Raw genomic sequence first — 72089 nt, 5'->3', positions numbered from 1 at the left:
AAAATATGTTGAAATGGCAAATCTGTTGATGATTTTTTGTTTTTCACGCTTTCTGCTGACATTTTCGGTTGAATACCGTACGATTTATACCCCTAGTTCTTTAACTGAAGCGGCCACAACGTCGGTTCACTTGAACCAACGAAGCCCAATCACAGACACGGATTTCCATGGCTCAGCTCCTACACTCCTATACATGCGTTCGCTCGGAACTGAGGCGATATCTTCGGTGCTTCTCGACCATTTTCGGCGTACTCATTAAACCATTTTCCCATTTATTTTACAAAACGGAAGGGCTGCGGGGTGCGTGGGTAATTAGCATGAATGTGAGTAAAATCCCACGTGTTGATGTTTCGTGTTTTTATCTGTTTCATAGGTACAGGTGAGTGAAAAATGAATCTCGAGTACCATATCGTCAGGTTCCTTCTTGAAACGCCGTTTTCACAGCGAACCGAGCTAGAACGTCGGCAAATTTTACTAAATATCGAGCAGTCAAAACCGTTAATTCATTTAACTTCCATTGATAAGAGACAGAATCGTCAGAAGTACTCCAAGTCTTTTAAAATAACTTGGTACGAAACATATAAATGGCTCTGCAGTAATATTTTTACGATTTAAATAATTTCATCCGAAGTGCAAACTTACATGAAAGTTCCAAAGTACACATTAAAAATTTCATGGGCCTTTAGAAAGGAACACAACAACTATTCCCGAATCCCTCCAAGAAAGTGCTAGTTTAAACAAAATTTTTACTTGTAAAAACATTGTTGATTAAATGTGTTATGGGTGTTATTATTAATATTATTATTATTAAGACCTACCACTGACCCGGAAATGACCGGTATTCGGGCAAGACTTCTATCATTACTAACTAGTAAGACCAAGTAATATGCACTAATCACATTAATTTAATTAATTTGATTATTAATATTATTATTGTCAAATTTCTATCATCGCCTCACCACATCAGACAGTCACGAGCCGCCACTGGTGTCCTGGTTCCTAATATGTACCAAAGGTACTCTAAAATTAAATAAGGATAAGAATTCGGCACTATCAATTTGATTATTGAACAGTTTATATGCAAACTTAAGCTCAAATTTTAACTTACGCTGTGTAAGAGTCTCTAGTTCTGTTATAGCAAGTCTTTGATTATAATTGTAATTTGATTTATTGAGACCCATTTTAAACATTAAATAATTACAGAACTTTCTTTGTACCCTTTCGAGGCGAGTTTCGTGAATTGCATAAGAAGGAAACCAGATAAGAATGCCATATTCTAAAATTGGTCTAACCATGGTAATAAAGAGCTTACGAATTGCTATGATGCTATGGAAATCTGCAGTCATTCTTCTTATGAAACCACTAACTCGAAAAGACTTATCGATTACATAATCTATATGCTTAACAAAACTTAAAGTCGAATTAAAAATGATTCCCAAGTCCCTAATTTCACTAACAGCCTCCAGGATTTGGTTGTCAATGCTATATGAAAATTTTATAGTGGATTTTCTCATGGAGAATGTTATCTGTTTACACTTTTTCGTCACCTTAGAACTGGTTTGCCGCATATCCAGATCGCGTCCGAGGGATTTTCGCCTCTACTGTTTAGTGCAGATTTGCCGCATGTCGCACTTGGGCGAAGCGAAACATAGTTTAGATTCAGTGCTGATTTGCCGCATGTCCAAGCAGAAATCGATACAGTACCGTTATTCGTTTTTACGTACTTCCTTGCTGTTTTGCTTTTCAGCGTTAGGTTTGGGGTTGGGAAAGAAATCGTATTCAACTTCACGCGCAGAACAATAAGAATAATGTGAAATAAATAAAAAAGAGACTTAACAATTTTGATGAATCTGAAATTAAAAAAAAAACAACTGTAATTTGTGCAACTCTTTTTCTGTTGTTATAGATGTTACAAATATTTTCAATTTTTTTTTAAGAAAGATTGAGTTTCAAATTATTAGATTCGAAATTTTACAAATTTAAATTTCAAATAGATTTGTTGCTCGTTAAACAAATAATTTAATTTTTTACTTAACAGTAACATTTTTATTTAATGATTTCTCGGAAATGATTGAACTTATTTTCTCTAAAATTTTAGTCAACAAAATTAATAGTGCTGCATACCTGTATTCGTATTTGTGGAAATGATATTTCCACATCAATAATTACAGATAATAATAGATACATTTTTCAGAGATAATTAAGATTAAGATTTCTTAATCAACTTCACGCGCAGAACAAGTAATAAGGCAAGGACTCATAATGTGAAATAAATGAAAAATTGAAACGATATTAGAAATCTCGTGGTGAAGTAGTTAACTAAGTATAAAGAACAATGAATGTTAAGTTATTGATGTTTTGATTCGATTTTTTCTAAATATTTTTAAAATAAAGAGACTTATTTTTCTTTATTTTTATATAAAATCTTCATTTGATAAAACTCATTGCAGTCATTCATTTTTCCTAAAAACTCTAGAATCCAAATATTGCATTGTTAATTTCCATTGTTAAATGGTGAACGAAATACGGAGTACCAAATTTAAATGTGTTTTACAGAAAGGAATTATTTTTACAAAGGATAATAAAATGATATTTTCTTTGCATTGGCGGAGTAAAGGCGGCTCGTTGACTCGCTGCAGTCCTACTAAAATTGCAGCTTAATATGTAATTTTTTTATATAAAATATTCAAACTGATAAAGAACACTCGGGTAAAAATAGGTTGTTGTCTCAAACAATTAGATTCCAGTATTTTATTACATTACGTGGATATTGACTACAAGTAGCTATTGTCGGGCAACCAGAGAAAATTAGCAGTGATACTATTTAAAACTGTAAATGCAGTATATTTGGATTTGGAAATAAATCATTCGTTTCCATGTCTTATGTATCAGTGACAATTATGTTGACTGCAACCCAAATCTATTTGATTACCCCTAACTCCATAATATCTAGTACTTAATATAGTTATACGCTTTTCAGTTGAAAATGAAAGAATTATTTGTACTGGTAGTTGTAAACAATTGTATAAATATTTCCGTTGGATTCCTTTGCGAACTCTTTGTCAATTATTATTTATGATACTATGGTATGATCCCAAACTGTTTAGAGAAGAAAGGGAGGCTGTGGTGTGCGCACGTAAACTTATCCTATTTCTTTCCAATACATTAGCTCTATATATTAGCTCTCTGTCTATCATCTCCTACGTGCGCTTATCATAGACTCCTTTTATCTAAAAAGTATGCAGTATTTCCCGCGCAAACCAGCAGTCACATCTCTAGATTGCCTGGCCTCGTGATTTGTCACTTATTTTTCAATAACATACAGTTTTCTAAATTTGCTGAAGTACTACTAAACTACAAAAATAAATAAACGGGTAAATTATATTCTCAAATTATAACTCCGAATTAAACATGCAATGTGAAAAGTTAATGCCGTGAACCCTACTAAGTATAAATTAAACGTCATTGTTTGCTAACTACATAATTGATTAAACTTATTATTTTAATAAGGTAAGGTATTAAACTAGAAAGAGACTTGAATACTTTTTTTTACTAATTTTAATAATTCTTATAAATGAGTAGATATTTAATAATAAAGCAATACATATTATTATACGCAAAAAATGTATTTGCATGTTTTTGCATAAACTTCCTGCACTTATAATTTATGAACAGTATTTTGGACGATGCCCAATTAATTGATAAATAATAGTATGTTGATGTAAAAAGAGTATCATTACATTACTTCAAATTCTTTTAACTTTCTTTATGTATGTAGTATATCCTGTTTCCAAAATCTCAAGAAATTAGGGTTATGGTAATTCAATGCAATCTGGATGCTTAGGGTAAAATCTCAATAAACAACAAATGAAAAAGTATGTTATTTTTTAAAATTTATATAACATTTATTGCTGTAAAAGTTGGAGATGACGTTATATGATGGGGAGGATGATTACAAATGTTGGTCAGCGTTTTATCAACCGGAAACGAGAGACCTATGTTTTCGTATTATAGGAGTCATGAAACGTTGAGAAGCCATAAAAGTAGCCAGTCGCCCGATGAACCTGATTACAATACTTCCTTAGCTTGCGCTCGAGACATAAAAAAAAATAAACAATAACATTTGGATAGCTTTTGATATCTGGTATACCTAAACAGTGAGTGAATATTATGCGGCTATTATTACCATTACATATAACCATCCACTTAAATTAATTGGTAAAAAAATTTACCCATAAATAAGTTATTGTAAATTTATTTTTATTTACACGCGTATAATTGCACAACAATAATTGTTAGACAAATAGAATGATAAAGAAAGGCAATGTCATATTAAAAAACAAATGAGTCGTTTCGATGTAAGGTACCTTATATAAGTTAACAACATAGATCTATTTAGTTATTATAGGTAAAATTCTAATACGGAATTTGTTCTTGAAGTAAGTCGTACATTGTAAATAGCTATAAATTCGGAAATAATTCTTTTTAAAAGATACAAGTTAAAAATGTATTAGGCATGATTGTCAAGAAACATTCCAATTCTGTTTCAAATTTGCAAGCATTTTATGTCAAAAGCTGATTTTTGTAAACGTTCCAGTAATAAATTTCGAAGCAAAATCCACCTAAACAGATTTTGCTTCGAAATTTTAATTTTCATATTACTTTTACAACATTTTAATTTAAAAAATTAAAAATGTATCTATTATTTGTGATTACTGATGTAGAAATATCGTTTCTACAAATAAGAATACTACAAAAAATTGTGAACTCTTTTACTGGTATCCAGCGTTATAAATCTTGTTCACTAAAACTTTAGAGAAAATAAGTTCAATCATTCCCGAGAAAAAATTAAAGAAAAATGTTACTGTTTAGTAAAAAATTAAATTATTTGTTTATCGAACAACAAATCTATTTGAAATTTAAATTTGTAAAATTTCGAATCTAATAATTTGAAAATATTTGTAACATCTATAACAACAGAAAAAGAGTTGCACAAATTACAGTTGCTTTTTTTAAATTTCAGATTCATCAAAATTGTTAAGTCTCTTTTTTATTTATTTCACATTATTCTTATTGTTCTGCGCGTGAAGTTGAATACGATTTCTTTCCCAACCCCAAACCTAACGCTGAAAGCAAGGAAGTACGTAAAAACGGATAACGGTACTGTATCGATTTCTGCTTGGACATGCGGCAAATCAGCACTGAATCTAAACTATGTTTCGCTTCGCCCAAGTGCGACATGCGGCAAATCTGCACTAAACAGTAGAGGCGAAAATCCCTCGGACGCGATCTGGATATGCGGCAAACCAGTTCTAAGGTGACGTTTTGTTATTTAATTGCATGCTATTATCACTACACCAGTTGGTTATTTTTATAAGAGTATATTGCATAGCTTGACAATCTACAAGGTCGTTAACTTTAATGAATATTTTAAGATCGTCCGCAAAGAATAAAAATCTAACAAAATTAAGTGATAGTGCCAGGTCATTTATGAATATTAAAAATAAAATAGGACCGATGTGACTGCCTTGTGGGACTCCCGAGGGAATAGAAATAGCATCTGATAAAAAGCCTTTAACTGAGATTTTTTGGGTACGATTTAATAGGTAAGAAGCTAACCAGCGATGAAGAGAACCTCGTATGCCATAAATCTTTAATTTCTTTAAAAGAAGGGCATGGTTGACTGTGTCGAAAGCTTTACAGAAATCTAGATATACAGCGTCGACTTGAGCTGCCTCCTCTAAAGCATCAATGATATATTCATTGTAGATGGCGAGATTTGTTACTGTGCTTTTTCCTGGCAGAAATCCATGCTGATGAGGTGTCAAAACCTTTGCATAAGATCTAGTTAATGTATCACTGATGATTGCTTCGAGACCCTTGCATAAAGCTGCTATAATCGAAATAGGACGATAGTTTGTAACATCTTTTTTGTCACCTGATTTGTACAAAGGTATGACATAAGATTGTTTCCAGATGTCTGGGCATGTACCAGATGTCAAAGACTTACTATATAAAATCCAGATTGGCCAGGCAAGACTGGAAGCACACTGCGTTAAGAAGAATGAAGGAATACCATCTGGTCCAGGATTAAAACTAGATTTAAGGGACAGTAATTTATTTTTTACTTCATCGATGCTGATATCTATGTCGTGTAAATCGATATTGTTGTTGACGCTTGAAAGGCCTAGTGTCGTATTAGGGTCGATAACATCCTGATTATAAACAGACTTGAAAAAATTGGCAAACATATTGGCAATGTCTGCTTTAGGTTTTGAAGAGCAGGTGTCACCAAAATTCATACATTTGGGAAAATAAGCTTTGGAGTTTTGACTTTTGGAGTTGATAAAACTGTAGAAGATCTTCGTATTATGATTTAAATTGGTTTGTATATACGTTAAGTATTTTTTATAATCATTTTTGATAGCCATTTTAGAAAGGCTACGAAGATGTCTATAAGAATGACTTTCATTTGAAGTTTTTCTATAGAGGGCTAAAGTTTTACGTTTTTTATTAATAAGTTTGATAGTGTCACGCCTGTACCATGCTGGAAAATGACAATTATGTAGTCTAGATTTAGGAATACACATATCGATAGCAGAAAATATAATAGAATAAAAAGAGTCAGTTGCTGAGTTTATATCGTTATAATCAAGTAGGGAATTCCAATTAAGTGAAGAAAAGTAGTCGTTTAATTCGCTATAGTTGGCATTTTTAAAATTATAACGCCAACTTGCCAATGGAGCAATAGAGGGTGTAGAATATGGTAAATTAATAAGCGTCTTAAGGCCCAATTCTGAATCAAACCCGTTAAAATTTAAAGGTTGTTAAAAAAGAAACAACCAATCAGATTTACGAATTTAACTCGTTACTATGGAAATTTACAATTTAACACCCTTTAAATTTAACAACTTCGATTCAGAATTGCCCCTTTAATCTTATATATTAATTTCTGATTTTTTTGTTTATAACAAAACAAAAATATACCTGCAAAGTAAAACACACGGTATATTCATTATGTAAAATGTATTAAAACGTATACAACGATCGAAGTTCTACAGAAATATTAATACAGTTTTTGTTCATTTGATGCGAAATTTTTTTTTACATTTCACAAAAGTCTGAAACTTTGTATGGGATAAAACTTCGTCAAATTTTATCACTACTTGGCATGTAACAATTTTCTTTTCTCTTTCAGTTACCAAAATGAGCGTGACGACGCTACCACCGCCGCTACTACAGCGTGAAAATGCTGCGAGTCCATGAAGCAGAGATCGTCACGCCGCAGGAATACCTCGAGAATCAAGACTCCTCATTTCAACAGGAGTTGTGCTTTTATTTTGCACCGTTGGAATTAAACGAAATCCATAATAGAAACATTTACGACCGATTTTTGTTTTCGAACATCATCAGTAAATGTCACAGGGCGCATCGTGAAACTTTCTAATCTCCCTTCGAAAAGGTCCTGCGTCAAAATGTTTGAATTACTTCTGACGTTATATAGTTTAATATCATCCGCATATATAGCAAATCTTCTTTAAATCAAAGCTATAATCTGTAAATAACAGTGACTGGAGAACGGATGCCTGCAGCATCCTATTCAATATCTGCGTACAGCTACTCAAACATCCCTAACCTTGGCTTCAAACAAACGTTTTGATAAAAAAGCATCAATCCAGTGAAGAAGATCTCTTCTACTCCGTATGTTGGAGTTTTAACAAAATATGACGTTTTAAGAGAAGGTGAAATTAGAGGAATCCAAGTAGATGATATCTACTTAATTACCCAAATTGTAAATTATCCAACAACTGTCATTCTTTGAATGTTTGTAAAAGCATTTAATGTTGACTAGGGATCTTTAGTTATACTGGAGAATCTGTTGGAGAGTTTATGTGAACTTTAAAATCGTTTTCACTGCAATTTTTTAATGCTCGCAATTGTTGCAGGTTCGAAAATCTTTTATTTTATCCAGGGCTTAGTAGAAGACATTTTGGAGGTGAAATGGAAGGAATATTTTGAAACTTTGCCTAGGAGCATATTCTTATATGAATCTCAGTTTTGCACAATCGAGTGAGCAGAAAAGTAAAGTAACAAAAATTAATTCAAGATGGTGCAAAAAGTGTTTAAGAAAAGTTGTAAACAGTGTAAAAGGTCAAAAGTGTGCCCAACAGTTTCATCCGAGTTGTGCAAAAACCTTTGGAAAATTTATTATCACCTAGTAGCAAAATCAAAGCAATGTGGAAGGTAATCGATCAATATCGGAATAAAACAAATAATGTAGATCATAATACCAATCATGTGATATCTTGTGATAATTTTCATAGTTTTTTTACTAATATAGCTTTCTATATTGTAGAAGAAGGAAAAACTAAGAGCTGCAATTGTGATATTAACTTACAATCCAGCTGTGATATGTCCTGTGATATATGTAATTTTTCTAGATATTCGTCTGTGAATTATTTATCAAACGTAAGTAGTTTCAGTTTTGAGCAAGTGTCTTGTATAAAGGTTCGGGAGGCAATTGAGAGTTTAAAAAATACAAACTCATGTGATATCTTTGAATTTAATATCAAAATTCTTAAATCTAGTAAAAATAATATTATAAATCCTTTGACTAAACTCATTAATTCATGTATTGTAAATTCAGTGTTTGAAAACACCTGATGTGATACCAATATACAAAAAAGGAAATAAGAACGATCCTTCCAATTACCGATCTATTGCGCTTCTCCCTATATTTGGAAAAATATAAGAAAGAATACTTCACAATCAACTTTACGGTCATTTTGAGAGCAATAAATTATTTTGTGTAAGTGTAAGAATAATTCTGATACCACTTAACCTTGGCATCTCGATAAGGGTCGAGAGTACGCAGAGGGCGCAGAGACGCGCATGACAGAAGATGATGACGCACGATACAGGGCACTTATGTAGAGTTCTTGACGTACCTACGTCGTACTTGTAACGCAGTCACCCTTTATTTAAATAAAATATTGTAAAGAAGGTTTTATTCTTTTTACAATCAGAAGTGGGATAACAAAATCCAACGTGCGCATTTCTACGACGTTTAAATGTGTTGTTGTGTTGTTATTATGTGAAAATTACGGCCATCCAATGTCACACAAAAACCATGGAAATGTGAACACCCTTGTGGACGAAGCTCAGTCAAACTGTAGGAAAATCTGACGACGATGGTATCGACAATGTTCACTTTTACGTTGTTGTCGAATTTAATATGAAAAACGAACAACTAGTTAACGAAACTCCGAGAATGTGGCCATATAAACAATCGCATCAGGGCGCGAGAAGATGGCTTGCTTACAATTTATTGGGGGTTAATTTCTCGCCAGCTGACTACGAGTAAACGGATGCTTGACTGGTGACAATTCATAAGTATTTGTAATTATTGCAACAAACCTTTGTAAGTCTTCTTATGGTAATAATTTTCTACGTGATGGATGTAAGTATTACGCTAAAATGTAAGTACGTTTAATTGTTTACAGTTTAAGTAGTTCTATTTTACTAAACGTTCAGTAATAACGTTACGTAATAGACAGGATCACAAGTATTAGGTACGTTTGTAAACGATATGTTGTTCATAGTCGTACGTACGTAAATAACGTTGCATTTAGTTGGATTTGAAGAGATACGTTAACAATTTAATAAAATACGATTATTTTTGAAGAAATACGTTTACGATCTTAATCTATTGATGGATTATTTGTAAATAGTCACGTTCACGATCTTAAAGAAACGGCATTATTTGTAAGTGGTGCTCCGAATTGAATTAACGACCAAAATTAATCATTCTTGTGCTATTGTTGAGTTTGTGGTTCTCAAAAATTTGTATTTTACGTTTGAAGTCTGTACGTACAAGTAGTTGTCTCAGAGTAATTTGTGTCAACTCTAGTAAGAAATCATGTTACGAATTTATGATGATTTTAATGAAATACCTGCTTTTACGGTGTCACAAAGGACACTATGCTTTCTTCTGTTATAACGTTGTTTTAAGTTTTCCTGACAGCAGAGAAAATCACCTTATTGCGAGTGGAACGTTTCGATTCCTCTTAAGTTAATTTATCAACAAAACGAAATGACAGCAAAGTACCTGCCTTTTTGAGTGAAAACCTAGCGCAGAAAATTTATTTTGAAAGAGTACTTGATCGAAGGTACTAACATTGATTATGTACTGGGTACTTACTGTAAGAATATTGTTAGCCTTGAATGTTCTTCCACGTTTCTCTGTATTTTCAACCAAACATACTATAAAATTAAGGGAAAAGTGATAATTTAATCTTTAGAGGCCCTAAAATTAAAGATATTCAGCTGCGATAACACACCAAGCCTTATCGTTAGCACTACATGGTGGTGAGTGATGAAATAGCTAGGAATTCTTCGGGCTCGATAAGATGAAGTGTCACTGGATTTAAGAATGCTATACTTTAGTACAAGTAGACTTGAGTCGATCAGCGTGTCACATATGATCTCCATTTTATTTATGTATTTTATAGTTTATGTAATCATTTTAAACTGCAATCATAAGAGATAGAGACAGAAGAAAACGGTCTTGTAGTTGATTTATTTTTGAATTTAATTCATTAGTTGCTGATGAATTGCAGAGGTTTGTTATATTAGCATTTCTGTGCTTTGTTTGCATAGTTGTCATTCGTTTTATGTTAGTCCAATTCGTTATGATCTTTACTCAATTGGATTCGATATATTATTATAGCTTACATGAAACGACACTGATTTTAGCTCCAGTTTATGTAAAGTATCGAGCCATGCATCGACTTTTGTTTTACGATGCCTTTTCGTTAGTTCTCAAAACTATGTCTTGAAATTCAGAAATAAGGAATAATATGGTTTCACTCGATTTCTGTAATTTTCAAATATTTCCACTCCAACGTGAATATTCATTATAGGCAATACCATTTAAATGAGACAAGCTTTTATTAATAAGTGTACTATTATCACCTTTTAAAATATCAATTCGTAAAATTTAAACACCAATATTGTTTAAATTTGAAATCAAACAAAAGCAACGTTATCTTAATACGCAGAAATCAAACAAAAGAAACGTAATATTGCTACGGAGGAAGTTTCATAAATACAATTTGTCTTAAATTACGTAATGCCTAAGATGTTAGTACGTTCATATGATGGTTTCTCTAACATAAGAACGTAACGTTTTCGCAGAAACCAGCATGATGATTTAAGATGTGATAGAAAGTTCATCATTACGACATTGACGATGTTTTGTTGTCACAGTGGCAACATTCATAAGTACCTGCTAACACGAAGTAGTGCTCCCTTACGTACGCCCATTTTGGTGATTTATATCTAACGTTGATATTTTTAAGGTTACTACGAAAGCTTTCTTTTGGCAAAGAGATGACGAGTAGATGGAAGTAGTCAACGGACTAGCTACCACTGCTGAAGTGACGTTACGAACAGACGGAAGCAATCGCAGGCCAGCAACTGATACCTTATACCAGGCCAGGGGATCTGCTTCATGAATTTTTAAGACCAACGGGTCTACTTTACGAGGCGCTTAGGCCAACGGGTCTATGTTACGATGCGCTAAGACCAACGGGTCTACCTTACGAAGCGCTTAGGCCAACGGGTCTATGTTACGATGCGCTAAGACCAACGGGTCTACCTTACGAAGCGTTTGGACCAATGGGTCTACTTTATAAAACGCTAAGACCAACGGGTCTACCTTACGAAGCGTTTGGACCAACGGGTCTACTTTATCAAACGCTAAGACCAACGGGTCTATTTTATGCGACGCTTTAACTATTTCAAACCAGTTCAAAAATAAATAGAACCAGACTTAAGCCATCATTCAATAAAAATAAAACAATAAATAAAAAAAATAAATTAGAAAAAATGTAGCTTTAACATTTATTATTACAAAAATAAAACAAACTATTGCGTGGCTTATTTCAAAATACAATAAAAACATTCGTAGATCTACTATTACACAAATACAATAAAACTAGCGCTAGATTTATAAAAAAAGACCACTCAATAGGTCTACCACAAAGTTAGATGACGAGACGAGTAAACTTAGGTTTACTTTAACAATTACAAGACCACTCAATAGGTCTACCACAAAGTAAGATGACGAGACGAGTAAACTTAGGTTTACTTTAACAAATAAGACGAGACCACTCAATAGGTCTACTTCCAAGTTACGCCACGAGTAGACTTAGGTTTACTTTAAAAATTAAGACGAGACCAACGGGTCTATTTTACGAAATAATAAGACCAACGGGTCTTTTCTTTAACCATTTTAGGAAATTCATCTTAACTATTTTAGGGAATTTACGTTAACCTTCTTAGGAAATTCTGTAATGATGCTAAACGTACAAAGTATCTGCATTTAAATGTAGCGTAGAAATTATACGCTGGAAGGCCCAGATGACGATTAAAATCTAACGAGCAGAAATATGTAAGTTTCGAAACTTTCTAAAATTTGTTTTAGTATTCGGTTTTCAATCACGGGTCTGTGGACAGCCCCATAGTCAGGATGGCCGAATGTAAGAATAATTCTGATACCACTTAACCTTGGCATCTCGATAAGGGTCGAGAGTACGCAGAGGGCGCAGAGACGCGCATGACAGAAGATGATGACGCACGATACAGGACACTTATGTAGAGTTCTTGACGTACCTACGTCGTACTTGTAACGCAGTCACCCTTTATTTAAATAAAATATTGTAAAGAAGGTTTTATTCTTTTTACATAAGTCAGTATGGCTTTAGAAAAAACCGATCCACTACTGGAGCAGTTCAGGATCTAATTAAGTTTTTAACATCATGCTTTGAAGAAGAACAAATTGGTATAGTTTCATTCTTGGACTTGTCTAAAGCCTTTGACTGTGTTCCACATAATATCCTATTAAACAAAATGAGTGCATATAATATAGATCTCCAAAGTATAGATCTTATAAAATCGTATCTCAGCAACAGATCACAGGTTGTCAAGATAAATGACAAAATGTCCCATAGACTTTCAATAGAAAGAGGTGTGCCTCAAGGTTCCATTCTCGGCCCACTGCTATTTCTAGTGTTCATAAATGACTTACCGAATAACTTAAATTCGAACTCAATTCTTTATGCCGATGATACAACCTTAATGAGTAAAGCAACCTCTTTACCAACTGTTGTCCATTTGAGTAAAAACACATATTCGAAATCTTGCGACTGGTTTCATAGGAATGAATTATGTTTAAATTTCGATAAATCTGTAAATATGTTCTTTGCCTTAAAAAAGGTTGATATTAATAATTATGACGACTCTGTAAAGTTTCTAGGATTATATATTGACTGGAAGTTGAATTGGGGTATTCATGGCGAAATGATTGCCAGCAAAATGTTAAAAGGAATATTTCTTTTACGAAATCTAAAAGATCTAGTACCACCTAAAATATTGCGGGTAGCGTATTTTGCACTTTATGAATCACAGGATAATTGCTGGGCTCAAATATAGGGAGAATTGCAAAATGGCTTACACTGAATTTAGTATACTCACATTTTCATGTTTATATATTCTCAATTGTTTTTTGGATGTTAGAAGAAATGTGGCGGCTTATAAATATCATGGCGACGTACACAATCATAATACTCCTCAGAAAGATCTTCTTTACACGAAAAGATTAAGAGTAAGTAAATCGAGAACAGCACTTGACTATTATAGTATAAAGTTTTATAATAAAACTAGATTTAACAACCTTTAAAGATACTCAGAAGTCATTTTTAATATCTAAAGCTTACTATGACACTAGCGAATTTTTATTAGATCCTACTGTTGTTTTCATGTAGTGTTCTCAATTATGTTAACTTGACATGTACAAAGCTGTATAGCATTATATGTACCAATAAAATTATTATTATTATTAAAATTACCAAAGAAAGAGCTTTTATTGGTTTCAGCTAATTTAAAAAGACAATGAACAGAGTTTTGTCAGTATTAATTAAGGCTAGATGAGGGAGATCGGTAAATACAGCCTAGATAAATGTAATAATTTGTTAGTGATTCTTACAAAAAGAAATCTGTGCCACCAGTAATGAATATTGTGATCAATTATATTTGCCGCAAATTCAGTTAAGATATGGTCACAATTTACCCCACCTCTTTTTCAAGTATGTAGTTCTAAAATTTGGTACCCATCCAAAGAAATGACAGTAATCTGGTATTGTAGAAGTTAACAGAGTTTTTGTTGACAAGAGGAAGGAAGGGTTAGTATTATGGACAATAATTTTGACAAGAAATAGGAAAAAGAAGAAAAATAATGCTTTAGGATCCCTGGATATTGAGGACAGTCCAGAACTAACAATATTTACAGGATTTTTTGCATTGCGAAAGTTACCATGGATTTTTTTTAATTTTACAAAATTTTCTAGTTTTGGTACACCGTTGCGACGTACAATAAGAGAATACATATCAGACAGTATGCTATACACACCATCACTATCATCAGAGGATTTGTAGAACATAGAAAGAATGTTTTTCTCTCTAAATAATGTTTTCTATTTAAATTATGCTACAGCTTACACGGTCATTAAATTGTTGATACGGATGATCAGAAAAAATTTGGTTAGTGTTTCACTATCTACAGAACTTCCTAAAATACCTATAAAATTTTATAATACATTCAATAATGCAGCAGTTTCGAAAATTATCTGCCTAATATATATCGGCACCGATGGACCCTATTACAACAATACTTCTTAACTGACGTTCAGGAAGTAGTAATGTGATTGTAACGCTTTTAGATTTACATGTTAAAAGCGAATTTGGCAAATTCTCTAAAACAATCTAACTAAGTATTTTTACTTCCCGAGCGTAAGCAAAGGAAGTATTGTAATCGAGTCCGTTGGCCGACTCTCTACTTTTACGTTTTCTCGATCTTTCATGACCCCTAGAAGACGAAGAAATAGGTCTCCCATTTCCGTCCGTCTGTCCGTCTGTCCGTCCGTCTGTCCGTCTGTCCGTCTGTTGTCCCGGATTTTTATTAGACAGATAATCTCCGAAAGTACTCGACCGATTGTTGTGAAATTTTGTACTTATATTAAGAATATCATGTAGATGGTAAAACGCTAACCAAAATTTGTCTAATCATCCCCACCACTAATGCGATGACGTCACTTCAAAATTGTACATAGTAAATGGGTTTTCAATTGTATAAAATAACATAGTCCTACACATGTAGTTTACAACTCTGAATCGACTTTTCACCCGAAACGTCCAGATTTTTGGAAAAAAAATCAAAATTATAAAACAACATTTTGAAATTTAATTTTTAATCTGCTAACCAGAATGCTTTGAAATGTTGCAGATGTTTTAAGGCTATAAAGAGCATCATAAATCTTTAGTCAAAAAATATTTGCTTATCCCCTCCAAAAACTTGATGACGTCAGCTCAAAAGTTTGTGGAATAAATCATATCTAAAATGTACAAAATATGATGAGTCTGTACTTGTGATCTATCACTCCATTCATATTTTTTGGATTTGCATATACAGGGTGACTCAAAAAAATTAATGAATGCGTAAATATATTTTATTGATTTAATCAGGAACTACAAAACCGAATGCTCTGAAATCTTGCAGATGTTTTAAGGTCATAAAGAGCATAATAAATGTTTAGTCAAAATATATTTGCTTATCCCCTCCAAAAACTTTATGACGTCAGCTCGAAAGTTTGCCGAATAAATCATATCTAAAATGTACAAAATATGATGAGCCTGTACTTGTCATTTATCACTCCATTCATATTTTTTGGATTTGCATATACAGAGTGACTCAAAAAAATTAATGAATGCGTAAATATATTTTATTGATTTAATCAGGAACTACAAAACGGAATGCTCTGACATCTTGCAGATGTTTTAAGGTTATAAACAGCATAATAAATGTTTAGTCAAAATATATTTGCTTATCCCCTCCAAAAACTTGATGACGTCAGCTCGAAAATTTGCCGAATAAATCATATCTAAAATGTACAAAATATGATGAGTCTGTACTTGTGATCTATCACTCCATTCATATTTTTTGGATTTGCATATACAGGGTGATTCAAGAAAATAAATGAAAGCGTAAATTTATTTTACTGATTTACTCAGGAACTACAAAACCGAATGCTTCGAAATCTTGAAGATATTTTAAAATTATCATAAGCATGGTAAATTTTTGATCAAAACCTATTTGGTCGTCCCCCCTAAAAAATTTATGATGTCACCACAAAATTTTGCTGAAAAAATCCTGTCTAAAATGTACAAAATATGGTGAGTCTCTTCTTGTGATTTATCATTCCATTCAAATTTTTTCGATTTGCATATACAGAGTGACTCAAAAAAATTAATGATTGCGTAAATTTATTTTATTGATTTAATCAGGAACTACAAAACCGAATGCTTTGAAATCTTGCAGATGTTTTAAGGTTATAAAGAGCATAATACATTTTTAGTCAAAATATATTTGGTTATCTTCTACAAAAAACTGATGACGTCAGCTCAAAAGTTTGCCGAATAAATCGTATCTAAAATGTACAAAATATGATGAGTCTGTACTTGTGATTTATCATTCCAATCATATTTTTGGATTTGCATATGCAGGGTGACTCAAAAAAATTAATGAAGGCGTGAATTTATTTTATCGATTTAATCAGGAATTAGAAAACCGAATGCTTTGAAATCTTGGGAATATTTTAAAGTTATTATAAGCATGGTAAACTTTTGTTCAAAATGTATTTGTTCATCCCTCCTAAAAAAATTGATGACGTCACCCTTAAATTTTGCTGAATAAATTCTATCTAAAATGCAAAAAATATGATGTGTGTGTACAGCTATCAACAAATTCTGTGAATGAAAAAACTGAATATATTTTACAATTATTACGAATTATATGAATTTGTGGAAAATCTTTTTAAATAAGGCAAATGCGACAGAATCTTTTTTATGTATGTACATAAATAATAAATACTTATTTACACGGAATTTTTCAGTTTTAGAGAAGTACTTCTTAAAATAGGTAAAATTAGTCATAGACATTAAGTGACGAGGTAAAAAGCAGAGCTTAACTACATAGGAGCTGGTTACGCAATATAATAAATAGCGAAATTTACAAAATAAGCGACATATCAAAATAAATAATTGAACAAATTAGGTAAATTACTCTGCGAATTTCACAACAGTGGCCAAGTTGACCGCAATTCTTCAGCAGTTAAACGCATTGTCATTTGTTAAAAAAATATATTAGTGTATTAATTAAAATGCAAAAATGTGGCCATAGGCAACAAATTACTGCGTAGATTAAACATTTTGAATGAATAAATATGGACACATGACAACAACAGGTATCTACAGATCGCTCCAAGTTAAAAACATTGAATTTTTCAAATAAACTAATAGATAGTACAGAAGACATTCTAAACATGGGAAAAAGTGAAAAGTTGATGATTCGCATGTTGGAGTAAAATACATCCTAGGATTATTTCTTTAAATACATCGTTGTGAAATAACAATGGTCAAATATCTAATAAAAATCATTAATGAATGGATGCTACATAATTTATTTTAACTTCACGTAACATATTTGTGTATGTTATTAGCAAATCATACATTCTTGGTAATGGATTTCGATTACGCGTATATTTAAAGAGCAATAAAAAATAAAAGATTAAATTTGCCTTGTCCGGAACATCCGGAGGGGTAAATAAGTGCAAATAAATATTTTTTCAGGTTACACACTCCACTTTTACTTTTACATAAAATGTTTGTTTTTGATATTTGACATTATTTTAAGTGGGCCATGACAATACACAAATATCTTGAAAATGAAGGAAAATGTACATTGGAAACGTTGATTAAAGTAGTATAACTTGCTTCTTTAATCTCTACAACTTTCCCTTTTACGAATTTTCTATTGAATCATGAAGAGAGAAAATATTATTATTTGTTTAAATGTATGTGTCTAATATATTAAAAACGAATCGCCACCCATTCAATATACATTTGCTTATTTTGTGCAACAAGACAAATGTAATGCCAGGCACTGAATCCTTCTTGAGCTTGAAATTTTTCTCATAAATCTTAAACGGACACTCACTTCTTGGATGAAAATGATTTTATTATTCCATTACAATTATTCTAAAAAAGTTCACACTAATTTATTACTGCACAGTAGAGCATAGTTTGTCGAACAATTGCTGTTAATTGGTAATGAAATATACTTATTATGAGTACAAAATACCTTGAACTCTGCAAAAATGTGATAAAAAAACATTGATGCAATAAATAAATGTTGGAGTAATTTATATTAACTTAAAGTTGTGGTATAAGTTGATCTATAGGCAAAATAAAAAGTTAATCAAAAATGCTAATTATTTAAAAATATACAAATATTTATAAATTAAGCAATATACCAAGGATAGTGTTACGTTCCTGAAAAACTCAAAACATAATCACTTAGCTTAATTAATCAGTACCCACAAGATACTTAATTTATAAATGGACAATGAGAAAGAATGATGCACAGTAAATTTTGGTTTAAAATGTTTCCTAGTTGTAGTTCGTCAAGATTTCTTGCTAAAGAACAAATAGTGAGTAAAGTGTCTTTGATGGTTATTATATAATTTAATTTAACTTCACGTAACACACTGACATCTGGTTATTAGCAAACACACAGTCTTTTCGATAGAGCTCAATTATTGTGCTTATTTATAATACTGTTTAACTAACATTAAGGAATTAAAATTTAAAACTATCATGATTTTAAAGACAGTAATAAAGTTGGAACATTAAAAAAAATACGTGCATTATATGCGACTGAAATTGTAGATTGGTAAGAATGAATGAAAATCAGTTTTACGAGATATAAAAATAATTTTGTAATAATTATCAGTAAATCATCTTTAATTTTTACATTACTAAACTTCAATGTATTGGTGGAGTTAAAAAAAAGAAAATTTTGTTACCAACAATTTTTCTTCCATATTCCATAATACCGAATGTATGATTTTTTTGATTGAAATTTTGTTTTTTTCCATTGTGATTAACCTTAAAAATCGAAACAGATTTTTTAAACTATGTCAAGAAGAAAAATTTGTATTGTTAATACACAGCTGAAAGAATAAAGCGAAAGTTAACAACATCTCTCCGCGTAAGTAGTTTTAGAAAATAAACACATATTTGTTATCTTTTTAAAACAAATACATTTTCATTAGTGTCTTTGAAGTAAAATTTAAAAAAATTGCGTTTCAAAAAGAAAAATCGTGAACCCTAATTTTTTTGTAAACACTCCCTGTAGATAAAATTCAAAACAAATTTGAATTAATTTTTGGAACTCAGAACAAAAGTGATTAAGTAACACTTGTTATCTGTAAATTTTAATAATTGTTGTTCTTGTCATATCTAACTAATTGTTTCAGTTAATTTATGGAAACAAAATACAAAACATAAATGTTATCAACGAAAAATATTTTGTAATAATTACCATAGCAAAGTCCTGCTAACAACTTAGATATTGTTTTTGTTCATAACGTATGTTTTTTCACAGCTTCGTGTTTGTAACAATAATTACCACTGTGAAAATTTTGTCACAATAGTGTCGCGTAATTTAGATAAATAAACTCTTCGTAAATTGAAAAACAAGCACCGCTGCTCCTTCGAAACATGTAACGGCAACACTGTGGAAAAGTTACCATTACGTAAACCCAGCGGCGGCTCGCCACATCCTACAAAATTAAAAATAGTATATTATTAACTAAGGTTGTGAAGACAGACATTCTAGACCGAGCGCAAATTAGAACCTGAGACGCGCAGCGTCGAGGGCTCTAAAGCGCGAGGTCTAGAATTGGCTTCACAAACGTGGTTAATATACTATTTTTTCCACTAGTAGCCCATTTGAGGTTTGCGAATTTTCAAAATGTTTTTTCTGAAGTGCATCAATAAAAATGTGTACTCACGTCATTTTAGTAAGCTTTGGAATTTTATTATTTTTTGACAATCCAGAAATGGTCCAGAACTTTTGTTTTAATTTCCTCCATATTTCCCGTTTTTAATAAATTTTTGTGTGAAAAATGTTGTAAAGTGAACCATCATGTACCCCTCCTCATTCCGTCGTACTTACGCGACCGCGACAAATTTGGCTGAAAAAGGTATGGACCTTTTATCGTTAAAGCGACACGGGGAATGGAAATCCTCCAGCATAGCAGAAGGATACAACGACGGCTCGATCTTCAATAAAAAAAAAAATCGCCGAAATCGTCCAAAGCTCATCTACGGCAAATCAAGTCAAACCAAATCGGAACCATGATTCAGTTTCAGTCCCGTAAACTTCATTTTCACTCCCATCAACTTCATCAACTTTGTTTCACCAATTTATCCTCAATTTATAATCAATTCAGGGTTTGGAAATCATTCCAGGGCATAATTTAAAAGCAAATTTTCCAAAATGATCGTTTTCAGGTTATGTCTCAGTTTTTCTGACAGTTGTGGACAGTTGTCACATTAGGTGGCCAACTTCACGTTTACATTATTGACCAAGGTTCACAATTTTCCAAATTACAGACCTCTAGACAAGTCGACAATTAGCCATTGTAATGCTACTAGTGGAAAAAATATATCAGTGGCTTCATAAAATTTAAGCAATAATTTACCAAAAAAACGTCCAGTAGAGGCATTTATTTCCAAAGCGCCTTCACTTACTTAGATTTCTATTTGAATAATTATATTATCTCCCTGAATGAATTGCCTAAATACGCCAATGGCTAAAATCATGTAAATATAGAATATGGAAGTGTAAATAGCTGAAAGCTGCCAGATTTATGCATCAAATAATAAAACGTCCATAACTGAAAACCTCACTGTGTTTTTCACAATATAGCTGAGACATTTTTCGAGGAATTTCTTAATGAATAGATAATATTAACATTACTAACTAACTGCTTGAGACAACATTTATAATATACACCGCTGAACAAGTTTCATCAACTTATTACGGTTTACACATAGGCAACAAATAATACGCCAACAAAGAGGTTACCTACTCAGAGAATATTTCCAGTTCTCTGATTCTGAACATCTGAATGGTTACGCCTTTTTTTGCATTTTCCTTACTTTTTATACTCTGGTATTATTTTACTACCCATTCATACTTTGTATACTTCATTTTTGAATCTTTTATAAATATCCCACAGCAAATATAAAACCAGCAACAAAAATCAGTACACTGTATCATTAACAAATTTTGATTACGTCGTGTCGATTTTCATGTGACAACCCTTTTTCAATTTAGAACGCCGTCTGGCAACGCCGCTCACCATGACCTTGATTTTCACACAATCTCGCCTACTTTTCCCCAATTCATGAATAAAATCGTCAATCGTGCGAACAAGGTCGAAAAAATCCATTCACCTTCTCATCCGATGCGAAAAACTTTCTTCCCCATTGTCTTCGGCGAATCGGTTACGTCACTAAACATCCGAGCATCGACCGGATGCTCGTCTCTATCGCAGCAAGTCGTGGAAAAAAGTTAAGTCTCGACTACAACATCCGCTTGTCGCGTACTGCTGTACTTCGTGTACGGCCATCTTGTGATGGCTTTTTGTCCGCGTTTTGGTCGTGTTTTGTTTAATTGAGATGGAGAAATGCAGGTATTTGTTACCGGCATCTCGGTGGATGACGCAGGGCGCTACAGGTTTTCTTCAATGTGACATTCTGCCTTTGTATTTAAAAGTATTTTAGATTTGACGTTTTTCTCAATTAGAGCTGATTTTGAACTGATCTTTTGAAATACAAGTCTAAAAGTATACCACATTTTATTCATAAATATGCTAAGTTTAGTATCCCCTATCCCCTATCTCCACTGATTGTCTAACCATCTCCGTGAGAATGAATAGGAACACAAATTTTGATTCGCGTTTTGTCATTTACAACATAATCCAGCTAGCCTTTCATAGGAATCTGTTCTGTAGGCGGTTTCTCATGCAGACAGACACACAGATCGGCAGAATGATGACAAGGAGAGGGAAACTCGTATTACAAGAGATATGACATATGGCATCAGAAAAATGACATCTACAGTTGTAAGAAATACATACACTGACTGACTCACCTTTATTTGATTTGATTTTGAACATTAGGAATATTATTACTGGAAATGATAAATACATGATTGTCATTCTTAGTGTTATAATAAGTATCAGATTTATTATTAGCAATTGTATATAAATTAAGAAACGTTCTAAGTATAATATAAATTCATAATTAAGTAATACTGATTAAGAGGACTTTTATTTGATAAAAAAATGTTTGTAAACACCATGATTGATATCACTCAAAACCAAAACATTATAAGTTATAAATATAAATAACATTAGCTTTCATACAATTTTTATTACTCATTTGTAACTTATTCAAACGAAGTAAAATTTTGGACATCAGTTTGTTTTATTTCCATAAATTGTCACAATAAAAATAGACACATTTTGTTAACCAAATTGGTGGTATACCAAGTGTAAGAGTATTATAAATGAAGTTTTAGTAGTTTTAGGCAATATACGTAGTATTTTAAATTATTATTTAAGAATTGAATTTCAAAATATTGAAAATTGACATTTAAGTATTTCATACAAACTGTCCCAGTTAAACATGCGCGGCCTTATATCTTGTGAACGGATAGCTATATTAAAATTCTGTAAACGCTATTGTTTTTAACCTGAAAGAGAAAGGTTAATTTAGTAAGGTACCTCGACCAAATAAAGCCCATACTACCAATAAAGCCCACCTCTGTTATTTTGAAAATGCTGCCTAAAATCATAAAAGTTAATAAGGATTACTGTAACTGACTGCCATTTAGCGCGTATTGCATGAAACTGATGCCAATTTTGTGTACAGGAATTTTTAATTTTATACTTGTTTCTGTCTGGCGCCAACTGCTCGTGCAATGTTAATTTTGACAATTTTGTTTAAGCGGAAATGATTTTCTGAGGTTATCAGAAAATGTTCCTCGCAATCTCCGACAAGAGCTGTGGTTTCGGCAGGACGGGGCACCACCTCATTATCATTCAGTCGTTAGGGACTATCTTGATGAGACGTTTGTAAATAAGTGGATTGGCAGAGGCAGTGTGAATGCATGGCCCCCTCGTAGTCCAGACTTAACACCTTTAGATTTCTTCCTCTGGGGGGTTTACCAAAGTCCTGTTCGCAATTAAAAACCAGAATTAGAAATGGATGTGTTGCAATAACTCCTGAAACACTTGCCCGCGTCCGGTTGTCTTGCTTAAATTGCATCGAAATGTGTGTTGCGCAGGAAGAAATGCATTTTGAACAGTACTTACGGTAGTTAAATTTATAAATTTTTTCAATTTATTTATTACATTTCTTTGAATTAATATGTTGGTGTTTTTTTAATATTTCATTTTTGAAATTTTGATTGAGGTCTTTCAGAAACAGTGACAATTAGTAACAAGAGTACCTACGTTGATCCTAAAAACGTATCTGTTTATTTTGGAAACTAGCAATAACTGATAGATATATGTTGTGTTGCATTGAAAATTGGTCGGGGTCCCGTTATTATACCGAATACTCACCCTGTATAAGACAGTTTTTGAAGCTAACTCAAAAGTTAATGCGAATGGATTTCTTCAAGACTCCACTTTGAACAAGACTGTATTCTCAATTTACAGAGTAATTGGAAATTTACATTTGAACTCAACAAACAAAATTTTAATTTTCGTTCAACCACTTGGTAATCTTAATTTCTTGAATCTACAAACGCCAGAATGTGAAAAATTAACGGAATCGTCCCCTTTTGGCAAATTAAGTCGATACCGGAAGTACGTCGTGCCGATCAGAATCGTCAAAACATGTCGAAATACTTATATTTCAGAATTCTTAAAATTCAACTAAATTATGATTTCTAGTTAAAATTTGATGGTTTCTTTGATATTTTCGAGTCCGAAGGGTGTCTGGTAACTTTGAAATCAAATGAAAACGCTTGAAAAGTAACGTGTCTGAAGTTTTTTAACGAATTTCTTGAATCTACAAATACTAGAGTCAAATTCGAATGGGCAATAGGTTGTAAACATTGTAGTGCGAAAATTATCTGTAGAGGCAGCTGGTGCACCACATTTGCGGGCATCGAAAATATTGGAAAAAACCAATAATAATGTAACAGTGGCACGTTTTATCAATAATGAATCGTTACGTAGTTCTATTAATTATTAAAAAAAAACATTTTTCTTGGTTGGATTTAAATTAACTTCGACTAACATTAGTGTTCAAATTGCATCTTAGTGACGTCAGTCAGATTGGTTATATTTACCAATGCACGATTACAAAGTTCCATTAACATTGTTGCACAATTAGGGCAAATTTGCAACTTTGCTATATGGTAAGGTAAAAAGAGTCATCTGATTTAAGCCAATCTGTGACCCAATTTCTGAAATGATAATGATAATTCAAAATATAATAATACAGGTATATTATGGCCAACGGGAATCAAATAAGAAAAACTAAAACTGCCTAACGAACGGCGCTGCATACATGGTTAAATGTGGCAAACATTGGCAAGTATTTTATCCCAACTTAATTCATGTTTGGCTCACGCCTTAAGTTTAGTAGCTGAAGTTATCCAGAATCAATATGAAAATCACAATGGTTTAATTGTCAAGATAAAGAAAGTATTTCTTAAAGCTCATTTGAGAATCCAAGCCTTCCGGGAAGCCTTACCGGATTGTCCATTGCCTCCGGAACCCGTTCTGAAAAGATGGGGTTTATGGATTGAAGCGACAATATTTATTGCGATCATTTTGACGATATAAAAAAGGTCCGTTTATTGCTATTAATAATTTTGTTGTGTAATTCTAAATTAAATGAAACATTTTAGGTTGTTATGGAATTAGACTTCACAGTGTCGAAATCCATCGCCCATGCTCAATACTGTTCCAACAAAAGCATCTCAAACATAATTTTACCATTTCAAAAACAAGTAAGTATAACTAGATTAGAGACCATTGGGCTGACCTTAAATCAGTCTGTGGATATAAGAGAGCAATTATTGTATGAACAATTGGAAGATACCCCGGGAAAAGTAGGTGCAATGGCATTTATAAAACTGCAAGACACTTTACAAAAATATACCGGGTACCAAGAGCTCAAACTTGTCAGCAAAGTACTACAAGGCAAAAATGTAGAAAAAAGATTTAAAAATGAAGCCCACTGAAATTTGTAATTTTAGATATTCTCCTTTAACATCGTGTGCTGTTGAGAGAGCCTTCTCTATGTACAAAATTGTCCTAACAGACAAACGGAAACATTTTTCTATCGCAAATTTATAAAACTATCTAATTTGTTATGCAAATTTTAACGAATATTAGGATCGCTGATTATGTAAAATAATACAATGAATGTAGATCTAAAAAAAAACAGACGTTGTATAAAATTTATTTTTTCTAAAACTAGGCTATTTTGATATTTTTCGGGCCTAAATATTTCGTTTTTATCGCCTATTTTAGGGTTTATTTTGGATTTTTTTGCCTAAAATCTGCTCTTTGTAGATAACATTGATTTGATAACCACAAACCGTTAGTTAAAATTTATTCATTCACTCCCTCCATATATCCTCCGACACGTAAAATTGTTTGTATGTACTTTGTGAAAAACTAGAATGAACAAAAATAAACATTTTTTTAATAAAATAACAAGTGTTGCGTTTGTTTAAATTGAATTATATAATTTATTAAACGAATTCGAAAAGTGAACAGACACAGTAAATAAATATTTTTATCTAAGTTTCAAAATCAGAATTAGAAATATTTTCTTTGCCGGCAGGTAACCTAGATGTTTGCGTATTATGTGTTGCCTGCAATTGAGCACGCCACTAGAACAACCTAAGAAACAGCCATTTTTCAAACTATTTTCCTTCGCATTCTAGCTCTATGCTTGAAACTTGTTTAATAGTGTAATAATAGTAGATTTATTGTTTAGCATTTGAGCTACAGTGGTATTTATATAAAAGCAACAACTCTTATATTCGTTTTCTAATAATTATTGTGAATTTAGCTAAAATAGTATTGTTGGTTATCTATATAATTTTGAGCTATCCAATAACGATAAGCAAAATTTGTTTTAGGATATTAAAGACACTTGTAATTGCATGTAACATTATTATTTCAAGACTTAAGACAAAATAGGGCACACAAATTTATTACACGCACGTGTGGAGAAAATTGCGATTTCAAATAACGTAGGTAGTGCTGACAACAATTTAAAACTAGTGTTTGGTCGTAGCTCACGTTTTGGGCAACGACTTGAGCTAGTCTATTTCGCATTGAGTGGATTAAGTTTCGAATAGCATTTTTATTGATTTTTTCCAACAAGTTTCAATTCGCCCAAATAATTCGTCGGTAGTTTTTGTGGTCTAAATCTGTTGCAGTGAGGTACAACCTCTCTCGGAATCAAAAAGATTGGCTAAAAAAGCACAGTTTGATCTAGTTCTGTCTGACCCAACTTTTCGTAATAATGACTGGCACTTTTCCCAGCGTTTTTCAATTCTTAAAACTACACCTTTGTTTAAATTATTTTTATCGCGACAACTCGAATTGACCAAGCAACCATTTTCCAGTCACGTTATAATGCAAACATTTTCCACGAGAATCAAATGTTGAGGCATACTTGTAAACTGTAATTGTAAATGATGATATCTACTACCTAATTAATATTAGGCAGATTTTTTTCGCAAATTTTGTCACCAAATTGTCATTGATAAGAACGCTTAAAATAGTCTACATATGCTGTACGCTTTTTTATTGAATAGAACTGTACATTTTGCAGTTTTGACATAGAGATGTAAGAGAAATCAGGTACATAAAAACGTTTTTGCGAAAACTAGTACATACATATGCTTATAAATTTAAAGTTACAATAAAGAAATATTTAACAACTGTATGCGTATTAAAATGTATATACATATAAAAGAGGAATACGAATAGTAATTGTAGGATTTATTACAAAGACTATATATTAACACTAATACTTCAAAATACAAAACTTATTACATAGAAAGACATTTGAGTAAATTTTGTAAAGGAGTACTGTCTGTATAACAATTTTTTCATCTCTCGTTTAAACATTTTTAGAGACGTACAAAGTTTAATATGTTCTAATTTCTTTATATAACATCGAGTTTTGTAGAGGATTGCATAGTGTATAGAGGTAATTGGGATGTAAATGACTTTTTTGCATAGTGGAAGGTCTTTGGCATCCTTAAGGAATCGAATTGAATAAGTCTCAATCTTTTTTTAACGAAAAAAAAATAACTTTTTGAAACACCTGCTTGGAACACTACTGATGAAAATATCCACCTAAAATTTAAAATTGATTGCATTTAATTTGAATAAAAACCTAGCAACGAATTTAAAATTATTTTGAATCAAAATGTATAGTAAGCAAAATGGCAAAGGTAAAGTCAGATTTGACAAGTCGAAAGTCTTTGGATTTTGAAAAGTAGCCTTGCCTTTTGAATTAAGATTGAACAATTACAGAAGCGAGTAGTGAAACGATAACGATTTATTTTTTATAGAAATTGCTCAAAATGCCGACCATCATTCGCAATGCATACCCGAGCTATAAAACATAACGACATTCTGAATTTTCACCTAACACTAAATTTACTGGTGTGTTCTCTTTTTTATAAAACATTTATTTTATTAAGTTAAAGTTGTGTAGAAAAATTTGTACAATCATTTTCCTACATTTATATTACTTTTACAAATACATTTTGAAATGATATTTTGAAGTGTGGGATAAACGTGTCAGCTGACTAGCGGCTTTTCCGTGGCTACTCCATGTTGTGCCTGTAAAATTTTCCACTAAATTGCGATTAAGTATGTGAAAGGGGCATATTTTTAATAATACAATCCGTTTTTAAAAGCTCTTAGAGGCATGTGTAAATACTACTGCATATATTTTAAGTGCTTAGAGTAAAGAGGTAAATCATCTGAAATTTTGAAAGAGAAAGAACTAAAATTATGTAGGTACCTTTTCTTTATACTCTATTAGGTTATTATTATTAAAAAACCTGTGTCTTATGATAAGTTAATATTTTTATTTTATTGTTAGTGTACTACAGTGCATTCCTAATAACGCTTGTATTAGGAATGAACTGTAAAAACTGTAATTTTGTATGTTTACACATCATGTTTTGCCGCTTCTAATATGGAAAAGCACAATCATAATTTTACCAATTGAAAATTCATTATTCTCCGTTTTTTAGAAGCAGGCAATAACTGATAAAGTCTGTGATAATAACCGGTTTATTTTTAGATTTTAATCCTTTACGTAGCAATTAATCAAACCTAAGAAGAGATAGCTTGTAATTGATGGAGATATAGCTTTCTGTTGGAAATTTTACTGAGTCATATTTTTTCACTAAAAGAATGGGATTTAAAATCTACACATCAGTTACTGATAGATTTATTTATATTATACTTACTATACAAAAAAAATAGCTTAAACATATATCCTAGCTGATAAGTGATAATTTAAAATAATGGTTAGTTATACATTTGTTACTTAACAAAGTGCTGATTATAGTTCGTGACTTAACAATTAGGTATTATTGGCAAACAACTTTGAATTAGGACTGCTTGTTATTTTTTCAAAAACAAACTTGCAAAGTCCTTCATTAAAAAAATATAATTTCAAATTGCCACCATTCACGAAAAAACGTTGGTTTGTTATTTTTAAGGGCCACTATATGCTTTTGGCTTTGTGGTATTTTCCTATGGCCACGTTTTCTTATGTCGTGTATTCTAGTATTCAAGAAGTCGTGGAGGATTTCTACTTAATCGGTCAAATGTGCCCCATTTTTTGTAAACGCTTAATATATATATATATACAGGTATGTATATTTTGAAAGATTTTTATGTTATGCCATGATGACATTTTTATTACATTGAGTTGATTCTCACATGGCTAAAAAGATCGTAACTGGAAACCTGCTACGTATTAGTAGGAAAGTGACACTCGAAAGTTAAAAATTGCAAAACTTTCTTTTCCATAAGTGAACTACTTCTAGAACGACACTGTATAGTCCAATAAATTGTCAGAAACCTGTTTTCTATTATTATACACCGATTTTGCTAAATAGTGTATGAAAAAATTCAAAATATCACAGCAAAAAGTAAAGCAACCAATTTTTTTACAATGAAATCAAATTTTTTCTCCCTATGGGCTTAAACAGATTCCCTACCTTCCATTTTATGTAGGTACTACCTAAACATTTACGATATTTTAAATTAATTATTTCGTCCTTTACTTCTTCCATTTCTTTTTCCCTGCCCTTACCACCTTTTCCATCCCTCTTCTATCCACTCAATCCCTCTCCCAAATTCACACAGCACTTCTGCCCTACTCTCATTTCTGTACATTCTTTCATATGCCCTACTGTTTCTCGCTCTTCCAAACACAACCTGCATAGCCTTTCCTCGTCTTCTGCTCAATACCTATGCTCTGTTCCCTCATCATTCCTGCATCGGAACCTCGCTACCATTATTTTTCTTTCTTACTTTCTTTTGCACAGTATTTAGATCACTCTTCAACTATAAATGTAATCGGCGTTGTATTATGATCGCGTAATGCTTTCCCTTCTTTGTTATTAGTCCGTGCCCTGTCTAGCATTTTTAATTCTCCTGTTATTTTGATATCTCTTTTTCTTAATCTCTCTACTTCACTACTTGCAAAACCATTTCTTTCTAATATTTTTCTCTGACCTTCTAGCTGTTCCCTTCCTCTTTTTCAATTTTATCTTTAAAGCAATCGTACACGATCTTACACTCAGTTCTTTCACTCATTTTCTCTTGGTACTTTATTGCTTTCATCCCTATACCGTCCTTTAATTTCGTTCTTTTTGTTTTTTCTCTCACTATGTACCCTGGTGCTTCTCTTGCTACTCTCAAACTCCATTTGAAAAACTTGTCTTCCACACTCTCCAGCTCTTCATATTTTTTCCAACCCCCTGTCTCCGCTCCATACAACAAATTTCTGTGCCTCGTTTTTGTTGTGTTTCTTTGATTCTTTCCCTTCCAAAATCTTCATTAAGTGACTTCTCCACTGCTTTATCTTGATTTTGGTGCTTACGTGTTTCTTTACTCTCCATTGTCTGTTAATACATATATTGTCCTATCTCCTTTCCTGATCACACGCTTTTCAACTTTTCTTGTTTTTGTACCCTAATTTCCTTTTTGCTTTTTCTACATCATTCTCTGTACTCTGTTCTTGCTTAGTAATAGTTTGCTTTTGTACTCTTGTTTTTCTTCATTGTCTCAATAGCTATCTAGTTATTGTTTTAAGCTCTCGGTACTTTTTGTTGAACCATCTGTCTCTGTGTTTATGTCTTCTTCTTGTATATTTCTTCGGTGCTGCTTCATTTATACAGGGTGCCGCATCCAAGACTAGATATAGGGAAGTAACATGGGAATTGGTTTTTATTTTATAATATCTCCCCAGGTCACTTTAAAGCTATTATTGAGTGATGCCTTTGTGGAGGTCGAAGAGGGCTATCGGCCAGTATTTTTTTCAAATCGTTGCATCGCGCTCATTCACTGTAAAAAGGTTTTGAAAATCGTATTTTGAAATTCGCGCCCGATCCGAATTGTCGCGAAGTGTTCCGTCGTACTGTCGAAGTTCGGCGATCGCGTCTTTTCATTACCCATGCAAAATTCAAATATCAAAGTGAAATTAGAAATTATTCTCTTATTAGAAATCAACGAACAAGTCAAACTGAATTATTTTATCCAGTGTGATGATTTATTGCAGGTCAATTTAAACGGAATAAATGCACAAGCTGCATAAAATATTTTATTAGGTTATGCTATGTTCTACTGCGATTAGATGAAAAAGCGGGGGCCTGCATGTTCTTCAACGGTTAATTTAATTAGTAGGTAATTTGGATAAATTTCACCCTTTTTTTTGGAATCACTAAAGATTCGAAGTCAATTGATTTTACATTCGTTAAGCAGGGATGGATTTTTTGCCTCCAGGAAGCATCTTCATTACAGGAAATTTTTGAGAGAGAAATGTAGAACATTGACTCATCAACATTTTAAAGTATTTGTCTCTATTACGAATGTGTTTTGGGATTCAGAAACTTTTGTATTACTGCTTTATTTGTTTATTGTGTTAACAAAAATAAAAATAATATTTCGCAAAATAAAGTTACATTTATTTTCAAAGGTGATAAAAATTACATAAAATCAGGTGGGCACGATGTTTTCTAGGAATCTTAAACAGATGAGATGGAAGAATTTCAAAAAGCATCATTACAAAAAATTGAAGCCTGAGGACTACTTCTCACATATAGAGTTTTACGAAGGAACGTTTGAGAGAATCTAGGCTGATGGAGAGTTTTTGAGGAACATTTGTTTTACTGACGTTCATTTGGTCTTAAGGGAAGTTATAATCGTCAGAACGATCAAATTTGAGCATTACACAACCCTCACGTGGTCCATGACCTTCGTTATTAATGGCGTGCAATTGTCAGTGCATGACTGGGGCTTGTAGGACATCATGTCATTGCACCTTTTTTCATCGAATCCGGATTGAATGCTCAGAAGTAGGATAATATGCTAGCTCATCAAATACTTCCTGGGACACGGAGGGTGCGGCATCTGCAGCAGGTCTTTTACATCCAGGACCAAATCTCCAGCCGTACAGCTCGCATAAATGTTGTTTATTTGAACCAGTATTTTTCAGCAATGTTGGAATGGAAAGTTTGCACCTATGCAATCGCCGGATCTAAACCCCTGAGAATTTTTTCTTTGGAGATTTCTTCACGACCATCTGCATTCAGACAAGCTATACAAACGGAGGAGCGCTGAAACAAGCAATCCAGCAATATTGTCTTCAGATTTCAAGTAAAATGCTGATCAACACGCGTAGGAGTTTTGAAGATAGGCTTACTTACTGTACAGCTGCTGAGAGCAGTCTTTTTTAGCAATTCTTGAAAATAGTGCAATACTTCTCCAGATTTGTACAATATTTCATTACTTCATTCATCAACAATTGTTAAGTTTTGTTATTTGTAGTTATCTAAATGGTTCATTAAAAGGTCCTCTTCAAAAGCGCCAGCTGTTTTGATGGTAAATGTTATCATCACACAATAAGAAAAGCGGGCCCTCGCTTTTTCATCTAATCGCAGTAGAACATGGCATTTTAATGAGATTTTAGTAATAAAGACTCGATCAGCACCAGCAACATAACCTAATAAAATATTTTGTCCAGTTTGTGCATTTATTCCGTTTAAATTGACCTACAATAATCGTCATATTGGATAAAATAATTCAATTTGAGTCGTTCAGTGATTACTGAGTGAGGCAACCCGAGTACATTCCTAACTTGAGGGCTCCCAGAAAATGTCACAATGCTGCCGATGGGCTTTGATGGGGTTTTGAGGAAGACCAGCTGCTCGAAGTCTTCATCTTGGGCTTTTTGGATACGGTTGATTGTAGTTCGAGATGGCTCGTTTGACGGGGTCGCGCACTATGACGAATGAATGGATCAATTTGTGCATTTATTCCGTTTAATTTGTCCTACAATAATCATCACATTGGATAAAATAATTCAGTTTGACTTGTTCGTTGATTTCTGATGAGAATAATTTCTAATTTCACTTTGACATTTGAATTTTGCATTGGTGTGGGATCCTTGGGTGTGGGTAATGAAAAGACGCGATCGCCGAACTTCGACAGTACGACGGAACACTTCGCGACAATTCGGATCGGGCGCGAATTTCAAAATACCATTTTTAAAACTTTTTTACAGTGAATGAGCGCGATGCAACGATTTGAAAAAAATACTGGCCGATAGCCCTCTTCGACCTCCACAAAGGCATCACTTAATAATAGCTTTAAAGTGATCTGGGGAGATCTTATAAAATAAAAACCAAATCCCATGTTAATTCCCTATATCCAGACTTGGATGCGGCACCCTGTATAGGTTATTAACACTCCTTCTAATATCTGCTCAACATACTCGGCTGTGAAAACTGCTTGAAGCGTTTATGTTCTAAATTTATTTACTACTTCTTTGTTTCAGACTCTAACCTCACTTTGTTGCTGAAAATCGTCCATGTTCTGCTCCTTTATTTTTAATGTAGCCTTAATTGTTACTTCTTGTGGTATGTGGTCCTATTCAATTCTGTCCCCAATTCTAAAATATCAGATTTCATCCTTGGCCTCGGCGTCTACAAGCCCATAATCTATTACCGATTTTCGTTTCTAAGGCGATGTGGTCACCTTCACCTCACTGAGGGTGGCGCCTTTTGTCGTGAGCGGCGGTGCTCGGACACCAGCTCCCTCTCCGGGGAGAGAGCAACGGTCTGCCTCTAAAGACGGAGACACGGTTCTCCAGGTGGTCTGGCGAGCGTCCGCGGAAACAAGAAATACTATGAAGGAAATTACTTACAATAAATCGGCTCTTATTTCCTGCCATTAGGTACACGGCTAAACTGAAAACCTTAAGGCTAGCTTAAAACTCTTTTACAAGATAATAAAAATAACAAAACATCCGACACGGTCGTTCTGGGCTCCTGGACGAGCTCCTCCTGGCCCTGGGGGCGGCGGGTCTGTAACGGAAATCGCGCGAGGGTTCAACAAAAAACGGTAACGGCGGTAAGGCTTTCTCGTTCGAGGGGGCGATTTTAACTTGCAGAAAACCCAATCGGTACTTACGATAGACCGTAATTGGTGTCTGGGTCCTGCTAAACGAATTCTCTTGTTCAAATTTACGCACACACTTCCCAACTCAACTTATCTGCTTCTTCACGACTCGATTGCTTATTGTTAATTCACCTTTCTTCTCCTTTTACTAGTAGAACATAACCTATGTTGTCAATGATGCGAAAACATAACCTCTCTTGTTCGATGTCAACCCCATGTTTTAGTTGGTGCCAGCTGTTTTCACAAACTGTGGGAAGACCTGCAACTTCTGCTGCAATTGATACTTGTATCTCGCTCGCAGCGAAGAGCCTTTGGCGACTCAGGGAAAACGGAAGGATGATTAACAACTTTCTTACCAGCAACCGTCGGTATCAGCAGCCACGAAGTCTTATTTAAAGGACCCAAGGCTAGGTGTGGAGTGACACGGACTCCACAAGTGGTCGTAGATGGTGTCCTTAAAGGTCTGGTCCTTCAAACAAGTTGGCTTGGATGATAGACCTCAGTCAGCCTTATCCTTATTGGAGGCAAGGGGACAGACAGTGTGTTGTTTTAGAGCTTGGAACCGACATAAAGGAAACAATTTGTGTCCCTTTCTTTTTTACCTCCGGAGCATAAGCTCAAAAGGTATTTTATTCGAGTTCACCGGCCAACTTGCTACTTACTCTGTCTATTTGTTTGTCTGTCTGCCATCTCTCTGGATTTTTATTAGACAGATAATGTTCGTAACTACTGCACCGATTGTTGTTAAATTTTGTATATATAGTAAGGTATATATATCATGGAGATGGTAAAACGCTATTCAAAATTTGGCTGATCATCCCCACTAAGAATGGGATAACGTCATCTCCAAAATTTCCAATGTTCTTTTTTTATTTTTTATTTTTAATTTTACTTATAGGAAATGCCTGCACTTGTGGTGTTTGAATCCAGGCTTTTGGAAAAAAATTAAAATTGTATAAGAATATTTTACAAGTTAATTAATTAGTAAACGTTCTTTCTTTAACAGAAAATCAAATTAAAAAAAATATGAACACTGATGATTTTTGGAAATTTTTATAAATATATGTAGATGATAATATTTGGAACATGGTACTTCAATATTAAATAATAAAGGAAAGTAAGAATAATAATAATGCATATCATTACTTGGTCTTAGTACCCGTAATGATAGAAGTCTTGCCTGAATGCCGGTCATTTCCGGGTCAGTGGTGGGTCTTATAAGAAATTTTGATTTGTATCCTGTCTTCTGTGATTTAATATTTTTTTAAATTAATTTTACGTTGTCGTTAAGATTGTTATTTTAGAATCTGGTTCATATTTTTCTTTAAAAAAAATAAAATTCGCAAAATTAATTTTTATAAATTTTCGAAAAAGTTGAATATAACTATTTTATTGTACTTCAGAAGCGGATAAAGTTCTGTCGAAATAACCTCGACTAATTTTTGTAGTACTTACTGTAATTCGGTGTTAACCATGTATCAAAGAAGTTTGAATTTTTAATATGCTTTTATTACTACGCAGTGCAAAGTGCAAGGTGTTTATAGATATAGTACATAGTTAAGTATATTTGTTGGTCGGAATCCAAGACACCATTTCTTCGGAAATTTACATTCTCGAATCAGGAACTAGGGCTTTTCATAAAGAAATATTGGTAACAATTCTATTTTTTCATACTCACTGGGGTAGGACCACAGAAAATAATTAAAGATGCCACAGTGACACTGTACATTATTAATTTGTAGATTTTCTTAGCCATTTTTTTATCAAGTTAGTTGTCCACTTAAGAAACTAAATAAATTTTCTAACGAATAATCCACTCCTTTATATACGGAACAAGTAGTACAAAAAATCATAGTCGTATACTACGTCGTTTATTCATTATCTTTGCTCGTTATGTTAATAACTGTTGTGTAGGTACTGTGGTAAAAGCGCGTGTAAGGAGGCCAATTTCTTTAGAACAGCGCGTGGCAGAAATAAAAAGCCAGGACAACAAGAAATAGGAAAATCATTTCTTATTTCTCGTTTATAACTTCATGTTATGTGCTTAAAATTTTAATTTACTTTTTTTTATTGCATATAGGTACTCGCATTTTATTTTTAATTGATTGCATTGTGTTTGGGTTTTAAGTGTACTAGTATCCCTTTTATTCACCCTTACCACAAATAACCACTTCATTATTGCAATAGTATAAACATGTTGTTTACTTTTTGTCACTTTTTGGTGACCAAGGCCATAAGTTGGCATTGGATAAGCAAGACGCTTTTTTAACACTCTGATAAGGGCCGGTTTTTAGAAAGGGGAATTAAATATTTAATCCTCGATTAATTTAACAGTATATTAAAATGTGGAATGGCAGCTTGGGATTGGTTAAAACATGCACGTCGCCTAGCAACGGACCTCAATTAAAAGTTAACAGCGAATTAACTTTAATTTCGGTTTCTATAAACCAGGTCCTACTCGCGTGTTGGACGACAATACTTAAGCAATAAGGGCTCTGGCTTATTCTTATGGGAAATTAACGTGGGAAATTATCAAATTCACCTCTAAGATTCAGAATAAATTAAAAATTCACTACATCACGACCGGGATATATTACGCTAATGGTAACCTGTTATTATATATAATGTGCATTATGCGAAATTTGGACGGTTAAGGGTGCCGTCTGGAAGCAAAATATCGGCCTAGTCAAAGTGAGAATAAAACTACCCGGGAGATGCTGCCTCCTGTTAGTGAGTTGCTAAAATATGAATAAATGCAGCACCGATCCGTAGAATTCTACTTTTTACTGTACGGAAATAAGTTTTGGTACACAAGCCCGCAGTGCCTGTCTAGCCATAATAATTGCAAACAAAACCCGGGTATAAAAAAAATACCTGAATTTACCCTTGACCGTTCAAAACCGGAAAGATGTGAAACTCACTGATTCATTTTCCTATTTTGGCTACAGTTAATTCTTCCCAGTTAATTATCTATTTTGATTCCGTACTTAAATTGTTTTCAGTAAATACTTATATTTATTATATGTAAATAATTAAAGTACCTCTTTCTGTCGTGGGATTATCTGTAGATATGTGATTTATTCCTATCAAGGGAGTGTTTTTTGTCTGAATTACAGGAACATCATGTAAAGCAAAAATTGGTCGCGCTAAGGTACTATTTACGAAGGGGAGGGATTTTCCACATTTGTAGGGTAAACTTGAAATAAAAGGATTAGGATTAGGATTCAGGAATAAGTAAATGTTTTTATTATTTCCTACTATCTGCACTGGTCGGACATGCCCATTCATTACAAATGCAATATTTTTGGTGGAAAATTTGTCTTAAACTTTCGCAAATAAATAATATTTAGGAGTTTGGTTTGTTATTTACTTTATCGTTTGCAACAAAAGCAATAGTAATAAAAATAAAAATATATTTACCAAGTAAATAACAATAAAATGTTAAAATTATTAGTGGCAATCGTTTGAACATGTTTTGTGTTGTTTTTTTTTTTAATATCGCGGCACAGATGAACGTTAGTAAAATAATAACGTGTCCGTGAAGCCATTAGGCACATAGCAAAATTTTTTACTTTTTTTCAACGCAAATGTTAATTATTTTGGCGGCTAATCGCATGGCAGAAGGCAGTTTATTTCAAAATGTGACTTTGCTTAAACTGCTTGTTAGTATATCGTTTTGTAAAGATTTAAATAATTAATTATAAATTTTTAATAGAAGCAGCTGCTATTTTTTATGCATATTAACTTTGACTTGCACTTTTAATTACGTATATCATATGCTTGCGCATCGTAAACCTCATTTTTTTGTATAGGGTATAAATATTTTTTGTTCACTACATATTTGTCATACTCTTTCGGAAACATTCAATTGCAAATTTTAGGCTTGAACAACATCTTGAACGTAATTTTAAATTCGGAAAACAATTGTTACTCAATGGAGTCGAAAGCATGTACAAGGGATAATTTCAGTCCACAGACCCAGTCCCACTTCCGGTGACAAACAAAAGTTGTTAAATTTATTGGAGGTGGTTGTTTAGATCTGGTTGGTAGAAATGATAGAATCCTATGAATGTAATTGTTTGAAATGCACGTAAAGTACCTTAACCTGTTTAAATTTTGTTGGTTGTCTGTATCCCCTGGACTGAAGTTTGTTAATTCGAAATATATATTTTTTAAAGCGATATATCCCGTATTTGTAAAATGCAACTCCGGAAACCACGACGATGTTTTCAATGTATTTAGTATAGGACGAAACCGAACCAGACGCGAACCTTAAGGAAACAATTCCGCGCGGATTTGTATAGGAGTATATTGTTGTATAACAGTTAAATCAAATAAACATAGAATTCTTTGAAATTACCTCATCAAATTGTTGGTGGGGATGATTAGCACAATTTTGGTTAACGTTTAACCATCTACATGATATTTTTAATCCACATGCAAAATTTGACAACAATCGTTCCAACAATTTCGGAAATCACGTGTCTAATAAAAATGGATACAGACACCAGACCGACAGACAAACAGACGGAAACGGGAGACTAATTTTCGTAATGTTTGGGTCATAAAACGTCGAGAAAATGAAAAAGTGGCCATTCGTCCGACCATGATATTCAAATCATCTTATTTATTCGCTGTATATAGTACACCGTCACATTACACTCGGTGACATTACTACATTGTTACATTAACGGTGGTTGTCCGATGAAATTATGTCAAATAGGGTACCAGAGATATGTCTTTTACATATCTCTGACGAGTACATAATCAGATCAGACATTCAGCCGGCATAACAGATTCCTGCACCTCCCGCTGCATGCGCCACCACTGTCAGTTTTAAGGGACTAGCGAAACAACGAAGACGACGGTTGTAACAAAATAATTTTCGGCATTTTAAATTTTAATGACGGAAGCCAAAAATGTTGCGACTTGATATTATGATTCCTAATTAACAATAAATGTGGCAAATTAGCCTCCAGTGAAAGACAGTTTCACTTAAACTTAGCTTCAGAAGAAACGATATTTTTTGTATATGTAATTTAGTTAGTTTATTCCGTTTAAACTGACCTACAATAATCGTCATATTGGATAAAATAATTCACTTTTAGTCGTTCAGTGATTACTGAGTGAGGCAGCGCGAGTACATTCCTAGCTTGACGGGCCCCCAGGACATGTCACAATGCTGCCGATGGGGTTTTAGGAAGCCCAGCTGCTAGAAGTCTTCATGTCGGGCTTTTTGGATATGGCCTGAGTGTAGTTCGAGATGGCTCGTTTGACGGGGTCGCGCACTATGACGAATGAATGAATCAATTTGTGCATTTATTCCGTTTAATTTTTCCTACAATAATCATCACACTCGATAAAATAATTCAGTTTGAGTTGTTCGTTGATTTCTGAGAATAATTTCTAATTTCACTTTGAGATTTGGATTTTGCATGATTAATCCAAAGACGCGATCGCCGAACTTCGACAGTGCGACGGAACATTACGCCACAAATCGGATCGGGCGCGCATTTCAAAATACGATATTTAAAACCTCTTTACAGTAAATGAGCGCGATGCAACGATTTAAAAAAAATACTGGCCGATAGCTCTCTTCGACCTCCATAAAGGCATCACTCAATAATAGCTTTAAAGTGATCTGGGGAGATTTTATAAAATAAAAACTAATTTGCCATGTTAATTCCTTATGTCCAGACTTGGATGCGGCACCCTGTATATGTATGTAATGTTGGAGTAAATATATATAAAGAAGCGTGTTAGGCGTATGTTACAAATGAGTCTTTCCTTGACAAAATTTTGTGATGTATATCAACTGCGGTAGGTGCAGTGTGATACTAATAATGACAGTATTGTGGTTCAAAATTTTCGGGAAAATGGAGTTAAAATACGTTATTGTTTCATTCATTTTTTCTTTAGCCAGCCTGTATGAATAAGCAGTTCTAAAATATATGAACGTAATGATAAATTGCAAGAATAGACTCATCGTATTTTACACATTTTAGGCAGGATTTCTTTGCCAAAATTTTGAAGATGATTATCTGCAGAACTAATGAAGAAATTGTAATTAAAATAAGTTGTTATATTTAAAGAAAGGGCAATTAACGTGCATTTTTTATAGAAATAATGGTTCACCGTAAAAGTGCGTATTTAGTGCTTTTTTAATGTTTACTGGTTCTCGCCAAGCTCATTATGGTATTGTAAAAATTTATGTACTTATGGACATACTTAAAACAAAAACTCCCAAGATAGCAATGGACGGGTAAGTTGTTTTTGTCATCGTCTACCACGCGAATAGGTAGTTAGAAAAACAGCCTGCTTATCCAATGCCAACTTAAGACCTTGCCCATCAGACAACGATCAAATAGGCAACATATTTACAATACTGAAATAATAAATTGGCTATTTGTGGTAAGGGTGGTTAAAAGGGAGACTGTCATACCTAAGACCCAAACTCAATGCAAACAATAAGAAATAAAATAAATAATTTGAAATTAAAATGTTAAGCACATAAGGAACAAGAAATAAGAAATCATTTTTCGATAAACTGGATTTTAATTTCTTATGTGTACCTATGTGTTGTCACACGCAGGGGCGGACAGGCACCTTAAAAGTGGTCCACGCAAAAGATTTAACCGGCCCTGTAGGCGACCCTCACTTACTACTTATAGCAAATGTTTTCTGCGATATTTTGTAAAATCAACAATTTGACATATCTATTTATTAATAAGTTTAAAATAACTAATTTTATTTAGGAAATACGCTCAGGAACTAAAAAGTTGAAGCAGTTTTATTATTTATATACTTTATATTATAGAGATTATTTAATAGTTTGGCCATAACGGCATTTTGGCCCGACATAGTATCTATTAAGAGTACAATATTACTCATAGAAACTAGTTACAGTCACAGATTTTGGAAATATTTGCAGTTTTGTTTTTTTTTTGAGAATGCCAGATATTTTACAATTTGATGTTTGTTTGGCATTCGTGATTACTAATTTTGTGTGTAACCATTTTAACTGTGAAATTCTCTACCTAATATAAACTAAAAAAAAATTAAATATTGCACACATTTTTTGTCGCCTGATATATTTATAAGCGAACATCATAAGTTTAAATAAATGATAAGAAATACAGAAGTACGTACTCATCAGTACATAAAAAAAACCGACACTCATAATGAAACTTACATTTACTTTAATCTTAATATAAATAGATAAATATTCAAAACAGTTAACAAAATAGTTGATAAGGATAAGCGTACCTAAAATTAATTGCGATCCTGATCAGTCATAGATAAGTTCAAGATTTGGAAATTCCACTACAAAGTAAACAAAACACTTAAAATTGAACTAGTTTAAACAAATTGTAAGATGATATTAGTGTTTATTATTTCCGAACTACGTTATATCCATAGAGTATCAATAATATTAATTCTTTTATCAGCAGCGACCCTACATGTTGAAACCGTTATCTAATCTTAAAGACAAGATAACTCTTCGAGCTTTACTAAAAAACCGCCAGAACAATAAAAATCTATATTAACTATCGAGAAAAATTGTGTTCAGTTACAGCTATTTTGTTTTTCAAAAAAGTAAGTGTTGTATATATTTCTTAAGTAATTCAAATTTTCATGTACGTTTATCTTCCCCCCATTCAGAAATGAAATCCAGTAAGCCTCCTATGGTTCGAGCTCCAAGTTTTCGTAATTTGGAATTTTTGGAAAGTAGAATTGAGCGAGAACTTGCTTCTAAATTCTTCTCGGAAAAGGAGTACGATAAGGAGGACATGCTAACGGCTGCAAAGTATTTACTTGAAAACCATGGCTTCTACTTCGATCAATTCAAAATTTTTATTAACGAAGTAGATTTCGTCAACAACTTTCAACTTCCAGATAAAAAGGTAATTTTTTGTGTTTATGCAAAACGTCCACACATTTGGGTCCTCTTTTGCTGCATTGTGGAGCAGAGAAATAAACTCAGCGTTGTGTTCAAAGATCCTTCTGGTGATAGTATACCTGCTGAGATTGAAAATAAACTGAAAGAGGTTTGCCCTAGCGTTAAAATATTCGTTGCTGACGGTAAAGATTTATTCGATAAAAAAAATTGTTATTATGGCCCTCTTTGTTTGCGAAATTTGGATGCTCTACTTGGTATTGTAAAACACACTCCTAAATCGTCTGATATTGAGAAGACTTTCAAGAATTTTCCTTTTATGAACTCGGCTAAATTAAAAAAGGACAAGAAGGATTACATTCAGAAAAACATGAAAGCATTGGCAAAAAATTTACAGTTTAAAAAAGCTTTGAAAGAGTTCTTTGACAAGTTACCGGTTCGTCTAATTCCTGAATTTGATAAATATCAGCAAGAAATAGAAGAGGAACTGCAAAAAGTTGAAGATGACGGTCAAGAAAACAGAATCAGTAACATCAGAAAGAAGTATCTAGGTGATGACGTAATTAGGAAAATAAATGAATCTTATGAAGAATATCAGAATGATAAAGTTCCGAATGTTGTTCAGATGTTTCCTGCCGAAATGACTCAGCTATATGAAGTTTTTGAAATTCTCAGCACGTGTAAAACCAACAAATCCTTTTCCGTTATTTTACAAAAGATATGTCGTATTATTGGAATAAGTTATGATCAACTTACTTATTGCTACCAAATGAAAATTGAAAATCCGGAAGAAAAAAAACCTTTTGCATTCCAAGCCACTGAAATCCATGTCATTGCAAAGCATATAAACAAACGTTCTAATAACATAAAACACCAGTCATCACAACATCTACCACTGGAAGAATATCTTTCACAAATTACAGTGGGAACAAATGACGAACTACTAACAAATTTAAAAGAAAAGTTTCTACAACTGGAAGAAAATTTTCGGAAGGTTGAATGTGAATACAAGAAATGGCATTCCAGTACTATCTATGAAATCAATAACTGGGCTCGGAAAACGAAAGGTAGTTTGGGTACCACTGACGAAGATATTTGCCAGTCGATTGCAGTAATGGACAGAACATACAATTTGCTAGAAGGTAATCGTCTTCGCCCGACTCAAATTTTATCAGTTTTGGTTTTTCTCAAAGGCCAAAATAATCAAGGTCAGTTATGCCAGATTCAGACTGGTGAAGGAAAAACCGTTATTGTGTCGCTATTAGCAGCAATTAAAGCACTCCAAGGAGTTTCTGTTGATGTAATCACTAGTAGCCCTGTTTTGGCAGACGAAGCTGTCGAAAAATCTAAGATGTTTTTCTCGGTTTTTAATCTCACAGTTGGTACCAATAATCTGGGAAGTTCTTCAATTTGCTACTCTGCTGATATTCTTTACGGAACCATAAGCAACTTTCAGTTTGATTATTTGAGAGATACTTTTGAAGGAATGGATATCAGGAAAGGACGAAAATTCGAGCAAGTGATTCTGGATGAAGTTGATAGTATGTTGGTAGATAATGGAGGCCATATTGCCAAATTGGCAACACCTTACCCAGGAATGGAAAGTTTGAAGTACATCTACATCAAAATCTGGCAGGAATTGCATAAAGCTGAACAAATGTTTATCGAAGAAGTTCGTTCAAATGTAAATAACTTGTTGTCTCGTTCCGGTTCCCAAAGTGAAGATGTTCTTCAAAATATGCTTAAATCGGAGCAAGATTTTATCAAAAATAAAATCAAAGAATCGAAACCAACAGATATACCGTTGATACCACCACATTTGGAGGATTATGCCAACAATAAATTAGAAACGTGGATAGACAACGCGTTGTATGCTAAATATAACTGCAACCAATACCAGCAATATCGCATCATTGAAGGTGAAGCAGCTGAAGAAGATGAAGAGAAAGAAGATATTATTACTCCCGTCGACTACCAAAATACCGGAGTGACCATGAAGAATACCATCTGGTCGAATGGTCTCCATCAGTTCATTCAGCTAAAACACCATCTTCAGGTAACAACTGAAACTTTGACGAGTAGCTTTATATCAAACATCAGCTACATCAAAAAATATGAAGACAAAAACATCTATGGGATGACAGGCACGTTAGGTTCTAAAGCCGAGCAAGAACTGCTTTCCAAAATATATAACGTTGACTACGCCAGAATTCCAACGTATAAGAAAAAGATCTTTGAAGAGATCCCCCTGGAAGTTGCTAATGAAGATTATTGGCACAAAAAAGTCGTTTCAGAAGTGATGAGAACAATTAAACAAGGCAGATCAGTACTTTTGATATGCGAAACAGAAAAGGATGTGCTCCTTCTGAAAAAAGAACTGGAACAATTTAAAAAATCGATTAGAATAAGAGTTTATGCAAACGAAGACAACTCTGAGGAAACAAGTGAAGCAGTAAAAGTTGGTGATGTTATTCTTGCTACTAATATCGCAGGACGTGGTACCAACTTCAAAACAGAGGCTTCTCTAGAAGAAAAAGGAGGTTTACACGTTTGTGTCTGTTTTCTTCCTTGTAATTTGAGAGTTGAGGAACAAGCTTTTGGGAGAACTTCACGACAAGGAAATAAAGGAAGTGCGCAACTTATTGTACGCAGAAGCGAAATCGAAGTGCTTGAACTTGAAAACCCGTTTCCTTCTGAAATCAAGGAAAAGCGTGATGTTTTGGAATGTCAAAGGCTAGAGCATGTGAAAAATGTGCTAGTAGCCGAGCTGAATTTTAAAGATGAACTTTTCAACATGTTTTCGGGATTTTACAAGAAGATGAAGCAACAAAAAAATAAGAAGGAAGATGCTTTCTTATTACAAGATTTAAAAGAATTTTGGGCATTCTGGTTAGAGAGCAAAAGTTTTGACGTAGATGAAATATCAAGAACTAATCCTCAAGCTGAGTTTGATAAGTTTAAGCAGGATGCTAAAAGTATCATCGACGGGAAGATCAGTCGTAATCCATATTATTTGATCGCTTTGGCTCAACATTATTTGGAGAAATGCGATCCGACTAAAGCTTCAATAGAACTACAAAATGCTATAGAATTGTATGGAAAAGGAAAGTCACAATCGCTAATAGGTGCTCATTTAAAACTTTTCCAAACTGCAATTGAAGGGGGTGGCGTGATCAAAGCTAAACTTAAACAAGCCGTTAGTGATTGTATGTATATTCGTCTCCAAAGAGATGAAGAGTACAAGAGGAAAGCTCTTCAGCATCTACAGGATGCTAAAGATTCTATTAAGCAAGAAATTGATTACTTAGTCACTCAAGTGAAGGATCCGCACTTTCAAAGAATTCTGGCTAAATCAGGGAAAAATTTCTTCTTTCAACATCTTCGTTCGCGTTTCACTTGTTTGGAAATGTACAAGAACAACATTGACACAATAATAGACTGTATTACTACGTCGAAGAATGAAGTAGCCATATCAGGAAAAATATCAACTAATTCTGGAAAATTCAGCGACATGAAAAACACGAGGCATGAAATGAAAGATATCATGACCAATGAGATCAAGGAGTTCCAAGCTGCCGGTATGTCTTGTTTACTTTTTGTCAAAGAACTTCAAGATGTCCCAAATGATGTTATCAATGCCGTAAGAACACAAATTTTAGCAGGAGTTGCTTGTCTAACATCGGGACTGGCATTTCCCGTTGCTTTTCCGATATCATCGTCTGTAGCAAAAACGTTGATCTCTGCAGGAATCACAGACTTATTGGCATACAGTTTTTCTCAAAAAGATTTTAGTCGATGGGAATTTCTTAAGGCAAAGATGTTTTCTCTTTGCAAAAGTTTATTATCTCTTGGTTTAACCACTGCTTTAACAATTGACGCAATTGCCGATCACATTATTAACGCCTTTCAAGAATTATCTGACTGCTTGTCAGAGATGGATGGCATATGTGATATTTTGGCCGCTGGAGTTGATAAAATAATTGATAACATTGATAACATTCAAATGGCCGCTGAACTGGCTCAACAGAAACAAACAAATCAAGTTGAGTTACTTGTTAATTTTTCGAAAGATTTGGCTTGGGGGACTGCTGTTTCTTTGCAGAAGAATCCAATTGTGTATCGACATGCCATGGCTATTGTAGAAGATGGAGTTAGAAAAAATATTATCAATATAGTTGCAGAGGAACTAAAAAAATTATTCGATGGAGAAGCTGCTTTGAAAGAAAATCTCCATACTACTGACGAAGGAGAAATAAACGCGGTTGTTGAAAACTTCACAAAGTTGAGCGAATCTAAAGCTACTCTGAAAATGTTGACTGCTAAATTACCAACGTTCTTTGAAGGTACACCAATTATCCATTTGTTATCTACCAGTGTGATTAGTATCGTACATTTGTCAGAATTTGTAAGATATTGTACCAAGTTGGTAGCACATCTGAAGGAAAATGTAAAAGGTGGTAAAGCTGATAACGATGTTGATAAGATTATCGAATTTGTCGGTGCTAAGGTAGCGACAAAAATGTTTGTTTCTTTGGAGAAGATGATGGGTAATCTTAAAGATATTTTCAATAATATGGATATGATTTTGAATCTAAAAGAAGAAAATGTTTTAAATGAAGACAACGATATGTTAGTTGAAAACAATGGTGAAGATATGATTGACGAAACGGTTGATAGGGTTATCATGGTCGTGGAGAAGGAAAATGTAAAAAAATCTAAAGAAAGTGTGAAGATTTCAAACAACAAAACTTCAGTTACAAATTCTAGTGAAAAAAATGAGCAGTTAGAAGAAGTTGAAGAAGACACGGCCAAGGAGATTCATGCAGACAACAATGATAATCACATCAATAGTAGAGAAGAAGATACTGAAATCAATCAAGACGTTGAAGACATGGCAATATCCGATATAATGCAAGGAAACCATCAACATATCACAATTTCTGAAAATATTTTTAGTGAAAATGAAGAACAACAAGAACAGACTCAGAATGACGAATGTGTAGAACAACGTCAGGTACAACTTGGCGAATTTGAGCAAAATTGTGACACGGAAGACGCTCAAAGATGTTATGAAGAGGAGGAAAACGATTGTTTAGAGAAAGAGGAAATACTAGAGCTCCAGGAAGAAAGCAGTGATAATTTCAGAAACGAAACACATGACGACAATATTGATGAGGAGGAAGGTCAAAATGAAACGGATGAAAGTGAATGTAATGATATGCAAGAATCAAAAGAAGAAAACAACGATGAAGAAGCAGATGATATTGATAAAGAAGCGGAAGATGAAGTTGACAACGAAGGTAATAATAATAACGATGAAACTGGGAATGATCACCATTATGCAGAGACTGAACTAGTAAAAACTGATAATATTTTCGATGATTGCCTGAAAAATCTTCTTCAATACGCAAATGGATTTGATGTCCAAAAAAACATTGTAAATGTTTTGAAAAATGTTGCAAAATACAATCTCGTACTTACGGTTATGGAAGACTTAAAAGCATCGTTTGAACTTTTTCCTGCTTTAAAGGAAAAACTTCATACTAGCAGCAACGATGCTATTAAAGACGCTGTTGATAAATTTACCCAATTACCAACATCGAAACAACTTGTTCAGAAGTTAAATTTCAACCTTGGGCTTTTTCTTGATAATCCAGTAACGTTTGAATTAGTCACTTCATCTATTTCAACAATTGTTAATTTATCAGAATGTTGGAGATTTCGCAGAGATCTGATTGTATATCTCAATGGATTAAATTTAACTGGAAATGAAGAAAATGATATTGATGTTGTTACGAAATGTATCGCTGAAATGGTAGTGACAAAAATGTTTACAATTTTAGAAGATGTTGTAGAAGATGCGTGGGATATTAAGAAGGGGGTGCATCACATTTTAAAAACGAGGACTGACCATGAAGATAAAAAGTCGACTTTGAATAGTGAAGAAAACAAATTATTAAATGAAAAGAAAGAAGGTGTGCTGAAAGATTTCGAACCAGATGCAAATGCAAAGGACATTATTTTAAACAATCTAGAAATTATCCAGCTTTTCCAAGACCAAATTAAAGACGCTATGGTAAACAAAGTGATAAACGAATTGAAAACACTTTCTGAGAAAAGTCAACTTTTGAAAGAAAAATTACGAACCACCAAAATTGAAGATATTGTTTCAGAAGTGGATAGGTTTTTTCAGCTAAACGAAACCACAACAGTAATAAAAAATTTAAGTTCAAACATTTTATACTTCATCAAAAATACACCATTTATTGAGTTGATAACCTCTGGGATTTCCACAACAGTTGGTATATCAGAATGTTTGCGGATTTGTAAGGACCTGACAAATAATCTTGAAGAAAATCTGCATGGTGGAATTGCTAACAACTCTCTTGATGAAGTTATTAAAGAAATTGAAGGCAGAATATCTGTAAGAATGTTAGGTGTTTTAACAGAAATAATTGATAATACTAAAAATGTGGTAGTCAACGTTGAAAAGTTATATGAAGATGGTATTTTAAATCAAAATAAATCTTTCATCACGTACATCAAAGAAGAAGCTTTGGAAACTGTTTACGATCCTGTTGTTCAAGACAAAGTTTTCAACTATCTCAAAGAAAGAGTGAAAAATTTAATCAATCAGAGGATAATTGAAGAATTGAAGACATCATCTGACTCAGTTTTCAAAGAAAAACTTCGCACAGCTAATCACAAAGATATCTACTCAACTGTCAACAAATTTACCGAATTAAGTGAAACTAAAGCTCTGATCAAAGAAATAAGTTCAGAGATAATCAAAAATACACCAACTGTTCGTTTACTAATGACTGGTATTTCTACAACAATTAATTTGTTAGAATGTGTACGATTGTGTCGCGAGATGATATCGTTTATGAAAGAAAATATTCCCTCTGGAAACTCCGATAATAACATTTGTGAAATTATTGAAAACATTGGAACAAATATTACGACAAAATTCCTTACTTTGTTTGAAGAAATAGTTCATGATAGTTCAGAATTAGCAAGTAACATCAAAGAAATTTATGATGATGAACAAAAAAGTGAAGACTTTAAAAAAATTGACTCAGTTTTTGATTCCATTTTGGAAACTGCTTTAAAAGCTACACATGATACTACAATTCAAGAGAGAGTCATTGGGTATTTCAGAGATAAATTTCAACAGTTTGTAAGACATAAAATCGCAGAAGAAATTAAGAAATCATCCGAAAGCAATCTGGTTTTAAAGGAATTATTATGTACAAACAAAAAAGAAGATATCAAAGCAGTTATTGACAGTCTCACACAACTGACTGAATTTAAAGTTATGGTTAAAACGTTGAATATGGAGTTGTCAGCCGCCATTCAGAACACATCAGCTACTGAATTACTTTCTTCTGGATTGTCTGCATTAATTAACATGTCAGAATGTGTTAGAATTTGCAGAGAACTCATATTAAAACTTGAAGAAAGCCTTTCTAATGGAGTTGTCAGTAATAATTTTGAGTTAGTTGTAGAAGAAATAGGAATACTTGTGACCTATAAAATTACTTGTTTATTAGAAGAAGTTTTAGACGAAGTGCAATGTATTGTCCCTAATATTAAAAACGTATATGAAGGGGCAGCCTTTGAAAATACAGAAATATTTCTAACATCGTTAAAAGAAAAAGGTTTAGAAATCGTAACTAATAGTTCACTGCAGGACAAAGCTATTAATTATTTGAAAAGTAAATTGAAGAACATAGTTAATACAAAGGTAGTTAAAGAACTAAAAAAGTCATCTGAAAAATCCCAAGCATTAGAGAAGAAATTTCGTACATCCAAAATAGAAGATATTTGTTTGGTGGTTAATAAATTTATAGTATTGCCTGAAACCAAAGATATACTGAAGACCGTGAGCTCGGACGTCGTCAAGAATATACCATTTAACAAACTGTTAACAACCAGTATATCACTATCAATTAATTTGTCAGAATGTGTGAGGTTTTGTCAAGAATTAATTTTATATATTAATGAAAATATCGAAGAAGGAAACTGTAACAATGACATCGACCAAGTTATTCAGGAAATTGGGCTGAAGGTAACAACCAGAATATTTGCATTGGTTGAGGACGTCATCAAAGATACAGAAGATTTTGCTAGTAGTGTTCACGGGATGCTGAATGGAGAGTTGAAGGCAATTGATTCAACTAGGACTTCTGAATTAGACGGTGCTTCAGAAACTCCTGTGAATTCTGCCATTCAAGAAAAATGTATTCGTTATCTTAAAGATCAGTTTGAAAATTTCTTAAGCAAGAAGATTACAGAAGAAATGAAGACGACTTTCGAAGTGAATGCTACCCTAAAAGAAAACTTACGTACTATGGAAAAAGCTGAAATTAAATTAGTCCTTGAAAAATTCTCCCAGATGGCCCAGTTCAAGGCTATCATGAAAAGTTTAAATACAGACTTAATGTCTATCGTCGAGCAGACACCATCTGTAGAATTATTAACCTTTGGCATTAGTACCCTAAGTAATATGTCAGAATGCTTAAGGTTGATCAAAGAGTTAATACTAACGCTGGAATTAAATGTTCATGGTGGAAATGCTGACAACAGAATTGATGACGTTGTAGAAGAAGTTAGTTTAACAATTTCAAGAAAAGTTTCGATATTGTTGGAAGAAATTTTTGTTGACACTAAACACATTGTTGACAAATATGGAAACCAGTATCAAGAAAACCCATTGTTATCAGGAAGAGATGAAGGGTCTTTAAACGAATATCAATCATTTTATCAATCCATTAAAGGAAAAGTCTTAGAAGCAGCTAATAATTCGGTTTTGCAAAAAAAGATAATTAGTTATTTGAAAGATAAGCTAGAAAACATAATCAAAAGTAAAGTAATTGAAGAAGTGAAGAAATCATTAGAAGACGATCCAATTTTTGAAGTAACACTGTGTAAATCTGATCAAGAAGGCATCCGACAAATCATTCACAATTTTTCAGAACTACCGGAGTCTAAAGCTGTTATTAAGAACATCAGTACTGAAGTATTACGGAACAAAAAGTCTGCTGAATTTTTAATAGCCGGTATCTCAGCATCAATTAACGTGTCAGAGTGTATAAGATTTTGTAAAAACGTGACTTTATATCTCAAGGAAAATATGATTATTGCCAACTGCAACAATGATATTGATGCAGTTATAGAAGAAATTGGAAAAGAAGTGACAGCAAAAGTTTTGAATATGTTGGAAGCCTTAACAGACGATACTTTTAATTTGGCGACTAATGTTGAACAATTATATGAACTGAAAAACGAACACTCACAACAAGATGTTACCATAATCAATTCTATCACAAAAATAGCTTCAGAAGCAGCTTCCAATCCAATTCTACAAAGCACGGTGTTCAATTACTTGAAGCACAAATTTCAATTATTTTTAAGTGGCAAAATTAAAGAAGAAATTAGGAGATGGTCTGCAACAAATCCAGGTTTTAAAAAGCAGTTGTCCAGCGCTAAACAAGACGACATCCACTCAGTAGTTGATAAGTTTATACAAATGACTGAAGTCAAAGCTACTATTAAAACGTTGAACACCGAATTATCAGATTTTATCGGAAAGACACCAGTCGTTGAAATTACGTCTTCTAGTATTTCCACATTAATGAATTTGTCAGAATGTACGAGGATTTGCCAGGACTTGATATCGAACCTTGAAAAAAACCTTCACCATGGAGACGCTGAAGGTGATTTTGATTTAATCGTAGAAGAAATTGGTACAAAAGTGACAGAAAAAATTTTCGTAATCTTAGACGAGGTTGTTATGGACGCACAAAATACAATAATTAATATTGAAAAACTGCACCAAAAAGAAGAAAAGCTAGACAACCAAGATAGAGTTGAGGAATACTTAACCAATACTATAATTCCAGAAGACGTTGCAAATTGGATAAAAAATAAACTTACAGCTTCTATCAACGATAAAATTTTCACTGAACTGAAAAAAGCATCTGAAAAAGATCCGGTGTTAAATAATAACCTTCGAGTTTACAACACAAGAAATATTATGGCGCTTGTTGATAATTTCAGTAAACTCTCTGAAACTGAGACTATGATTAGGACAATAAGCTCTGATATGGTTAAGAATATACAATTTGATTATTTGTTAACAGCTGGGACATCATTATCACTTGATATACCAGAATTCGTAAATATTTGTGAAGAGTTAATTTTAAACCTTAGAGACAACGTAGATGATGAAGAATTTAATAACGATATAGCTGAAGTTATCCGAGAAATTGGAATGAAATTAACAGCCAAAATGTGGGAAATCATCGAAACATTAATCAAAGATGCGACAGATCTGCCTAACAAAATTAGCGGAATTTTAGATGAAAAATCAAAACAAACTAATTTACTTTTTAACTCGATAATGAACGCGGCAACACAAGCTGCTCAGAATTCAGGTTTTCAAGAAAAAATTGCTAGTTACGTGAAGACTAAGCTTAAAAATTTCTTAACCAAGAAGATTGAGGAAGAACTGAAAAAATCTCTTGAAGTCAATATTGCTTTATATGAAAAACTACGCACAACTGAAAAAATAGAAACAAATTCAGTTGTCGAGAAATTTTTACAACTGAGTGAGTCTAAAGCCATCATTAAAATGCTTGGTTCGCAACTTTTATCTGTTCTTCCAAAAACAACAACTACAGAGTTCTTAAACTTTGGTATTTCCACGATCACCAACTTAACAGAATGCATAAGGTTGTCCAAACAAATAACAGCACATCTTGAAAAAAATCTTTGTGTCGGTAATGCCGATAATAACGTAGATGATGCCACGAAAGAAATTAGTTTGGCAATATCAAGCCAAGTTTTTATGTTATTAGAAGACGTTGTCATAGACACTAAAGACATGGTTGACAAATCTGAAAATATTTATGAAAAGGATAGGTTAATTATATCAGAAGAAAATGAGTTATCAACTCTTTGGCAATCGATAAGAGGAAGGGCCTTAGAAGCAGCTAGTAATCCCAATTTTCAGAAGAATATTATCAGTTATTTGAAAGATCAGCTGCAAAACATCATCAAAAACAAGGTTGTTGAAGAAGTGAAGAAATCTTTAAAAAACGAAGCAGTCTTTGAAGAGAAATTGCGTAAATCCAGCAGTGAAGATATCCGTCTGGTTATTAACAATTTTACTGAACTACCGGAATCTAAAGCTCTTATTAAAAGTATCAGTTCAGAAGTACTACGAAACAATAAATCTGCCGAAATATTAGTAGCCGGAGTCTCAGCTGCGATTAATTTGTCAGAGTGTGTAAGGTTTTGTCGAGGGGTGATATTGTATTTAAAGGAAAATGTGATTGTCGGAAGCTGTGACAACGATGTAGAAGTAGTCATAGAAGAAATTGGAAAACAAGTGTCAGCAAGATTTGTGAATCTGTTGGAAAGCTTAATCGACGACGCTCAAAATTTAGCAGCTAAAGTTGATGAAGAATCCGAGCAAAATAGTACTATGATGAATTCTATTATGAAAATAGCTTCAGATGCAGCCACTAATCCGATTTTACAAAACACAGTTATGAACCATTTGAAACAAAAACTTGAGTTGTTTTTAAATGACAAAATTCAAAAAGAGATCAAAAAATGCTCCGCAACAAATCCTGGTCTTAAAAACAAGTTGTGCAGTACTAAACAAGAAGATATCGATGCAGTTATTGATAGGTTTATACAGCTGGACGAATCTAAAGCTACCATTAAAGCGCTAAACGTAGAGTTATCAAATATTATGAAAAGGGTACCAGCTGTTGAATTTCTATCCTCTAGTATTTTCACTGTGATTAATTTGTCAGAATGTACGAGAATTTGCCAGGAATTGATATTGAACCTCGAGAAGAATCTTTTAGGTGGAGATGCTGAAAATGACTTTGAATTAATTGTACAAGGAATTGGTACAAAGGTGTCGCAAAAAATTTTCATAATCTTAGGAGAAATATTTGCGGATGTACAAGATGCAGTAGGTACTATTGGAATACTACATGAGAAAGGAATACTCCAGAAAACACTAGAAGGAGGAGAAACAAACAGTCAAGAGCAATCCCTTTTGATGTCAATAAAAATCAGAGCTGAAGAATATCTTACTAATACTCTCATTCTAGAAGAAGTTGCAAGTTTCATAAGAAATAAACTGAAACTTATAATCAACGATAAAATCTTCACTGAACTGAAGAACGCATCGGAGAAAGATCTGGTGTTATACAATAAGTTTCGTGCATCCAACACAGGAAATATAATTGAAGTTGTTGATAAGTTCATTAAGCTATCTGAAACCAAAACTTTAATAAAGAAAATAAGTTCCAGTATAGTCATGAAGATACAGTTTGATGATTTATTAACAGGAAGATCATCATTATCACTTGATGTGTCAGATTGTTTGGAAGTTTGTCAAGAGTTTATTTTAAACCTAAAAGGCAACATCGTAGACGGAGACTTTAACAACGATGTCGATGAAGTTATTCACGAAATTGGAAAGAAGATAACAATTGACGTGTTAGGTATGATAGAAGAAGTAATTAAAAATACAACAGAACTGGCAAGCACGATTAACGGAATTATAGATGAACAATTGAAACAGACCAATTCTTTTTTTAATTCAGTAATGAACGTGACATCACAAGTTGTTCAAAATTCTGTCTTACAAGAAAAATTTGTTGGTTACGTGAAAATCAAACTTGAAAATTTCTTAAGCAAGAAGATTGAAGAAGAGCTGAAGAAATCCTTTGAAGGCGACCCTGTTTTAAGGGAAAAATTACGTACAACAGAGAAAACAGAAATGAACTTAGTGGTAGAGACATTTTTACAATTGAGTGAGTCTAAAGCTATCATTAGAATGGTTGGTTCGCAACTGTTGTCCATTGTTCCAAAAACAACCTCTACTGAATTATTAAACTTTGGTATTTCCACGATTAACAACTTTACAGAATGCATAAGGTTATCTAAAGAATTAACATCACACCTTCAACGAAATCTTCGTGTCGGCGGCGCCGATAATAACGTAACGGAAACCACAGAAGAAATTAGTCTGGCAATATCACGAAAAGTTTTTACTTTATTAGAGGACGTAATGGTAGATGCTAAATATCTTGTTGGAAGATCTGAAAATATTTATGACGAGGGTATGTCAGCCATATTAGGAGAAGATGAGTTGCCAACTCAGTCTGAATCATTTTGGGAGTCGTTAAGAGAAAAGGCCTTAGAAGCAGCTAATAACCCCATGTTGCAGAAGAAGATTGTCAGTTATTTAAAAGATAAACTGCAAAATATCATCAAAAACAATGTTGTTGAAGAAGTGAAAAAAACCTTAAAAAACGAACCTGTGTTTGAAGAGAAGCTGTGTAAATCTAATCAAGAACACATCCGTCTGGTCATTAATAATTTCACCGAACTATCGGAATCTAAAGGTCTCATTAAAGATATCAGTTCCGAACTACTACGTAACAGCCAGTCTGCCGAAATATTAACAGCCGGTGTTTCAGCAGGGATTAATTTGTCAGAATGTATACGGTTTTGTCGAAACGTGATACTGTATCTAAAACAAAATGTGAATGTGGGAAACTGCAACAACGATGTGGACAGCGTTATAGAAGAAATTGGAAAAGAAGTTTCAGTAAAATTTGCGAATTTGTTAGAAAACTTAACCAATGACGCTCTAAAAATAGCAGTTAATATTGATCAATTATATGTATTCAAAGATGAAGAATCCGATCAAAATGGTACTATGATGAATTCTGTTATGAAAATAGCTTCAGAAGCAACCACTAATCCGATTCTACAAGACACACTTATGAATTATTTAAAACAAAAGCTTCAGTTGTTTTTAAATAGCAAAATTCAAGAAGAAATCAAAAGATGCTCCGTAACAAATCCTGGTTTTAAAAACAAGTTGTCCAGTACTAAACAAGAAAATATCGATGAAATTATTGTTAGCTTTACAGAAATGACTGAATTTAAAGCTACCATTAAAGGGCTGAACATGGAATTATCAAAGATCATTAGAAGGACTCCAGCTGTTGACCTTCTATCCTCTAGTATTTCCACATTAATTAATTTATCAGAATGTGCGCGAATTTGCCAGGCATTGATATCGAATCTTGAGAAAAATCTAGCCGGTGGACGTGCTGAAAATGATTTTGAGTCAATTGTGGAAGAAATTGGTACAAAGGTGACTCAAAAAGTTTTCGTTATCTTAGACGAAATCTGTGTAGATGCATTCGACACAATACGTAATATTGTAAAGCTGCAAGAGAAAGGGATATTCCAGATAACACAAGAAGAAGGAGAAGAAACAGACCACCAAGAACAATCCCTTTTGAAGTCATTACAAGATAGAGCTGAAGAATACTTTACCAATACTGTCCTTTTGGAAGAAGTTGCGAGTTGCGTAAGAAATAAACTGAAATCTGTAATCAATGATAAAATCTTCACTGAACTTAAAAACGCATCTAAACAAGACCCAGTGTTAAACAATAAACTTCGTGCTTCCCACAGAGGAAATATATTCGAAGTCGTCGATAATTTCATTGAACTGTCTGAAACAGAAGCTTTTACAAAGAAGATAATTTCAAATATAGTCAAGAAAATACAATTTGATAATTTATTAACAGTTGGGACGTCACTATCATCACTTGATGCGTCAGAATGTGTTAAATTTTGCCAAGAGTGTATTTTAAACCTTAAAGGTAATGTCGAAGATGGAGAATTGAACAACGATATCGATGAAATCATTGAAGAAATGGGGATGAAGCTAACAGCCAAGATGTTGGGGATAGTAGAACAAGTAATCAACGATATGGTAGATCTGGCAAAAACGATGAGAAGAGTACTAGATGAAGACTCGGAGCAAACTAGTTCAGTATTACAAACTGATCAGAATTTTATATTTCAAGAAAGAGTTATTAGTTACCTGAAACTTAACTTGGAAAATTTTTTAGTTAACAAAATTGCGGAAGAACTGAAGAAATCTTTTGAAAGCGACATTGTTTTAATAGAAAAATTATGTACCACAGAAAAAATACAAATCAACTTAGTAGTCGAGGAATTTTTACAACTGAGTGAGTCCAAAGCCATCATTAAAATGGTTGGGTCGCAATTGTTATCCGTTGTTGTAAAAACACCTACAGCTGCCGAATTATTGAAGTTTGGTATTTCCGCGATAAACAATTTAACAGAATGCATAAGGTTATCTAAAGAATTAACAGCACATCTTGAAAGAAACCTTTGTGTTGGAACTGCCAATAACAATTTGGATGATGTCATAGAAGAAATTAGTTTGGCAACATCAAAAGGCGTTTTTATTTTAATGGAAGAAATTGTTGTAAATGCTAAGTACATTGGGGAAGACCAAGTATCACAACGAAATGAATCATTTTTCGAATCCATGAAAGAAACATTCTTACAAGTAGCTAATAACTCCATCTTGGGTGAGAAAATTATCAGTTCTATACAAGATAACTTGAAAAACGTAGTCAAAAGTAAGATAATTGAAGAACTGAAGAAAACCTCACAAGATGATTCAAGTTTTGAAGTTAAACTTTGTACTTCGAAGAAAGAAGAAATCCATCTGGTAGTAAATAATTTTACAGAATTAAGTGAATCTAAAGCTTTTATTAAGAATATTACTTCAGAACTCTCTGGGAAAAGACAAGGTACCAAATTGTTGACGGCTGGTATTTCGGCTTCAATAAATTTGTCAGAATGCGTAAGATTTTCTCAAAAATTGATACTAAATTTAAAAGAACATCTTACTCCTGGAACTTGTAATAACAGTGTTGTTCAAGTTATCGAAGAAATTGGAACAACAGTAGAAGGAAAACTTTGGACTTTGCTAACAGCCATAATCGAAGATGCCACACTTATAAAAAGTAATTTTGAAGATTTCGATCGAACATGTTCAGTCTTCTCTGATACAGTAAACTTGTCTTCAGAAACATTTGGTAGTTCCATCGTTCAAGATAAAATTCTAAGTTACCTGAAACAAAAACTTCAATCATTCTTAACCTATAAAATTACAGAAGAAATCAAGGAGTTTTCCAAAAGTAATCCTGCCCTTAAGAAAAAACTGTGCACTACGAACAAAGAAATCACTTATTCATTGATACATGCATTCACTCAACTGACAGATTTTAAAGCTGCTATCAAAAAATGGAGCTTCCACTTGTCAACAATTATTCAAAATACACCATTTTCCGAATTATTATCTTCTGGTTTTTCTACTTTGATTAATATGTTAGAGTGTGCCAGAATTTGTGGGAAACTGATACCGTACCTTGAAGAACATCTTCCGGGTGGCAACATCGATTATAATTTTGAAGATATTGTAACAGAAATTGGAAAGATGATCACCGAAAGGGCATTTACCTTGTTGGATGAAATTATTCTGGATGCTGAAAAAATTAGATCCAGTGGTGAGAAACTATATCAAAAGTCAAGAGATCTTTCTTTGCAAGGCATAATTCCCGAAATCTTCACTAGTTCTATGGTCGAAGAAAAAGTGGTCAGTTTTTTTGAAACTAAATTGAAGAACATTATCCACTTCGAAATTGTCGAAGCATTGAACAGATCATGCGATTCTGACTCAGAATTGAAGAAAAAGTTGATGACAACCCAAGAAGAAAATATATATTTGGCTGTTGACCAATTTGCGGAACTGTTGGAAGCCAAACCTATAATGAACTCAGTATTCTCCAGCTTTATGAAAAATACGTCAATGTCTGAACTATTAAGAGGAAGTCCATCACTATCGATTAGTGTGTCCGAATTTTCGAGATTTTGCGAAAAGTTGGTATCACTCCTTAAAGAAAATCTTCAAGATGGAAGCTGTAATAATGATATGTCGAGAGTTGTTGAAGAAATTGCAGCGAAAATTTCAACAAGAGTTTTTGTTGCGTGGGAGACAATTATCAAAGATTCTAATCATTTCCAGAATCAACTTAAACAAATTCTCTCATCTGAATTTTGTATAGAAAACGCAATCAAAAACATTTTACCAGATGCTAGTACAAACCTTCCCTTTATAAAGCAGATGTTTAGCACACCACAATTAGAGACAATTATTTCATATGTGAGTAAACTAACAGGAAGAACTGATATAAATGATATCCAATTTTACTTAAAAGTCGTAGAAATTTGCAACATTTTCTTTTCTGTTGAAGATTTTAATTATGATATGTTCGTCGAACGTGGTCTTCAGTTTGCCAACCAACTTGAAATACTTCTGGATGGAAATGGGAACGATGAAATTGAAGACTTGACTCAAGAAGTGTGCTCTAAAGTAAAAGATTTTATAGGATATTTGTCGCAGGGTTATCCAGAATATTTAACGAACCACGACTTAAGTCAACTTGCGTTTAGAATGAGTGAACATATTCTAAAAGTATTGTCTTCCAAATTGTACGACAAGGTTGAAAATAAATTTACAAATTTTCTAATGGACTACGTGCAAATGCAACCAGGTTTAACCAAGCAGCTAAAAACAACTCCCATCGACATTATTAAGAAAATAACGAAAGATTTTCTTGATAACCATAGGTTCAAACTTTTAAAAATTTGTTATCAAGTTTCGAATGTCCTACGAAACATCCCAGAGGACAAATTAGCAATGAGTGCACAAGATATTTTGGAATTGTCAGAGTTTGCAGAATACGGGACAAGCTTGTTGATTAATCTTGAAGAAACCTTACCTGGAGGCGTTGATGAAAATTCTTTAGATGATATTTTGAGAGAAATTTCATCACAAATAATGAAAATTATTACTTCGACCATGTCAAAATCCGACAAAACGGACGATATTTTCCGATTGGATGGTACCAAAACGTTGCTATGGAACATAGTGTTGGATAAAGTAATGGAAAAAATTAAAGCGTCTACAAGAAATTGTCTTGAAAATAAATGTTTGACAGACGAAGTGGCAGACATGATGATCAGCAGACTTCAGTCATCTGAGGACATTTCAAAACTGATTACAAGCCTCCTCCCAGACATGCTGTCTTCATTTGACGATTTTCTTGAGAGACCCTTAGCCACCGCTTTAATGTCAAACTTTAGTCTCAGTGTTAATCTGACACAGTTGGAGTGGTACATTGTTAAATTAGCGTCACAATTAAAGCAGTCTAATCAAACTTCGCAGATTTCCGCCAGCAAATTGGATGACATTTGTGTTAGTCTGGAAGGTCTTGCTTATCCTTCGTTGACCTTGTTTACGAATTTTGAAAGAACTGAAAAGAAAGAAATTAAAGCCGTCATCTTGGAAAAAACTTGCAACTTCATTTTTGGTCAAGTATTCAAAGTATTAGAAGATATACTGAAATCATCCCTAGAAAGGAACGAAAAATTAAAAGAGAAATTTTCGTCGTCTGCCATCAAAAATATAATAAACGCCATGGACGAGTTTATGAAAGAAAAAGATGCAGAGAGTATAATTGCTGGATTTGGTTGCGACCTTTTGGTGCTTTTAGAAGAAACTATGAAACAACCCCTTGGTAAATTATTATTAAAGAAAAGAGACAATAGCATGCTAGATGCGAACTCGTTGCAATCAATTTTTGAACATGCATTTGAACACCTTCCCAACGCAAACTGTGATAACGATGTTGACAAAATAGTTGAAGAGATGTGTTTACAAATAATGCTGAAAATAATTGGTGCATTGAAGTCTGTGCTTGAGGACAACGAGGATGGAGAAATTGAAAGAATAGTTATCCAGGAAATAGAAATTTTTATTCAAACGAAGCAATCACCAGAACTAAAAGAAGTAAATGCTAGTAGTAAATGTGTAATTTCTTAATAATATTGTTTTTGAGGTAAATAAAAGCATTGTTAAAAGTGTATTTATTGTTATATCCATATATCCAAACGAAAATATATGTTCAAGTGAATATTGTCTACTCTTTTTTTGCTTCTGAACATCATTGGTGTTCAACCATCTAGTGTTTTCGTGAAGTTCTTGAAAGTTTGACTCCAATAAATGCTGCTAAATTCGACACTACTGGAGAAAATACTGTGTTGTAGATTTAAAAAAATCTTCTTCAAATATGCATCTTGTTTACAGGTTCCTTTGCCTTGTTTATCACAGCTTCTACGGTAACTTAAAAAAAAATTCGCAGTTTCTTCTCCTCCCAAATGTACACTTTTCTTATACAACATGTTTTCATTTATCTTCAAATTGACAAGATGCAAACTTTCTGCGTTGTCATTGTCGTTACATAATCGTTTTGCTTTTGCAAACTGTTTTTCGACCTCTACTTTCGGTCTCTCCTGTTCTAACAATAACCAATATTTTCTCGTTTGTCAATAATGTAAACGGATAGTGTCATCGAGATGAGTTCCAACATGGTGGAATTTTCTGGTCAGGAATGAGCTTCATTACAGTTTATGATGGAGATAATGACAAGATACTGTTGATGATTTTAAAAAAAGTTGTGTACGTGGCGTCCATTTTCCTTTTGCTTTGTCACTAGTGGATTAAAAATCGTTATTGTACAAAACTCGAATATGGCTGTACACCCTATAATCACATATCCAGTCCGTAATTACTCACATAAACTATTTCTGCTTTTTTTTATATAATCCAACAAATTTATATAACTTCTTTTGTTTCATCACTAAATCGTTGCATTGTAGAATTAAGAATTAAGTAGAATAGTAAAACGTTAAGTAAACCAAAGATTCTGTTTGGCATATAATTCTGATGACTTTCACAATTTTTGCGTAAAATTTGTACGACATTCTCAAAATTTGGTATTTTTTTGTCTCACACGAAGTTTATAAGATAGAACGAGAAAAATTTTTACCCGGGGTATTACCGCCACTATACGATATTTGTTAGACAGGACACAATACTCATTTCATTTAAATTTTACTGAACACCCCTACCTGCAATTTTTCACAAGAGAATATTGTTTTTGTTAATTTTGTTTTTAAATACATATAAGGTCAGCTGAAACAGGGGAGATAAAGATATATTTAAAAAAAACCCTGTTGATTTATGTATATTTATTTACATACAAATATCAACAAATAGTTTTTATTAAATAAATATGTATGTTTGTAGGCATCGTTCTCAGAAGATAGTTGCTTGTTGTGAACTCATATGCTATGGCGCAAGAAAAAACGAATACCCATATTTTGATATTTTTATTTCCACTCACTAAAAACTGTAACTTTTTAAATGAAAAATATTTTTGTTGCCGACTTCTACTTAACAATACAGAGTAATGATTCTGAACGGTCAAATATACCATTAATCATGGAGGTAGAATAACAGGAGGGAGCATGTCTTGAACAGGTGTGCAATGTCGCCAAGAGTTGTGCGCAAGAGCCATTGATGACCCTTTCCGTACCATATACTGTAACTCGTTTTTTATCACATTTTTTTTATGCGGTAATTTCTTCAGTTGCAATCCCTATATTTCCATAGAAAATTAACAAGCACCGGTGATTTAACAACCGTTACCAACTTATGAGCTGTACGAAAGATGATGGATCATTTATGAGTAAAATTTAAATATGTTTGAAAAAAATTGGACACTTAATTTTAAAATATTGGTAAACTTAGAGTTTAAACAATTTCATCTCAGTTTGAAACAAACTAAACCAATGTGGGTCGTCTTCATCCAGACAAACTAATAAAAATTGTACTCCTATTTGTTATTTACAAATAGTCTAATAGTCTATATTTGCTTTTCCGTGTATTTTATCACTGGATTATATTTTAACAATCAGGTTTTTTTAAGTGTTTAAAAGTTCTTCTTGTAATCCGTTTATGTTTCATTCTCGTTTTTTGACGCATTCGGAAATCTAATGAATATGTGGGATTCATGTAATCCATTTATGTTTCATTCTCGTTTTTTGACGCATCTGGAAGAACCAATAATTACATTATCTTATCATTATTACTGTTATATACTTATAAATTTATTATTAATATGCTGTGATTATTATTGGTGCAGTGCAAACTTTACGGAGAAATAATGTATATTTAAAGCGTGGACATAATGTCCATGTGCTTGAACATAGTGATTTAAATGATTTTTTGAGCAGTCTGTTGTGCACAATATTCCAAATCTGGTCGTTCATCGCTTTCTCGGGATAATCTTTTTTGTGTTTGACAAAGCCGCCCTTTTTTCTTTGTCCAACTATTTCGAAGAATTTCTTCCTACAACTAAAGCAGAAATATAAGTATAGTGTACTTATCAAAACTAAAATAAACACCATATACCATAGTAAGTTGCATTATCCATTATAATAAGAGATGGTTCCGGAAGATTGGATATTAATTGCTTTTTAAACCACTTTTCAAAATTTTCCTGGTTAATGTTATGATAATCGCCATCTTCTTCAGTAAAATCGTGTTTATTGCTAGCGTGAAATACAATATATTTATATCTTACCATGTTTTTTTACATATACTAACTTTACTAAATATTCATGTTTCATGCAGAAAAAGGTGTTTGTATAATTTTGCTTTTTTGTAGTGCTGATATTCACGCAAAAAAATTTGTTCTTCTTAGCTTAGTCTCTCCATTAGAAACAATCGCTTATTATTTTTATAAAATTTAAAACCACCTTTTCTATCCATGTGGTGTCCTGGGTCCAACTTTAAAGTCAGGTATGTCTTCTATAACTCTAGGATGAAGCTACTTATACTAAACTCACTTGACATACACTTACTAAAACTTTTGACTGCAATGGCTTAAGCCAAACCACCCTTATAAGTCAACCTGGCTATTTTGTAAGCTTTATGGACCCGAACCGCAACGATTATTACTGTTCATTGTTGCCATAATGGAGCTGTAAAGTTTTACTAAATAATATGTCAACTGAGTTAAGTTATACAATAGCCAGTTTGCCTTATAAGGGTGGTTTGGCGTGAGCCGCTTAAGTCATAAAAGTTTTACTAGGTGCTTGAACTCATTAACTCAAAAGCGAATGGCTTCGTAAGAACTGAATCACACTTGAATTGCAATTTTCTCCTTTTTAACACGCTTATATTAGCTTCACTTGTAACAAACAAACTATATAAACAAATCTAGAAATCAACTAGTTATACAGATACGTGTGGTATTTGGTATTTGTCGTGAGTCCTTGAGCATTTAGTAAAATCCGCATAAAGTGCTAGGCTGCACGTTTCCATAACATACTTTGACCCTATAATAATCATTTAAATAAATCTTGTATATGTTGATTCTAGCCGAAAGTCGAAATACCACATGAATACATCATTATAAAATTGTAGTTTATGTCAACTGATCTCCTTAATTTTTGTTTCATGAGTATTTCTACATAAAAAAAATAATAATAATGAACAACTTGTTGATAAATTAAAGAGAAAACTGTGAAAAGTAGGCTAAATATAAATTTTTTAAAAACAAAATTTGAACATGTGTTTGATCACATTTCTAACGGAAATTCTGACTGACAAAATCGTTAAAAAATGTGTTTAAAATCAATCTTAAAAGGAATCGACAGTGAGGTCGGTGGAAAATGAGGATAGATAAACTCAAAAAATAATTATCTAGGAAACAGAAATTTTTATTCAAATGCAAGAATCAGAACTAACATAAATAAACTGAGTAAGTATAACAGACAAAAACATTAAAAAAAGTTCTATTTAATGGTAGCATCGATCTGTTGAACAAACGTTTCTGTGTGTAAATACTCTGTGTTTTTGTTTTGTCTCTGAACATCACTGAGGCTCAATCTTTTAGTGTTTTCGTGTAAGTCTTGGAGATCTGCTTCAAGCAACTGATGTTCCATATCTTCGCACTGTTGTGCAGTAATTTCGACACTACTGGAAAACAATGTGCTGTATTTTAAACCCTCTTCAAATATACTTTTTGCTTCTTGAAATTTGTTTAAAGCTTCTTTGGCCTTATTGATGGCAGCTTCAGTATTACTTTCGAAAAGTTTCCGAACTTCCTCTGTCAAATCTATGCCTTTGTTGTACAAAATATTCCCAGTTATCTTCAAGTTGACAACATGCAAGCTCTCTGTATCACCACTCTCCTCACAGACTTTTTTCGCTTCTGCGAACTTTTCGTTGGCTTCATTTTCCTTACCGTCAGCTTCTAGACGCAAACCCTCATTGAAAAGTTTTTCTTCTAAAGTGGCTTCGCTTTCTTTACTTTCCTTTTCTCGATCTTCACTTTTGTTCTCGCCTTCTATTGTAATAATAATTGTATTTTCTTCTCGCTTGTGAATAATGTCGTGGTTTTTGTTTAAATGTTTGAACGCACACTTGTAAGTATCTGCACATTTTGGGTGGATGCGAATTACATCCTTGGCATCATCTTTAAACTGAAAGGTCATTGTAAATGGACAATGCCATCGAGGCGAGTATAGATGGATAGGATTCTCTAAAGATTTCTTCGCTTCAATTTTCTTACCGTCAAAATTCTTGTGGGGACTATTTTCTGGCCAGAAATGCGCTTCATTGAAATTTGTAATAGAAATATTGACGATATCTGTGGACGTGCTGTTGATAATCTTCAGTACAGTATATGTGGCGCCCATTTTTCGTTTTCTAAAGCTAAATAAATTAAAGAATTTTGGTTTAAAAAACTTGTTTGTGATTGTAAACACAATTACACTGTTGTACTCACGGTGAATGATTATTTATGACAGCGTTGTCGGTATGATAAGAAAATTGATGGGTACTTTGCCATCAAGGTGAACCGTATTTTTATCACGTTGATAAACAAATAATTAGTAGTTGTGTTGGATTTCCCCATCCGCAAAAGATAAAAATTATCTTGTTGTCACAATATTATTACATATCTATAACGTTTACTTTGATGCTACAATATCGTATTCAGTACCTGTTCTGTACCGGGTAATTCAAATTGTTGTTCGCATATGTTCACAATTGTAACTACACACACAAATGTAGGTTATAGCACATCGAATTCAGTGATTTGAAATTTTTAATTACTCCGATGCAGGGATAGTTATTACTTTTAAGCTTTTCTAGAATGATTATCATCTTTTGTTAAAGTACGATAATAAAACATTGAATCACATCTGAATTGCTTCTAAGTAACGGTTGAGATAAAAGTAACAGAATTTCTTCTAAATTTAAAACATGGACAATTAAATCGGGTATATAATTGTTACTATGACTAATTACCAGACCTCGGCATCTCGGAAGTGATGCTCATTGCCGGCCGATCGCCAGCGCTATTGCAGTCGTGGCCTACAACGTCGGGAGTTCTTAATAACAATGACTACTTTTTCAAGTTTTTCTACAGTTATACGAGTTCTCCAAGACGTTAAAAGGCTTTAAAAATTAAAAATGACTGTTCAACATCACAATTTTCGTGATGGTCTTGATCAGATAAACCCTGAATTGCATCAAACGCGACTGAGGTTGGGACTGCACAGGCCGTTAGCCAAATTTATCGCCTGACGTCGCGCCGTCGTTTTTAATATTTGTCTGATTGATTACCCATCACTTCGGCTTTGCCTAACTCTGCTGATTACTAAAATTAGTAATTCTAGAATTGCTATAACTGGAAGAGATTATGTTCCGAGTCTGATAGTCGAGAATTTTAAATTACTTAGGAATCGAACCATAAGATAACAAAAAAAATCAATTTGTAATTCGTGTTGAAATTTGTGTTGTATTGATTATTTGTTTTTCATTAGTATTGAATAAAGTTTACGATTTGCAAAAGCAACAGAAACTGACCTTGTTGGCGAGGATTCGCTCAAAAAAAAAACAAAAGTATAAAATTCAAAGTTTATTTATAGAGAATAAGTTTAGTTTTTGTAACATGATAGTGGTGAACTTTAGAATCTTTTCAGTTTATCTGGGAAGGCCAACTAAAATTGAAGTGGTACTTGAAAATAAAATATTTTACATTTTACTTCGAAAAATATATATTAGCAGTACATAAATTAGAGGAAATATCCACAATATCTTAAGACTAATCAATTACAAACAAATAGGGATTATTTCAATTTGCCAAAAATATGTAAGAACGCAGTTTACTGGCCGTTTTTGTGTCTAAGTAGATTTCTAGTTTTCTGCACCATCTACTTGTTGAATAAAACTTGTGTCAACAACTTGGTCATCTTTGCTTTCCTCTTTCTTTTCTTCATCGGCGTTCATTTTACCAACATTATTGTTTAGCTCGGCTTGATCAATATTGTCAATTACTTTCGCCACCTCAGTAACACATTCATTAGCAATTGTTACACTGTCGTCAAACTTCGAGGGGTCAATCTTCGCTCCTGCCTCAAACTTCTTCACTGCTTCTTTATACTTTTCTAAACCTTCTTTATATTTATTTTGTGCAACACTATTATCACTTGCCCCATTTTTAAACAAAGTGAAAGCTGCTTGCTCCAAATCGTTCGCTTCGTTAAACAAACGATTCCCCTCGATCTTCAAATTAACCAAATTCATATTTTTCTGGTACTCCGCAACATTGGACAAACTAATTGCTTGTTGGAACATGCGCTTTGCTTGATCAAACTTACCTTGTGCTTCCTTAGACTTATCTTGTTTAACATCAGCCTCCAAATCGCACCCTTGTTGCAAACACGCCTTCCCAAACTCATTGCAGGCTTGACTTTTGTTCTTTTTGACTTTATTGGTAGTTGCAGCTTGATTTGCCAGACCAAGAGCTTCATCGAACTTTTTCATTGCTGCTTCGTGTTGTTTTTGTTTCATGAGAGCTTCACCTTCTTTATTCTTCTCCTCTGCTTTTTCATTTTGTAGTTGTTGGGAGGTATTTTTAACTGTGATAACGAGTGTGTTCCTATTGACAGTATGGTAGACAATGTCGTGTGATCGTCTCATGTGGTTAAAACCAGCGCAGCAACCAACGACGTGTTTTTGATGGATGCGAAATTCGTCCACTGTGCCATCCGAGAATGTTAATTTCATGTTGAAAGGGCAGTGTTTTGCCTGTTTCCTGAGGACTGCACTTTGGGTTATTGAACCTCCTTTTGCTTTGATTTTGTAACCTTGGAAGTTGCGGTCCGGCCTGTTGTTTCCCCTCCAATCGAAGTTGGCACATGAATAGGCTGAAGTGCTTACGATGTCTTGCTTAGTGTTGTTGATTACTGTTAGGTTCGAATCGATGTTGCCCATTTTAATGCTGGCTAATCGAGAAAAAATGTCAACTGATTCAAAGTGTGGTTTGTGTGTGGTACAAGTACATATACCTAAGTAACGATAACGTTGTGATAGCAGTAGAGAAATTTCTATTTGTTGTATGAAAAATTATCAATTAGGGATATATTTTACTTGACTTTACATCTTGATAAGATTATAGAGTTTTAATTGTGGGTAATTTTTTATTCATTTCCCTGAAGCTAAACATTTTCTCGTTCTGGATGCTCAGTAAGTAAAAGGTGAAAAAAATAATTAAATAAGTGTAGTTGTCCAACAACAGACTTTGGATGAGCATACAAACTAGTAGCTAGATGGAGATAGGGCTTTTCATTTATAATTCTTAGACTACCGAAATAAATCTAAATTATTTAAAACACATAAAGGGTGTTCAATTGAAAGTCACTACTCCCAAAGCGTAAGCTAAGGAAGTCTTGTAATCGAGTTCATTCGGCGACTAGTTACTTTTACGTTTTTCAGCGTTTCATGGCCCCTAGAATACGAAAACATATATCTCTCGACAGATAATTCTTTAAACTACCGGGCCAATTGTTGTCAAAATCTATATGTACAGGGCAAGTATTATAATAACGGCACCCTGACCACTTTTCAATGCAACACAACATACATCTATCAGTCATTGCTAGATTCCAAAATAAACACATACGTTTTTAGGGTCAACGTAGGTACTCTCCTTACTAGTTGTCACTGTTTCTGAAAGACGTCAATCGAAATTTCAGAAATGAAACATTCACACTGCCTCTGTCAATCCACTTACTTACAAACGTTTCATCAAGATAATCCCTAACTACTATGTGATAATGAGGTGGTGCCCCATCCTTCTGAAACGACAGCTCTTGACAAAGGTTGAGAGGAACATTTTTTAATAGCCCACATATTTATGAAATAAACATTTTGAAAATGAGCTGTTCTGATCCAGTGGGGGTTATTGTGGAAGTAATAGTGACAGTTGTGCCGATTAACAACCCCGTTATTGCCAAATCTTGCTTCATCGCTGAACAAAACTTTGAATAAAAAAATTGTTGTCCAACTCTAGTTGATGTTGCATAAAATTGCAAAATTGTATACTTCTGGGAGTCTTCTTCTTGTACTAACGTTACATTCGCTCTCAAAATTTTTGAAACGGAAGATTGAGATATTCCTATCTACTTTGGCTCACATGCGGGTCATTATCTACGACTTTAACTACACGGATTTCATTTTCGACACCAGTAGCGGTAAGTCCTCTATTTCTTGTTTCTTTCGGCTAATTTTGTCTTAACGTTTTTTCTCAACATCTGAAGATTTGGTCGGATGGATGTCGCCTATCGGGATATTTTCTTCCGTAGAGATTTGTTGTTGCGACGGCATTTTTTCCGCATTCTCCAAAATTCAAGATCGTATCAACCTTTCCATCGTTCGTGTATTTAACCCTCATCTTATCGCGAAGACTAAAAACTTATCGGAGCTCAAAATTGACAACTAGAATTATTGCGAAAATCAAAATTAACTGCTAGATAGATATTTGTACATTTTAGAAAAACAAAATATAAAAAGAGTTACATATGAGATGTGTATTTTGTGTTGCATTGAAATTTGGTCAGGGTCCCATTATTATAATACTCGCCCCGTATATTAGGAGTATCGCGTATATGGTGAAACGGTAATCAAATACAATACAAATACAGATACAAATACAGATACAAATACAGATACAAACACAGATACAAATACAGATACAATACAGATACAATGCGGATATAATACATATACAATACACATACAATACAGATACAATACAGATACAATACAGATACAATACAGATACAATACAGATACAATACAGATACAATACAGATACAATACAGATACAATACAGATACAATACAGATACAATACAGATACAATACAGATACAGATGATGCAGAAATAGTTGCATAGTTAGTACCTAAGCACATACACCACCTGAAGAAATGTTTAGCGTCAAAAACTGCGACCTACTTTAAGAATAGACATACCTGTATCTTGCAAAATAAATACCCAACCCAGCAGACCAATGGACTTCGGGCGAAAACTATAGGAACGCCGCCGCATAAATCCAAGGTCGACTGACCTGATCCTCATAGAATGATGCAATCCAGCGTCTAAGGGCCAACAGAACCCCCTAGCTCAAAAGCGTCTACGACATGGAGAATTCAGACTGTTGAACAGTTGATAGAACCTTTGGTTCCGAATCTGAATTCTGAGTCTGTTGCAAAATTAATATCCAAGCAAGTACACCATGAAAACCCACAAAGCTTTACACCACTGGAGCTAAATTAGTAAGACCCACTGTTACGAAGTTAAGTTAGTAACACATACAATATGCAGTACAATATGCTTCAATTATAAAAGCTACAAGATACACAACTGCTCCACGTTTGCCACCAAAGAGACTGTGCTCGCTCGTTGCTGTTGTCCGGCAAGAACCAAACAATACGAGGAGATCTAGAGCGCATCTTGCCATGAAAAGAGAATTAGGTTTTGCTAGCAAGGAGAAGGACAACGCATTATGTAAGTTATGAATGTTGTACTTTAAAAATCATGGACGCCGTATTTTATGGATGTTGGATGCCGTAATTTATAAATTACGAAACCGTACTTTAAAAATGATGGACACGGTATTTTGTGCATTATGAATGCAGTACTTTGGATTTTCTGATGCCGTACTTTATCAATGCTGAATGCCGTGATGTGATGCATATTTTTAACATAAATTAAAAGAAAAATGGGAAATTTTTGCAAAAATATAACCTTCAAGTTAACTAACGCAAAACATTTTTAGTAATATTTATTAACAATAAATTAGAAAGTTGCTAAAATGCGTTACTTTTAGCCAAAACGATACGCCGAAGTTGTCGCCATCAGATCGAAATCAAAACTGAACACAAAGGACCGAAAAATGCGACCTTTGCTCAGGTAGTTCACGTGACATTGACGTCATCGTGACGTGATTGCACATTTTTGGGGTTAATTTAACAAAAATTTAAACAATTGATTTTTTTTAATAGCTTCATGTTTGTAGGAAAACGATCGTTGGTTTAATGACATATTAATACTTATCATATTTAACCAGAATAAATAATGTCAATTATGTTTAAATTATGTTTAAATATTGTTCACTGTGTCATGATAATTTATAATTTTTTTATATTTGTCTATTATACGAATCACGGACCTCGATTAATTATAACACAATTCGTACGTAGTCCGTTTTCGCGCATTTTTAGAAAAATATCCACTTTCCATCGTGTGAACAGCTATAACGCAAAAGATTTTCGCTAATCTTATACATCTATATTATTAAAAATGTATCGCCGAAATGTATGTACGCTCATAACTTCAGAACGACTGCACCGAATTGGACGATTCTTTTTTTTACGTGTTCCTCATTGTCAGGACAAGGTTTATATGTACGAAAATTTATAAAAAATAAGATGGCTAAAAGATAAAAAAAAAATAAAAATTTTGCATGGGAATCACCACTTCGAATGAATTTGAATAGTTGGCGTTCCTGACGGACCTGTCGTTTGACTGACGTGTCATACAAAACTATTTCTTCCGTGCGATTGTGAAAAGTATTATTGCATTTCAAGTCGTTGTTTGTTTTTTCGTAACAAAAAACGTCGTTTACTTTAAGAAAAGTGTTCGTTAAAGTGAATTTAGTTACGCATTGCGAAAGGTTCTTATTAATTTTGAACTGCCATTCTATTTACCTATGTTCAGTTTGTTGGTTTCGACAAAACCTCAACCTTTACCGTTATTCGAGGATTTAGTTTGAAGTTTTCAAGAATGTGAAAATAATTCTGTCGTTTTATTAAGTCCATTACAATGTCGAGAAGACAACAAGCTGACATAGGTCCACGAAGTCAATCAAATCTGCGACGAATTACCTCAGGTGCAAATCGCAATGATTTATTTCATGGGCAATTCGGATACGGAAGTTGATCAGCGTTGTGCTCATAATCAACATAATCAAACATTGAAGCGAGACATTGAGTGGTATGAATAAAACTGAGTAGATACTCATATTCGAAGTACAGGATACCTACTTCATTATTACTCTTATATACCTGAGCATCTAACCGATGTACTGTGTATCTACTTGCAAACATTGTATCTCCCCGGACACAAATTGAACATTTACGCGTTTTGTGAGCATTTAATCTAAAAATGAGCATCGGCGTGGCAAATGACTATTTGTCCTTATAAATGATAAATTAAATGTAATATTTTTTTTTCCTTAAGAATATAGAGTTAACAAAGTTAGTTGAATTAC

General features: G+C 33.3%; 1 protein-coding gene and 1 long non-coding RNA gene across 3 annotated transcripts; both read right to left on the bottom strand.

Moving 5' to 3' along the window:
* Nucleotides 1-35212: 35212 nt before the first annotated feature.
* On the bottom strand, nucleotides 35213-35497 carry LOC135142256 (uncharacterized). The gene is made up of 2 exons (XR_010282481.1): nucleotides 35404-35497; nucleotides 35213-35356 (listed from the first exon to the last, which is right to left on the bottom strand). It is a non-coding gene; the product is annotated as an uncharacterized LOC135142256 (long non-coding RNA).
* Nucleotides 35498-64164: 28667 nt separating this feature from the next.
* Nucleotides 64165-65333, bottom strand: LOC135142205 (uncharacterized). Of its 2 annotated transcripts, none has more exons than XM_064073879.1 (2): nucleotides 65256-65333; nucleotides 64165-65182 (listed from the first exon to the last, which is right to left on the bottom strand). In XM_064073879.1, the coding sequence occupies exon 2, from the start codon at nucleotides 65164-65166 to the stop codon at nucleotides 64261-64263; it is 906 nt and encodes a 301-aa protein (XP_063929949.1). In that variant the 5' UTR covers nucleotides 65167-65182; nucleotides 65256-65333; the 3' UTR covers nucleotides 64165-64260. The 2 variants fall into 2 exon arrangements, with proteins under 2 accessions (XP_063929949.1, XP_063929950.1); XM_064073880.1 differs by having other exon boundaries at nucleotides 64165-65176; nucleotides 65256-65329.
* Between the last annotated feature and the right edge of the window lie 6756 nt (nucleotides 65334-72089).

Source organism: Zophobas morio, unplaced genomic scaffold, assembly GCF_036711695.1.
Source record: "Zophobas morio isolate AGI-343-1 ecotype UQ-CSIRO unplaced genomic scaffold, CSIRO_AGI_Zmor_V1 ptg000046l, whole genome shotgun sequence".
In the NCBI taxonomy this organism is placed as follows: Eukaryota; Metazoa; Arthropoda; class Insecta; order Coleoptera; family Tenebrionidae; genus Zophobas; species Zophobas morio.
This window is presented reverse-complemented; position numbering and strand designations above follow the sequence as displayed.

Bases quoted from the DNA above. Each gene is read 5' to 3' on its own strand.
- LOC135142205 (XM_064073879.1), bottom strand. From the start codon at position 65,166: ATGGGCGCCACATATACTGTACTGAAGATTATCAACAGCACGTCCACA.